This window comes from Schistosoma haematobium, chromosome 1 (assembly GCF_000699445.3).
Source record: "Schistosoma haematobium chromosome 1, whole genome shotgun sequence".
NCBI lineage: Eukaryota > Metazoa > Platyhelminthes > Trematoda > Strigeidida > Schistosomatidae > Schistosoma > Schistosoma haematobium.
Window position 1 is genome coordinate 48,915,038 of NC_067196.1, and position 72,089 is coordinate 48,987,126.

At 35.9% G+C, this 72,089-nt stretch overlaps 3 protein-coding genes across 4 annotated transcripts; all 3 read left to right on the plus strand.

Annotated features, from left to right (window-relative positions):
* Positions 1–384: 384 nt before the first annotated feature.
* On the plus strand, positions 385–1,597 carry MS3_00001463 (uncharacterized protein). The gene has a single exon (XM_051208920.1). It carries the CDS (start codon positions 737–739, stop codon positions 1,112–1,114), a length of 378 nt encoding a protein of 125 aa, XP_051074328.1. The 5' UTR covers positions 385–736; the 3' UTR covers positions 1,115–1,597.
* A 9,721-nt stretch (positions 1,598–11,318) lies between these two features.
* On the plus strand, positions 11,319–45,141 carry UQCRC1_1 (mitochondrial processing peptidase beta subunit). Of its 2 annotated transcripts, XM_051208921.1 has the most exons (10): positions 11,319–11,987; positions 12,029–12,169; positions 12,205–12,421; positions 12,457–12,548; positions 12,580–12,766; positions 12,801–13,158; positions 14,747–14,987; positions 21,560–21,635; positions 22,577–26,134; positions 45,083–45,141. In XM_051208921.1, the coding sequence occupies exons 1-9, from the start codon at positions 11,940–11,942 to the stop codon at positions 22,639–22,641; spliced, it is 1,425 nt and encodes a 474-aa protein (XP_051074329.1). In that variant the 5' UTR covers positions 11,319–11,939; the 3' UTR covers positions 22,642–26,134; positions 45,083–45,141. The 2 variants fall into 2 exon arrangements, with proteins under 2 accessions (XP_051074329.1, XP_051074330.1); XM_051208922.1 differs by lacking the exon at positions 45,083–45,141 and having other exon boundaries at positions 11,909–11,987; positions 12,457–12,766.
* Positions 27,864–29,042, plus strand: MS3_00001465 (uncharacterized protein; the record flags this gene model as incomplete). Its single annotated transcript, XM_012942293.2, has 1 exon — positions 27,864–29,042. The coding sequence occupies one exon, from the start codon at positions 27,864–27,866 to the stop codon at positions 29,040–29,042; it is 1,179 nt and encodes a 392-aa protein (XP_012797747.2).
* Positions 45,142–72,089: the final 26,948 nt, after the last annotated feature.

Sequence of the window (72,089 nt, forward strand, 5' to 3'; positions counted from 1 at the left end):
TCCGGGTGGTACTAAAATATCTGTCAAACGCACTTGTCCCATGGGACAATTTTGAGACCTGTTCCCAAGCAATTGCTTGGTTAACCAATAAAGGGGAAAATGCGTTGGGAAATAAAGGGGAAAACGTGCCAAAATGTCGCCTTTTTCGCCTGTCCGGGGGAAATAATTCGAATTTCCCCCCTTTTTGCTGCTGTTTTGCTAAATTGTCTACTTTTCGCCTAAATATCCGCTAAATTGTCTAACTTCCGCCTAAATGCACACAGAACTGCCTATTTTTGATCCAACTTTTAAAGCACCATTGGCATAACCCAAAAGGTCTCCTATGTTCGCCTTTATTCACATAACAAGCCACTCTAAAACTGCAATCCACGGGAAAAAACGGTATATATTTTAAGAATTTTATTGATAAGGAAAAGCGTATTATTGTACAACATTATAGCAGAAGCTTGAGCATCAATTGTTTTGCATTTCCATTGCAATTGTCAATTCATTATTATCTGAAAGTATCTGCAAAAGAAGAAACAGGTGATGTATTATTTATAAGGCATATGCATTTAATCGCTAGTTCACTGGGAATCAAACACACTTTCTCAACACTTAAATAGTTTCCCATGTAAGTAAAAGTAAGCTCTTCTATAAAATAATGTACTTCTTTCAAATTTGAAAGAAGCACATAAGGTAATATGACTTCTGTGGTTAATAATTATTTTTTTAGTATGCGCATACTAAGTACGTTATGTCAGTATGTAAAAAGAACAGTGATGACTCAACTCTAAAGTCTTTTTTCGTGAGATATGTCTGTACATATGGACGTAAACGCAGTTCGTCAGAGTCAGATGCTTGCGTTCAGAATGTATATGATAGTGATCATCATTCTTCCGAAGAGCATACAATTTCTAACTCGCCAACACAAACTAGACAAAGGAGACGACATTGGTCATCTAAGTATACCTTAATTCAAATGGATTTATCCTTCAGGTCAAAATATTGCCATTGTGAATCTGGATTTTGGGTCCGTGCAGTAAAAGGTGAGCTAAAAGTCACCTCTATTAAGACCGTGCACAACTATCCTTGCACAGAAGGATATATTTCTGTCGATCCATCGAGAAGATAGCTGACGTCAAGTGAACGCTTATATTTAAGAACGTTTCTATTGAGTAATACGCCAACTCGTAGCTTACGGCATCTGGCTTCTTGGAGGTTCCATAAACAGCTTACCAAGGACGATATCGTCAAAACGCGCTCACAGTTGTACCCAGGTTGCTGAACTCACATTGTAATTAATTGAGTTTAGACACTAAAAATACCAATGACATCTTACAGCGTGTTCAAGCAAACACTGAAGTTAAAGTATTCAATGAACATGGGAACATATCTATGATTTGCTTCAGTTGCAGGGAGTAAATGGCTGTTTACCACGCGTTTCCAGAGGTAATATGTATTGATTCTACTTATCAGACCAACAAAGTTGAGTAAGTAACGAATAGTAATAAATTTATTTTAAAGTTTTCCACTGTTCCAGCTAGTAGTGACTGATAGTCTTGGGCAAGGGCATACTGTTATGTATGCTCCTCGCAGTCAAGAACGACGCGATGTCGTAAAACTATTGGAATGCTTTAAAGACATAATGTGCGGTACTTATGATACACGCAGTTTCGTTATGGATTCGGCAGCGACCGAAATTTCAGCAGTGCAGTCTATGCACAGTCATTCTAACATAATACTTTGTTCATTCCATGACTTAAGAGCATTTTTCAGGAAGGTGTGTGTTAGCTGTACAAATTATTTTCTGTAGTTCCGAAATCCTGATGTACGCAAATGCTTGGAACAGCTTGTGAAGACTAGACGGTCTGACATGTGAGCTTCGCTTTTCATAACGCATTATATTCAGATTTACTCGGAAGTACGAACATCTAAGGACCCATTTCCCACGGGCGTATGATTATATAAAAGATTACTGGATGGCTCGGAAGTCAATGTGGGCTCGCCGTTACTGGCGACATGTATTAAGCCTGGGCAACCACACAAACAACCGTGTCGAAAATGCTCATAAACACCTAAAAGAATGTCTCAGAAGAGGTGATTCTCTGCTATTGACGTTCTGGAAAAGTTGGAGTAAAACAGACACTGACCTACGTTTGCGTCTGATGATGTCACAGGTATTCAGTGTTTGACAACGCTTCTACCAGTAACACATTCTAATGTATTTCGTTCCCACCCAGAGAAATCAAAAGACAGAGTCGAGGAGATCGGAAGAGTGTATTTGGCGATGACCAATATATCGGAATTCTCTGATTTAATCTGGCTAGCGATTGCGGTTGATGTTGAGCACGGCGTTACCACACGTGATCTGGAGCGGATGCCTGACCGAGCGATTTCAGCTAGATGAGTCCACTAAAACATATGGTCAGCATCCAATGTCGAAAACTTAGTGCTATTTATTTTGGGGATTTATTTACCGCTACAGATCACTCCCCCTAGTGGGGCAGTGACGACCCTAAGACGTGGCCAGCCAGAAGTTTAAACCCAACGAGTTTGTCGTTGATAAACACTCTTCTGATAGCTTACTAAGTGTAGCAGCGTCTGGTCGTCTTTCCTTACTATATGGGACGGAGGTACAACATAGTAAAAAAGAAAAAGTTACAACGAAAATTTCGATTCCTCGTAAACTGCATTGTTCTTTTCCAGCCGTCCCGGAAAAGAAAAAAGAAAATATAAGTGCATGTCGAAATACACTCGTATGTGCGTAAAAACACAGTGTCGGCGGAAAAAAATGGAAAATAAACTCATGAACACGTAATAGCGTTAAAAAAATTGTTTTTTTGTTTTGTTTTTTTAAATAGAAATAAATAAATATATAAGCATAATAAAATTGTCTTTTTTAAAAAAATTATATATCGTTAAAAAGAAAGATCGAGATAATATAAAATGTCGAGTAGTGCCTTACGTGCAGTAGTCGTTTAAATGTTCTGGAAATCTTACTCTTCTTCCAGAACGCGTCGTTTTAGGTATATTTTCAGATACATTCGGAGTATCATCGCTAGTGTTGGTTGTCGGTTGAGGAATTATGAGTGGAGTCGTCTCGTTCGATTGTAACGAAGGAAAATCCACGTAGATAGGATTTCTTTCTAAATACGCTGCTTTGAGGCGATCGATGCTGATGCTATCGTTTGTTCCGTTCTTATCGACTATATAGTACTCCGGTTCACGTTGAAGAATTTTGATAGGTCCTTCGTATGCTGATTCGAAAGGTCGTCGATGCGAGTCTCGACGAATGAAAACGTGTGTACTATATCGTAAGTCAGGTTGAACGAAAACATCAGTTGATTGAGGTCGAGTGGAAGCAGGTTTAACTGAACGCATTGCGTTCGTAAGCCTGTTCATGTAGGAGGTTAGATCCATGTTCATTGAAGAGGATGAAGGATCCACGAATTCTCCTGGAAGTCGAAGTGTCGTTCCATAAACGAGTTGAGCCGCAGTGTATCCAATGTCAGCTTTCACTGCATTGCGGATACCTAGTAAGACAAGTTTAAGAGCGTCGGTCCACTGTGAAACGTTTGCAGCTGATAGTGAAGCTTTCAGTTGTCGGTGAAAACGTTCTACCAACCCGTTTGCTTGTGGGTGGTAGGCAGTCGTTCGGAAGCGAGTGATTCCTAAAAGTGTGGTCAGACGACGGAAAAGATCAGATTCGAACTGACGTCCGCGGTCTGTAGTGATGGTTGAAGGGCAACCGAAGTTTGCTACCCATCGTTCGACGAAGGTGCGGGCCACTGTTTCAGCAGTGATGTCCTTAATAGGTACTGCTTCTGGTCATCGAGTGAAACGGTCTGCGCAGGTTAATAGATAAGAGTATCCATTTGAATCTGGTAAAGGTCCTACCAAATCCAGATGAACATGGTCGAAACGAGCATCGGGAGTTTTAAATGAGCCTAAGGGACATTTATTGTGTCTGATAACCTTAGATTTTTGGCAGCTTACACAGGAGCGTGCCCACTCCCTCACGTCTTTATTCATTCCAGGCCAGCAAAACCGTTCTGCTATAAGCTTGATGGTTGCACGAACACCTGGATGCGAAAGTTTGTGCAATGTGTTGAAGACATTGCGTCGATAATGTTTCGGCACGATTGGGCGATCCCTACCTGTAGATGTGTCACAAAGTAGAGTTTCCTTACCTGTTCCCATCTGTTTGATGCGTAGTTTGAGGGTTGTGGACGATAACTCGTGCTGAAGATCACTGTCTTCTTTTTGAAGCTGGGCGAGTTTAAGAAGGTCGATTCCTTGGAAACTGTTCAAGGAAGTTATGCGAGATAAAGCGTCTGCGACTACATTGTTTGCTCCAGAGATGTGTTGAATGTCTGAAGTAAACTGCGAAATGTAGTCCAGTTGTCGAGACTCACGGGGAGAGTGCTTGTCAGAAGGAGAGCTTAACGAGAAAGTGAGCGGTTTATGGTCCGTGAAAAGGGTGAATTCACGGCCTTCGATATAGTGTTGGAAATGCCGTACAACACAATACATAGCTAGGAGTTCCCTACCGAATGTGCTGTACCTAGATTCGGTGTCTAGCAACCGTCTAGAGAAAAATGCTAAGGGTTGCCATGAGTTGTTGACCCATTGTTGTAAGACTCCTCCGATTGCTGAGTCGGATGCGTCTACTGCGATACTAATGGGTGCTTCGGTGTCCTGATGTGCGAGCATTGTTGCTTTGGCAATCAGTTCCTTAACTGTGGAGAATGCTTTTCGTGCGGTGTCGTCCAAATTAATGGATTTCGCATTTCCACGAAGTTGGTCGGTCAGAGGTTTCATAAGTAATGCGCATTTGGGTATGAAACATCTATAGAAACTTACCAGGCCGTTGAACGTGCGTAATTGCTTGACGGTGGTCGGTTCTGGGTAATCCAGAATGGCCGCCACTTTGGTCCTAAGAGGTCGAATGCCTTGAGCATCGATAGTGTGTCCCAGAAAGTCTAACGAGTCGGTTCCGAATTGGCATTTCTGAACGTTTACAGTAATGCCATGTTTTTGTAGTCGTTCGAAAACAAGATCCAGATGCTTGAGATGTGTTTCTCTGTCCGGACTTGCGATTAGACAGTCATCAACATACGCGTGTACGAAGTTGAGACCTCGAAAAACGTCGTCTATGAATCTTTGGAATGTTTGAGCAGCATTCCTTAGACCGAAAGGCATTCGCAAAAATTCATAGAGTCCGAAAGGAGTTATGATAGCTGTTTTCGGTATGTCGTCAGTAGCCATAGGGATTTGGTTATACGCTTTAACCAAGTCGATTTTCGAAAAGACAGTTGTACCTTTCAAGGTAGCTGTCAAATCGTGAATGTGAGGCAACGGGTAACGATCGGGAATGGTTTTCGCGTTCAATCGCCGATAGTCACCAGTTGGACGCCAATCGTTGCTGTCCTTTTTAGGGACCATGTGCAATGGAGATGCATATGGGCTACTTGACGGTCGTATGATTCCTAAGTCCATCATGTGATCGAATTCGTTTTTCGCTAACCTTAGCTTTTCAGGAGCTAGTCGTCGTGCTTTAGAGAATACAGGTGGTCCTGTAGTCGTGATGTGATGTGTAACGTTGCTGGTTACACACGGTGGTTTCGGTTGAGTTTGTTGTATCCCAGGGTACTTATCGAGTAGTGGTTGATAGAGTGGGTCTATCATATGTTTAACTGTGACTGGGGATACTCTGCAACCAGTAAAAGAAGTTACGCAAACGGACAAATTAGTGTTTCCGTCTACTAGCCTCCGTTTGCGAGTGTCGATGATCAGATTGTGGTGTTGTAGAAGGTCCATACCAATGATTGGCATAGAAACATCTGCAACAACGAAAATCCAGTGGATGGGTTTGCGTAAACCCACGTTAAGGTAAACGTACCTTTTGCCATATGTAGCGATCGGTTTTCCGTTTGCCGCCTGTAAGTTTAGGGTCGATTCGTGTAGTCGGTCGTTAGGATTTGCTGGGAGAACGCTAACTTCTGCGCCAGTGTCGACGAGGTAGCGAACTCTCGTTGTCACATCTGTGACGAATAACAGACGGCTTTGTTCGCCGGCTACGGTTGCCGTTAACGCGTGCCGGCTTGGAAGTTTCCCGAATTGTTTTTCGAATCAGTCGGTTTCGTGTTGGGAAAATTGCAGGGTTTTCTGCAATTTCTGGAAAGCTTTCCATACTGGTTATGATACCAGCACCAGTCGGGGTTATCTGTCTCTCGTGGTCTAGAGACAGATCGCTTACGAGAAATGCTTCTACGTGGTGTGCGCGATCTCTTACGGTCGGTACGAAGACTAAGATAACGCGTGAGTGTGTGACATAATTCGGCTATATCGTTCTGAGTCGTTTGAGGTTTTTCTTTGACTGAAAATACCTCGGTAGTAGATTTCGTAATTTCTAAAATGCGGTCGGCTGTTGCAGCTAGTTCGTCTAAGGCGTTGTTCTGAAACGAGACCAGAACTGCTTGCACCTGTCGGGGAAGTTTTGACAAGAAGAGTTGTTTGAATAGACCTTCGTCGAAAGTTCTTAGGCCTATTACCTCTCTCATCCGTTGCAACATGTCCGTCGCAGAACCGTGTTGCAGGTCGATGTTATTGAAGAGTTGATCTAACCTTTGTCGATCGGTTAGGTCTCCTCGTTTAAGAATCGAGCGTTTTAAGATTTCGTAAGGATCGGAAACATCACTAGTAAACATACTAGGTGTTACATACCTGTTGAATTCGCGCGGTAGTGCCTTGACTACTGCGAGGAATTGTGCACGTGTGTCGATCATGCCGTGTTCGGAGAAGTCGGCTTCTGCGTAGCGAAACCAGGCTTCGATGTTGTCGGGCCAGAAAGGCATCAGTTGAAACGAAGGCGGGGACAAAGTCTTAAGCTTGAGTACTTTAGGTGTCTGTTCAGTCATGGTGAAATATGAAGTACGATAATGAACGAGGGGAAAATATATATATATCGAAGAAAAAACACGAAAAAAAATCACAATGTTTAAAAAAAGGCAACGATATATAAAAATCCCAAAAAGGAACAGTCTCACAGTTGCAAATGGGTGTACCAGATCACGTCGGTCTCACCAATGATGATGTCTCAGGTATTCAGTGTTTGACAACGCTTCTACCAGTAACACATTCTAATGTATTTCGTTCCCACCCAGAGAAATCAAAAGACAGAGTCGAGGAGATCGGAAGAGTGTATTTGGCGATGACCAATATATCGGAATTCTCTGATTTAATCTGGCTAGCGATTGCGGTTGATGTTGAGCACGGCGTTACCACACGTGATCTGGAGCGGATGCCTGACCGAGCGATTTCAGCTAGATGAGTCCACTAAAACATATGGTCAGCATCCAATGTCGAAAACTTAGTGCTATTTATTTTGGGGATTTATTTACCGCTACAAGACCCTACTCAATCCGAAAAATCTATGAACTTCTGTGCCTCTTCTAAGGCGAAATACATTCCCAATGCTCCCAATGAAAACTAAAGCTTAGTGGAATACCTCAGGGCTCCGCTCTAGGCTATTTTCTTTTCATGCTTGTGTAATTATCGTCCACATATTGTTAAGTTTCAAATGCTGCCGTACACTGATAACAGCGAAATTCGACGAGAAGGAACAGGAGATGCAGACAAGTGAGCACCACGAGACGAAATATTTTTTCCGGTTACCCGACCCAAATTGTGGTTAGTACCTTTCAACCCAACTAAGTGTGCATGCATGTAAATTGGACACGCGAATATGCATAGATACAATATCTGAGGACTATTTGTGCCTTTATTCCTGTTCTACAATTGTCAAGTGTTGATAGTGAGTCACTATTTTCAAACTGCAGCCCAATCTCATGTGCTTTCAGTATATTAGTTCAGAACTCCATAGGCAGTAAAGTCGAATTTGAATGTGGTCATGTTATATTAGTCGAACTCCGCCTTTACAACGATAATGTTATTTCACCACGATTAGATTGCAAGCTAGTGCTCCAGTTGGCTTGTTAGTTTTAACACGGTTTATTTTAGTGTAGAGAGATTTACTCGACCACATTACTGCCCAAACATAATATGATTTTGTAGTGCCATTAATCACTCGCAATGATCAGCCGCGTTGAATGATGGAGAGCTCAAATCGATTTAGGTTATCAATATATCGTGCGTTGACTGATCTAATCTGGCAAACAGTTGAAGGGGATGTTGAGCACGGCGTTCCCACTCGTGATCTGGTGCGGATGCATGACCGAACGCCTTCAGTTACGTGAGTCCACTAAAACGTGTGTGGTCAGCATCCAATGTCGAAGACTTAGTGAGCTATTGATTTTGGGGATTTATTTACAGCTACAAGCCACTGCCCCCTAGTGGGGTAGTAATGACCCTAAGACATGGGTAGCCAGAAGTTTAAGCCCAACGAGCTTGTCGTTGGTAAACACTCCTCTGATAGCTTGGTATGCTTCGCAGCATCTGGTCATCTTTTCTTACTACAAGGGATCATGTGGTACAACATAGTAATAGAGAAACAAGGTACAATGAAAAGTTCGGTTCATCGTAAATTCGTCGACGCTTTATTTTCGTTTCAAGCCGTCCTGGAAAAGAAGAAAGGGATATGTTAGTGCATGTCGAAAGACACTTGTACGCCGGTAAAGACACAAAGCGGGTGAAAAAAGGGAAACTCATGCACATGCGACGGCGTAAAAAAACGATTTTTACAGAATGATTTCTTTTATTTTTGTTTAGAAAGGTTTTAATACACATATATTACCAAAAAAGGTTTTTGATAAATGTACAAATGTAAGCATATTGAAATTGTTTTTTATATTATATATAATACAAAGAAAAATTGAGACGAAACAAAACGTTTACTAGTGTCGCACGTGCAATAATCGTTCAGACGTTCTGGAAATCTTACTCTTCATCCATAACTCGTTGATTTGAGTCTATTTTCTGTTACTGACAAAGCATCTACGTGCGTGTTGGCTATCAGATGAGGTATCACGAGTGTATTAATCGTGTTTTTCGGTTGTACCGAAGGAAAATCGACATGCATAGGGTTTCCTTCAAAATACGTCGTTTGATGCGGTCGATGCTGATGCCATAGTCAGTTCCGTTCTTATCGACTATATGGTCCCTCGTATGCTGATCCAAAAGGTCGTCGATGCGAGTATCGACGAATGAAAACGTGTGTACTATATCGTAAGTCAGGTTGAACGAAAACATCAGTTTATTGAGGTCGAGTGGAAGCAGGTTTAACTGAACGCATTGCGTTTGTAAGCCTGTTCGTGTAGGAGGTTAGATCCATGTTCATTGAAGAGGATGAAGGATCCACGAATTCTCCTGGAAGTCGAAGTGTCGTTCCATAAACGAGTTGAGACGCAGTGTATCCAATGTCAGCTTTCACTGCATTGCGAATACCTAGTAAGACAAGTTTAAGAGCGTCGGTCCACTGTGAAACGTTTGCAGCTGATAGTGAAGCTTTCAGTTGTCGGTGAAAACGTTCTACCAACCCGTTTGCTTGTGGGTGGTAGGCAGTCGTTCGGAAGCGAGTGATTCCTAAAAGTGTGGTCAGACGACGGAAAAGATCAGATTCGAACTGACGTCCGCGGTCTGTAGTGATGGTTGAAGGGCAACCGAAGTTTGCTACCCATCGTTCGACGAAGGTGCGGGCCACTGTTTCAGCAGTGATGTCCTTAATAGGTACTGCTTCTGGTCATCGAGTGAAACGGTCTGCGCAGGTTAATAGATAAGAGTATCCATTTGAATCTGGTAAAGGTCCTACCAAATCCAGATGAACATGGTCGAAACGAGCATCGGGAGTTTTAAATGAGCCTAAGGGACATTTATTGTGTCTGATAACCTTAGATTTTTGGCAGCTTACACAGGAGCGTGCCCACTCCCTCACGTCTTTATTCATTCCAGGCCAGCAAAACCGTTCTGCTATAAGCTTGATGGTTGCACGAACACCTGGATGCGAAAGTTTGTGCAATGTGTTGAAGACATTGCGTCGATAATGTTTCGGCACGATTGGGCGATCCCTACCTGTAGATGTGTCACAAAGTAGAGTTTCCTTACCTGTTCCCATCTGTTTGATGCGTAGTTTGAGGGTTGTGGACGATAACTCGTGCTGAAGATCACTGTCTTCTTTTTGAAGCTGGGCGAGTTTAAGAAGGTCGATTCCTTGGAAACTGTTCAAGGAAGTTATGCGAGATAAAGCGTCTGCGACTACATTGTTTGCTCCAGAGATGTGTTGAATGTCTGAAGTAAACTGCGAAATGTAGTCCAGTTGCCGAGACTCACGAGTTGTTAATTGTCCTGATCTGCAATCATTGTTGCTTTAGCGACATGTTCCTCAACTGTGGAGAATGCTTTTCTTGCTGTGTCATCTAAAGTGGTGGATTTCGGATTTCCACGAAGTTGGTCGGTTAGCGGTTTCATAAGTGACGCGCATTTCGGTGTGAACCGCTTATAGAAACTTACTAGGCCGTTAGACGTGCGTATTTGTTTGATGGTGGTCGGTTCTGTATAATCCAGCATGACCGCGAGTTTGCTTTTTAGAGGTCGAATGCCTTTCATATTATTAGTGTGTCCTAGGAAATCTAAGGAGTCGATTCAAATTTGATATTTCCGGGTATTTACAGTAACGCGATGTTTTTGCAGTCGTTCTGAAACAAGGTCCAGATTGTGGAGATGCGAAGTGTATGACATAACTCTGTTATGTCATTCTGGGTCATTTGAGGCTTTTCTTTGGCTGAAAAAGCCTCGACGTTAGAAGATTTGGTGATTTATAAAATACGGTTGGCAGATGCAGCTAGCTCGTCTGAGGCGTTGTTTTGGAACGAAACCAGCACAGCTTGCACCTGCTGAGGAAGTTTGGACAAGAAAAGTTGTTTAAATAGGCCATCATCGAAAGTTCTTTGGCCGATAACCTCTCTCATCCGTTGCAACATGTCCGTCGCAGAACCTTGTTGGAGATCGACGTTATTGAGGAGTTGGCCTAACCTTTATCTATCGGTTAGGTCTCCGCGTTTAGGAATAGATCGTTTCAGTGTTTCTTAGGGTTCCAAAACATCACTAGTAAACATACTAGGTGTTACGTACTTGTTGGATTCGCGCGGTAGTGCCTTGACTACTGCGAGGAATTGTGCACGTGTGTCGTTCACGCCGTGCTCGGAGAAGTCGGCTTCTGCGCAGCAGAACCAGGCCTCGATGTTGTCTGGCCAGAAGGGCATTAGTTGTAACGAAGATGGGGACATAGTCTTAAGCTTAAGTACTTTGGGTGTCTGTTCCGTCATCGTGAAATATCACGTTCGGGAATGAACGAGCAATATATACATATATATAACCAAAAACACGAAAATATATCACAATATATGATGGTTGAAATATAGCAATAAAATACAGAATTCCAAAATAGAAGAGACGCACAGTTTACGACTTGGTGAACCAGATCACGTTGGGCTCACCAGTGAAGACGTCACAGGTATTCGGAGTCTGGCAATGATTTAACCAGTAACACCTAGTATGAATCGTATCTACCAAGTAGAATCAAAAGACAGAAGCGAGGAGGTTAGAAGACATATTTGATATGCTATCAATATATCGAGAATCCACTGATCTAATCTGCTAGCCAGATTGAAGGGGTTGTTGGGCACGGCGTTCCCACTCGTGATCTGGTGCGGATGCATGAACGAGCGCCTTCAGGTAGGCGAGTCCATTAGAACTAATGTGGTCAGCATCCAATGTCGAAGATTTACAGAGCTATTGATTAGGGGTTTATTTACCGCTACACTATTGTAGTTATTCGACAAGGCTTATGGGACGATGTTGAAAATTTGGCGCCTATCTACAATATCTGGACATAAGGGAGAAAAAATCAACTGGTCCAAATCGGCTCTTTACGAATATATTGAATATTGTGGTGTTTCCGAAGTGTAACATTACAAATTTATTCGTTACCTGTTTTTGGTATGGCACTTCGACTTGCTTCACGTAGACTGAGTCCAATAATCTCCTCAGTATATTTTCAATTCCTACAATGCGTAACACATATTTCTAGATACGTCATAGGAAAATCGGGTCAGCCACTAAATATGTCCCTTTGTTTGAAACGGTTCATATGCCGGAGACTAAGGTGACTACTTTGGGAAGTAACGGTTTTCGGATAGCTTCTGAGAACTGGAATACTCCTACATGCACGGTTTGTAACCCTACAATGGTTTTACTCGATTTTAGGTTGGCGTTTGGGTGGACGTTGGTAGTCGATATGAGACAGAATCTAATAATGGTGTGGCTCATTTCCTTGAGCACATGGCTTTTAAGGGGACTGAAAAGAGGAGTCAACAGTCTTTAGAACTTGAAGTGGAAAACAAAGGTGCGCATTTAAATGCATACACATCTCGTGAGATGACGGTGTATTATGCGAAATGTTTTGTTGAGGATCTACCTTGGGGTACAGTTTATAATATTTTAATATGTACTACATAGCGGTTGAATTATTATCGGATATATTAAAGAACAGCAAGTTTGAGAATAGTCAGGTCGAACGTGAAAGAGGGGTCATTTTACGGGAAATGGAGGTCTGTTTAATCTTGTTTGATAAGTTTGTAGGAAATTGAGAGTAATTACCAGGAGGTCGTCTTTGATTACCTGCATGCAACTGCTTATCAAGGGACACCTCTTGGGAGAACGATTCTTGGACCTGTAGAAAATGTCAAATCTTTGAGAGCCAGTGATATGAAGAATTTTATCAAACAGAACTATAAAGCACCACGAATGGTGCTCAGCGCTGCAGGAGGTATTTGAAGGATTATTTCAAGCTAATATTTCAGGAGTCGAGCATAAGCAACTATGCGACCTCGCGGAGAAACATTTTGGCGATCTCCAGGCATCTTATCAGGAAGGCGAAGGGGTACCAAGCATACAACGCTGTCGTTTTACAGGCTCTGAGATTCGTGACAGAGACGATGCTATGCCAGTAGCTCATGCTGCGATAGCGTTCGAGGGTCCCGGTTGGCAAAGTTCAGACACATTAGCACTGATGGTTGCAAGCAGTCTGCATGGTGCTTGGGATAGAAGTTATGGGGGAGGATTTAATGTTGCCAGCAAGCTGGCCTCCAAGTTTTTTATGGAAAATTCGGTACACAGTTTCCAGCATTTCTTTACTTGCTACCATGATACTTCTTTATGGTTAGTAATGTTTTGGATCCATTAAGTTAAATTTAACCCATAACAACGTTATTTATATAGTTGAAATATATGCATTGTCAAATGTTGTTAGCAATAATCCAACAAGAAATATATTGCTTATTGTTGCCAAATTTCATGTCCACATAAAGAAAGGAAATCGACTAAGGATGACAGGAACTAAAATAACTGACAAATATTGTACAATGTAGCAAGTACCTAACCGGATTCTAGAATCAGCTTCGAACTGTGTAGGATAGTCGCGGACTATACAGTAACTCTACACAGTTATCCCAGCTATTCTTAGTCAAACTTCCTGCTCTAATTTATTAATTGAGTCATTTATGAATGAAGAAAGTATTCGTTTCTCATTGCATACTTCTCAGTTCCCACCAGAAGCTATTGATCTCTAAACCACAAAGCTTGCTTCGATCAATGTTGCAGGAAATTTCAGGTTCGAAACGAACAAAGTGGGATCAGTTTCAAATGTACTTAGACTTATGTTGTAACATTCCTTACTAACACAAAAACTGAGTATTAAAAACAGATGTAAAAGTAATTTTCGGTGCAACGAAGAACAATATGCAAAATATATCTGATATAATCGTATGGGATATGATTTTAGGTTTTTTATATCAGTGTGTCAATTGGTTAATGTGATCAGACACTTGGCTTCGTATGACTGACTAGTGTGGTTAGTCTTGAGCTTCTTTGTATTGCATTTCTTAATGATTAAAATTTTTCAGAAACCATGGTGTCAGGGTTTGCATTTGATATGAATCTTCTTTGAGTTTTGTAGGTTAGTCATAGTACCCTCAGTTGCTAGGTCACTGTACATGATTGTGTCCATCAACCAAATGCAAATATCACCATTTACTTCGTCACGTTTTAACTACACATCTGATATGACAATTGGGGTAAAACCCAAAAGGCTAGTGAATTAGTCTAAATGGATTTAAAGATAGACTTAATCATGGACCGGTCTGGATTAATGTCTAGTTTGGTGCAGAAGATGTAGTTAAGCGTGGCAATCACCTGAGATACTTGAGTAGTCCTATCAGCTCTGGTGGGTCGTAGTCCACTTCGAGACGAATAGAAAACTCTCCTGATTTTCGCCAACTTACCTTAAGGATTATGTTTGTGTTACCGCTAAATGTCTTCATTTACACGACACGGCTTATGAAATAGATGTTCCTTAGTGTGAGTTATGTTTCTAAAAGCCTTTTTTATCAAGGCACATGTTTAATTTGGTGAACCAATCAATACATATGCTGGTATCATTACCAAGGTTTAACTTGATAATTTCAAATAGATTGCGCATTGGGTAGATTGTTATAGATAAAAATAGTATATTTGTAATATCCCAAAGAGTAGGAAACATAGATTTTCTAACGTTTCGTGACTCAGTATAAACCACTTCAGAGAACATAAGTTTTCTACCCATTGGGGTATTACAAACATATTTTTATTTACGATACATACGTTTCTCAATATTCATCGTACTTTTTCTTCGCACATGTAATACTTTCATTTTTACTTGTATAAGTTAGCCTGTAGTTATATATCTCACTACTCGTCCCGAAATTTTTAGGGGAGTTTACTTAACAGCAGAAAAGATGGGTTTGGGTGAATCTGTTGGAGAATTCCTTAAAGAATTTGTCCGTATGTGTACTCAGGTTACTCAGCATGAAATCGACAGAGCGAAGAACCAATTGAAAACACATCTCCTTTTGCAGTTAGATGGCACTACACCTATTTGTGAAGAAATTGGTCGGCACATGTTGGTGTATGGTCGTCGTATACCTATAACTGAATTGCTAGCCAGAATTGACGTAAGTTAGACTTAACGTACTTGGCATTTCCTTATTAGCTTCGTATCGAAATTGCTTTCTTCCTGGGTTGTCAACTTAACTCCTATTTGGCTTATTTATGTTAGTAACTAAAAGTTTGTTTACTTGTTTTCTCTGTTAAAACTTCATTCTGTCCATGATTCTACACATTGTTAAGCTGACAGCAATGTAATGACTTTTCTCAAACCATTTTCAGTTAGTTTATATTTATCTATAGAATGAGCAAGTTTTGTAAGATAAACTCATTTGAGGTTCTCGTACAAAGCTTACGAATTTAAAAAGTAGTTGATTTTCCCTGACATTCCGTCTGTAGTCTGTTAGTTTCACTTCATCGTCTGCATTATTTGTCATTTTCTGATAAAAAATATGGACTGTAACCAATGTGTCAAGAACCATTTATCAAATCAGTCATTGTAAAATTATCACCAATTGTGATCCCTCTAATTATTCTTTATCAATTACAATAGCACATATATGAATGTCGTTCATTTTAAGTAAAGAAAAAGAAGAAATACAGGTTTACCAAGGTTGTACTTCATTTTGCTTAGTTTCTGATCATAGTAGTGAGTTCACAATATTTTTGATACTGGTCTTTTTATAACAGGTTTCTACCACCAGTTAACTGTTCTTCAGAAAGTGCGTTCGACAGATATTGTAGTACTAGCCGGAGACTTGAATGCTCAGGTCGGGCGTCTAGGCACAGAAGAGGGTCGTTTAGGTGGCCGATGGGGACTTGTTGGTCACAGGACAGATAACGGAGACCGTCTACTGCAACTGTGCACAGACCACAATCTGTTTCTGGCTAACAATAACTTCCAGCACAGTCATCGCCGATGTGCCACCTGGCGTCCTCCTTCTGTATCTCAAGCCTGGACTCAGATTGATCACATCGAGATCAGCTACCGCTGGCGTGGTTGTGTACAAAAAGGCCGCTCCTTTTGGAGTACCTATCTGGACTCTGATCATGCCCTGGTCTGCGCCAATCTTACCTTACTAATCAGTGGCCAACGAAGTGACCACCATCAAAGGATTGATGTCAGCAAGTTGGTTGCAAGTAAGTATCGAACCGAACTAGCTTCTAGGCTAGCTACCATTCCACTGAAAAGTATAGATGAGCATTGGTTGCAATTGCATGACGCCATGGAAATGGAGAGTGAAGCCGTTTGCAGGTTCGCGAAACGTCCCGCTTATAAGCACTGGGTTTCTTCAGGCTCCTTACAACTCATCGAAGCCCGTCGGTCTACTCCGGGTAACCGTGAGTTTGGCCACAAACGAAGGATGTTACGTAATGAAATCGGGCAAAGCTTGCGTAAGGACCGAGAAGCCTGGTGGTCGGAGCGTGCTAATGAGTTGGAAGCAGCAGCTGCATGTGGTGACTACCGGAAGCTCTTTCAACCCATCCGAGTCACTGGCAGCAAGAAGTCTGGTGTGAGCGAGATCATCTGTGAGGATGACGGGATGCCAATCACTAACATCCATCGGCGTCTTTTACGATGAGTAGAATTTTTTGAAGGCCAGTTCAACTGGCCTGCTGCTCCGGCAACATCGGTCAGACTGTCCTGGTGGTGGCGTGAGTGATGAGATTAATGCACGTATAGTGAAAGCCAGAGCGGCTTATGCCAATCTGGGCCATCTTTGGCGCCTTCATGATGTTAGTCTGGCTGTAGAAGGTCGGATCTACAACGTGTCAGTGAGAGCAGTTTCGCTCTATGCTTGTGAAACCTGGCCTCCGAGTTGAGGACGTTAGAAGACTCTGTGTTTGATCGTCGGTGTCTCCGAAGGATTGCTGACATCCAGTGGCTACACCATGTTAGTAATGCAGAGGTTCGGCATTGTGTGTTCGGGCACAAAGATGATAATGCAATCGATGTCACCATCTTGAAACATCGACTTCGGTGGCTTGGACATGTTCTACGAATGTCGTCCCAGAGAATTCCACGTTGCGCATTAGTTGTCGACTCTGGGACTGGTTGGAAGAAGCGGAGATGTGGTCAGTGTATGACATGGTGTCGTGGTATGAAAGAAAGCTGCAAAGGACTGGCTTGTGTTGGTCCTTCACGACTCCTTGGCTGGGGTCCGAGAGATGGTTCAGCACAGTGGCCAGAGACGTTATCAGATATGGCTCAGAATAGAAGCCAGTGGCGATCGTGCTGTAACCTTCTTTTACTTTCTTCATAAAAAGTGGTTGTATCTTTCTTAACTGATAGATTTCTTCTGATTGTACCTTTTCGTTCCCCCCATTGTTATTATTATTACACTACCTTACACTAATCTGTTCGTTATTGTCCTTTTTTTCTACGCTCCTTACCTTTTTTCCGTTCTCTTTAAATTCTCATTGTTTTGTGTGGCGCATATATATTTGATGCCTTCTTGTACCAATATTTGTGTTCAAATAAATAAATTAAAACAGGTTTCAGAAATATCTTCTGGTCATAAATGTCTTGATGTTTGTAATAATATCAGTAAGATAGATATTAAAATAAGTTTGCATGCTATGTGCATGCAAATCCGACTCGTTATTGTTCCTATTTGCCCCCAAATGCCCTGGTACAGCCGAGAGTGGGGAGAGTCCGCTCTCCCTCTTGAAATGCTCTAACATGGCCACGCGTATATAGCCTCTGCCAGGGAAGTCCTATTCATTGCCTTTTCGTGGTGGGGGTGTTGTTTGCGAACTTGAGAAGACGAGAAGCTAATGTTCGGCACTTTAACCGGGTTGGTAGACATGGAGAGTCCACCTATGGGAGTTGGAAAACCCTGATTCTAAACCAATGGTACACATGGGCTCCAGTATCCTGAGGGAAGAAATGGCGTATGAACCAAACGTTGGTAACCGGCTACCATGGGACTGGATCTCTTACGATGCTCCACTACCTTGTGGATCAGACCTTCAGGTCGAAGGCTCGGGGAGTGGCCCCCTAAGGAAACCACCTGCTTCGGTTTGGGCACCCGAGCAGTATCACAGCCCTCACACATATCAAAGGAGATTTGTGTGGCGCATATGTATGTGATGCCTCATTGTACCAATATCTATGTGTTCAAATATTAATATAAAACCTATGCACCCATCAGGCTAATGCTCTGCTGGTTGGTTGGTGTTATAAATATTTAAACAGTAGATATAAAGCGTAGGGTCAAATAAGATTAAAGGTTGCTTCGGAGTTCAAACGGTGGTAAGTTTTCTGGTTACTTACTTACTTACGCCTGTTACTCCCAATGGAGCATAGGCCGCTGACCAGCATTCTCCAACCCACTCTGTCCTGGGCCTTCTTTTCTAGTTCCATCCAATTCTTGTTCATTTTTATCATGTCTATCTCCATTTCTCGGCGTAATGTGTTCTTTGGTCTTCCTTTTTTCCTTTGACCTTCAGGATTCCATGTGAGGGCTTGTCTTGTGACACAGTTGGGTGCTTTCCTCAATGTGTGTCCTATCCACTTCCAGCGCTTCTTCCTGATTTCTTCCTCCACTGGGATCTGGTTTGTTCTCTCCCACAGTACGTTGTTGCTAATAGTGTCCGGCCAATGGATCTGAAGTATTTTGCGTAGACAATTGTTAATAAATACCTGTATTTTCTGGATGATGGCTTTTGTAGTTCTCCAGGTTTCTGCCCCATACTGTAGAACTGTCTTGACATTTGTATTGAAAATCCTGACCTTGGTGTTGGTTGACAGTTGCTTTGAGTTCCAGATGTTCCTCAGTTGTAAATATGCTGCTCTTGCTTTACCGATCCGCGCCTTCACATCTGCATCAGATCCACCCTGTTCATCAATGATGCTGCCCAAATACGTAAAGGTTTTTACATCTTCCAAATCTTTTCCGTCAATTGTGATTGGATTGTTGCATGCTGTGTTGTATCGGAGAATCCTGCTTTTCCCTTTGTGTATATTGAGACCTATTGCTGCTGAGGCTGCTGCCACACTGTTTGTCTTCTCCTGCATCTGTTGTTGCGTTTGGGATAGAAGGGCCAGATCGTCTGCGAAGTCTAGATAGTCTAACTGCATCTTAGATGTCCATTGTATCCCGCGCTTTCCTTCAGACGTTGACGTCTTCATGATCCAGTCGATCACCAGGAGAAAGAGAAAGGGTGAGAGTAAGCAACCTTGCCTAACACCGGTCTTCACTTTGAACGACTTTGTCAACTGTCCTCCATGCACGATTTTGCAGTGTAATCCATCATATGAGTTCTGTATGATATTGACTATCTTCTGAGGCACGCCGTAGTGTCGAAGAAGTTTCCATAGTGTTGTTCTGTCCATGCTATCAAATGCCTTTTCGTAGTCAATGAAGTTGATGTAGAGTGATGAATTCCATTCAATTGATTGTTCCACAATGATCCGTAGAGTTGCGATTTGGTCTGTACACGATCTATTCTTACGGAATCCTGCCTGTTGGTCACGAAGTTGGGCGTCTACGCAGTCCTTCATCCTGTTTAACAATACCCTGTTGAAGACTTTTCCCGGTATTGAGAGAAGAGTGATGCCCCTGTAGTTATCACACTTGCTGAGATCGCCTTTCTTCTGTATTTTGATCAGAAGTCCTTCTTTCCAGTCTGTTGGTACTTGTTCCTCATCCCAAGTCTTATTAAAGAGAATGTGGAGTATCCTTGCAGTTGCCGCCACGTCTGCTTTTAGTGCCTCTGCTGGGATGTTGTCCGGTCCTGCTGCTTTGCCACTCTTGATTTGTCTGATGGCCACGCTGATTTCTTCAATTGTTGGTGGGCCAACATCGATTGGGAGGTCCGTGGGTGCTGCTTCGATGTTGGGTGGGTTCAGTGGGGCTGGTCGATTCAAGAGTTCTTTGAAGTGTTCTACCCACCTGTTTTGTTGCTCTTCAATGTTGGTGATTACCTCGCCTTCCTTGCTTTTCACTGGTCGTTCTGGTTTGCGGCGATTTCCAGAGAGTTTCTTTGTCGTGTCATACAATTGTCTCATGTTTCCTTCTCTTGCAGCCTTTTCCGCCGTCGTTGCTAAATCTTCCACATATTTACGTTTGTCAGTTCTGATGCTCCTCTTCATTTGTTTGTTTATTTCCGTGTATTCAGCTTGTGCCTTGGCTTTTTCTGCTCTTGTTCGGCTGGTATTGATCGCTGCCTTCTTGTTCCTCCTTTCTTGAATCTTATCCAGTGTACCAACAGTGATCCATTCCTTGTGGTGGTGCTTATTGTGACCCAGGACCTCATGACATGTTGAAGTGATTGCCTCTTTGATCCCCTTCCAGTTGCTCTCCACAGTAGTTCCTTCTCCAATGAGTAGATCATGAAAGGCCTGGAACTTGTTGCTGAGGACTATCTTGAATTTGTTGAGTTTGTTAGTATCCTGGAGAAAGGCCGTATTGAACTTTTGTGATACTGTCTGCCCCGTTGTCCAGTGCTTCTTGAGTTTCAATTTCATCTTGGCGACCAGTAAGTGATGATCTGATGCTATATCAGCTCCTCTCTTGGTTCTCACGTCCTCTATAGTCCTCCTGAACGTTTTGTTGATGCAAATATGGTCGATTTGGTTTTGTGTAGAGTGATCCGGTGAAGTCCATGTGGTTTTGTGTATGCGTTTATGTGGGAATATGGTGCCGCCTATGATCAGCTTATTGAAGGCACATAGATTTGCAAATCTCTCACCATTTTCGTTTCTTTCTCCCAGTCCGTGTAGTCCCATGATGTCTTCATATCCAGTGTTGTCCGTTCCAACCTTGGCGTTGAAATCTCCCATCAGAATGGTCAGGTCCTTTGTTGGGCACTTCTCGACTATTGACTGCAGCCTATTGTAGAATTGATCTTTAGCGTGTTCATTGTAGTCGTTGGTAGGCGCATAGCATTGGATGATATTCATTGAAATGCCCTCTTTGTTTTAAACGAGGCTTTGATGATCCTTGGTCCATGAGATTCCCATCCTATAAGCGCATTTTGCGCTTGTTTGGACAGCATCAATGCAACTCCTTGTGTATGTGGTGCATTTTCTTCTTCATGGCCGGAGTATAACAGGAGCTCTCCTGTAGTTAGTCGTTGTTGTCCAACTTGTGTCCAATGTGTTTCACTGATCCCAAGTACCTCTAGGTTGTATCTTCTCATTTCTGCAGCAATCTGGAAGGCTCTTCCGGTGTCCCACATTGTACGAACATTCCATGTACCTAAATAAATGGTCGCTCTGGTTGTCAGAAGGGGCATCGGCCTCGTAACTTCCGAAGGGGTTCGGCTTTCATCATGAGGCGTCATAATTCTTCTAAATGAAGATCTTCTGACTCCCAGGGCAGAGTTTAAGAGGTTTGAATAATTTTTTCTCGTTAGCGTTTTTTTAGCGAGTTAGTTTTCTACGGGATGGGGACGCTAACCCCATGCCCAACCCTCCTCCTTTATCCGGGCTTGGGACCGGCAGTAGACCCCGGAGGGACTCCAGGCGGAGTTAAGTTTTCTGGTAGCTGAACTATATGCAGTTGGTAAATGTATAAGTTACCCTTTTGAACTTCAGTAATGATTATTTTTACGAAATAAGTTAAACAGTAAATACGATGGTTTTTTCGAAATTTTTGTTAAATATAATACTTTCTGTACGTTTGTTTTCTAGGCGCTCAATGCTGAACATGTTAGGGAAACATGCATGAAGTACTTCTTTGATAAATGCCCTGCTGTCGCGTCCATCGGTAACTGTTTTCATAATTTATTTAATTGTACTGTTAAATGTTGGCATTCACTTACACAAATATGATAGTTATATTTGCTGTTGGACTATTATTCCAGTTATCAGAACTGGTATATTTATTGGATATTTATTGGTTTATTTATACAACTGGAATATAAAAGCAGTAAATTTTAGTTACTAGCATATTGTCATCTGAATGTTTGTTCTTGAATTGCTAAGTGTCATATTACTTCACGTAGTTACTTTCGTTTTAAGGACTACTGGTACTGCCAAAAGGTGATAGACTTGTATGGCTTAGCGTAAATGAACTGCTTCTAAAAGAGGGTTTATTAAAATAATGAAATCGGAACAAAGATTTCTTTTTCCTGACATACCGTCGTATATTTGCAAATAGGCCATGGCAGAGCTGAAGTAATTTCAGGTTTTATGCTTTGTGAAACATGGACAATAAATGCAAATAAGTTGTGCAAAATGGGATGATGTGTATTCACTAACTACAGTCAGTCGACCGAAATTTTACCTATATTTTGCTGGGCTTACGTAGCCTATTTCCATGAAACTTACGCTGACTTACAGGAATTTCGAGACAATTTTGTCGTTTTTCGTAATAATCAGGCAATGTGGTTTGTTTACTAACAAGCAGTTGATAAGTCTTACAAGGATACTCCTGCTACAGCGAAGATTATTGTAAGTTTGCTAAGGATTTATGTCTGGAAACACCAAATAAAACCTGACTTGTCGTTATTTCGAAGACCATAGGATTTTTTATTGGCTTTGAGTTAATAAACATGGTATTTTAAATATGAACCATATCCGTTACAGTGGATAAGTTTTCGTATAGTTTCAATTCTGTCATATTTATTCGTGTACTGTAATCCGGATATTCCGAACTTAATTATGAAGTTCCGAAAACCATGTTACCTCCTTTTTTCTGTATTCCAGGTCCAGTGGAAACCATGCTTGACTACAATCGTATTCGGGATAAAACTTGGTGGCTTCTTCTATAAAGAAATTGTTGATGTTTAAAATATCAAGTTTTATTAATGTCACTGCTTACAGCCTAATACTTACATAGTTCTGTGATTTCTATTGTACGGTATTATCTTGTGTTTATGTAGCAATATTCGTTTTTTCCTAGAGCGGATTATTTCGAGGCTTAGTTATACTGATATATTTAAACTGTGTTTTGTGTGTATATCTGTCCCCAAAAATCAGTCGTACTGTGATACCACGAAATGACTAATAAACGTTGGAAATTTTAATCTAGTACTTCAGGTGCTAAACTCCTGGTGGAGTAATAAAAGTTGGCACAGTGGAAAGCATGTAGAATTATTTACTTAGTTATAAAATACATAGTTTCCGAGAGTACAGTCGAACAGTAAATATGTAGTCATAACGTTTAGCATAATACTGATACTACTAAGAGTAGATTCTGAAGTCAAAGGTTCAGTGAACAGAGACAATATTAGGTATATTTTTATTTACTGCACTAATGTTGGATTCGGGTTTTTGTTATTTCAGAAACCCGTACATTTTCAGATCTATAAAATTCCAAATGTTAAAGTCGAACAATCTAAAGTATGTGGTTTTAATGCAGTTGAATAAAGAATTAGGTTAAATACTACAGAACAGCTAAAATGAACAACTGTGTTTGTTAACTCTAGGTAGTCGAACGTTTCTAACTGAAGTTCATTTGCAAACTTAATAAGTTTAAGTAATTATAGACCATTTAAAAATAAGCAATTATGAGCTCTAAAAGTTACTTTCTTAACCGTCATCACTGTTTTTGTGCTCACAGTATAACAGTCAATTATATTTCCTTCTATCCCCTCACTGTTTAAAAGAACAACTTCCTCTCCGAATTCAGGATGTAGGATGTTTCTGACAGAGATTGTAAGAACGCAGTCTTTTTGGGGCATTAACTATAGGTAAAAGAGGCATCGGTTTCATCTAAAAGGAAGTCTTCATTATTGCCACTTCTCGTGACGTATACCCGCTCACATTTTTCTGTGTCAAGCATGATCATGTGATTAAATACCCATCAACAAAAACCCCACTGTAGAAATTACGAAATCTGACAGTTATAATTATTAAGATAAAAACAATAGCTGTATCTAACATCAAGTGCCTTATTTCACAATATGGTTATAAAGGTGTCGCTGTGGTCATCATATTTTCCCAAAACTGTTGCGAAAAGATACATCAGATTCAAGTTAATTGTCAAAATATTTTTATTCTGCAGTTACAGAACTTGGGAGTTCCTCAGAAGAAATTAGGTAAAACTCTAACGTTACCTGGTAAATTTCGGCAACAAGCAGTGTTTCAAATAAATGTACGAACAGTTGCTCGATAGTCTATTCAGTGAGAGGTCAACCGGTTTGCGTTTAATGACCCATTCATACCCCTCTAAGATGTTAGGTTGAAGCAGTAAGGGGATATTTAGCAGTCGTCTTCGACGGGCAGTCATTGTAATGTAAATCCAACTATGTATACCTTTTTGTAACTCCTGTGTGAAGTACTTCATTTTCTCATCGGCAATAGTTGTTCCATAGGAAATTGCTAACGATGGTGCAATGATATAGTCGGTAACGACACATGATGAGTATCCTCAGGCTAAAGTTGAGGTTGGACGACTATTTCAGTACTTTTAGTGAGCAGCTGTTATGTGTTTAAATGAAGGGATTATTTATGTACATTTTAGTAGTGATCACTTCAGAGACAGGGTCATTTGACAAAGTAATATTGAATTCGGCATACACTTATGGCGTGTTGACTTGGTTACAGATAATACTAACTAGTTAATAATAACGTTACTATATTTCATCAATCGGGAAACAAATGAGTACAACAGTTGTTCTATTGAATGAATGCTAGTCACTGTTGTTTTTCGTACATAACGAATCGGGATTTTAGGTGTTGTGACATTTTTTCAAATACGATCAATGGTTTACAATATATCACTTCATATTTTAAATCGTAAAACAAACGGCGTGGAGTTGAGCAACGAGATTACATAATTTATATAAAGTATTTGATTTGTCACATCCCAGTTTATGAATGTAACACAATTTGTTTTTAAATCATACCAATAGTATGTCATACCACTTGCTAAAACTTTCTTCTTTAACTAGTAATCGATTCACCGTGCTATTTGGAAACTGATACAACAGTAAGCTTGAATAGCAAAAATGATTCGGCAATTTACTCAAAAAATTTTCAATAATTTTGTTCTCATTTTAATTCGACTACAGTATTGTTTTTTATGCTTATTGAAGCACTGATATCTTGTTTGTTTATTGAGTAAACGGTCTGATATTTACAAATCGAATTCTATGGTCGCTTGTAAGTTAGTTTGGGAGTTAGTTTACTGTCTATCTACCGTTTCTCCATAATACTTATTGTAAATTTCTAATGGAAATCTACAGATTGTGAGATGACTGTAAGAATATATGTATACTAATCAAGTTGAAAGACGGTGACCATGTAATAAGTTAACTGAATTTGATAAGTGACAGGTTACAGTGTCTAACCCAAAAGTTAATGTGGTTATCACAAGAGAGAAGTTTTGTATTCTATCCCAACAAAGGATCTGTAGTAAGGACTTTTATAGAGTTCCAAATCAAGTCAAAATAACTTGAGAGTATCATCAGGTTTGTTAAAGGAATATTATCAGATGTAAAATATGGAACACGGAAACAAAACATCTGATGACTTGTTTACGAAAAAAGAATGGGTGTTACTTTTAATTGGAGGTAAAGTGTTTCGATAAATTCACTAAAAGTTTAAGCACCTCAGAACAGGTTAAAAAATAAACTCACATATGTAATGATTCACATTAATAATGGCAAGAATGCTTGCTTCAAAAATCATATTAGCATAATGGGATTCATTAGCTAGGTAAAGGTTTATGTACTTTGTCCTCAGCCACGCTTTACGTGAGGGGCACTGGCAATATATTACTACCCAAAGCGAGTAACATGAAGTTCGTATCTACTAACGATTACTTGAAATCTAGGTACTGTAAAGAACAAGCCGCTACCTTATGGAATATAGAAGGTAGAGTTCTTCATCTCTTTAGTTCTATTCCCAACAGAAATATTATTTTAGAATTGGAAAGCTTAAAAACTTGAGGATTGTTTGAAGTAGTAGAGCTAGTTGTAACCGATCTTTTTAGCACTTTATTTATCGTCACACTAAGGAAGTTACTATTTATGCCGTCTAAGATAAGTCACTTGCAAATAGAAAGACACACTAAAAGTTATTGATAGTTATCACTACTTTTGTTACGTGGTGAGGGAGAGTTTGTGTTTCTATTTTTCCAAAAATATTTTCTGTACTAAGGCCGTTAATACTTATCGAATATATGATGGACTTCTCTAGAAAAATTTATGTAATTGGAGATACTTGAAAAGGTAGTAAGTGGTATATTATTATAATTACAGCGAATACGATTACTGCACTAAAAGCCGAGAAAATGAAAACAGCCTGTTTCCTCGTTTGGTAAGTAGATGTTAACTTTTTACACCAGCGTTTTTCTTATGTTTGTAAGTTATTTCTCTACCTTAAAAAAATATGTACAAATAATTCATGGTACGATATGTTAAATAGAAATGCTAACTTGATGTCATTATCAACGAATCATTTTTCTTTTCAATCAACTAACCATTCACATTAAAGTTAAACATTTACTTAATGTTTACTTTTAGATCCTCATCAGACTTTACTCTAATATACAGTAATATTTATATGCATATACGAAATTATTTAACCAATCAAGACAGTTTGTGAGTCAATGGTGACAGTGGAATAGATTACATAAATAAGTGAAAGGTGTAAATTGGTAGTGTGATGACAGGTGTACTAGTTGTGATAAGAATAATAAAGGCTTGAATCAATGTTACAAATCAAATGTTACTTGATGTTTACACACGTATAAAGTTGGAAATATAAACTTTTGTTACCTAACTAAATGGTTTCAACACATCGTTCTCTTTTAAGGATATAAAGGCTGTAACCTAGATTGTGTGTAAAATATATGCGCACTAATTAGTTGTCTCAGGTTAAAGTAAAATGGTTGTTTAATATCCACTAAGTTGCAATAATTCTCTAGCTGATATCACTTTGTGGTGAAAACTAGTTACAAATGAGTAATCATAAACTTTTTTTACTTGTATAAATATAATTTACTCATTCTAACATAAACACAATTGGTGGATAGAAATCAGTTTTAAAAGTAATTGTCATTTTTTTATAATAATAAATACCAATAATTGTTTCACAAGTTGAAATCATGAGTCAATTGTAGCTAGACCACCATGGAAAACCTGGAAGCACTGGACGGCCGTTTCGTCCCAGTATGGGACTCCTCAGAAGTGCGCATCCACGATCCCGCACCCCACGGGATTCGAACCCAGGACCTACTAGCTTCGCGCGCGCGCACTTAACGACTAGACCACTGAGACGGCATCCAACGGTGTTAATCTCTAACTTCAACCAATCCACGAAGTTGCGCCACCGTACACCATTGTCTTTAGTGAGCTGATATCTAACAACAGACCTGGTTGAACTCCACTGGTAACGGCTTCTCACTAGAATTCCAGAAGTATCTCCTACATCCCACGGGGTACGGGATCGTGGATGTGCACTGCTGAGGAGTCCCATACTAGGACGAAACGGCCGTCCAGTGCTTCCAGGTTTTCCATGGTGGTCTAGCTTCAACTGACTCATGATTTCCACCTGTGGAATTTCTAAAAATCTCCACAAAACCCATTCTGATAATATTTGTTTATCACTAAAATATTGAACTATATTAGAGTTCAGTTACACTAACATTATTCGTCTTATCGTGTTCTGAAACTTTTCTAATATTCTATTTACCACCTCTTGGTTAACCATAAATAAAGTTTGCCATAATTTTAAACCAATACGATTTTAAAACTAACGACAATATGAAATTAGTTAACCAATGAAAAATAGCGATATTTTTCTAATGTTATAAACTATCAAATAAGTTTCACTGTTTGTTTTCTTTAAAAAAAATTCTACTGAACTCATGTTTACAATGATAAAAAGTATGAGATTTACACACAAATAACTAATTAAAAATATTTGTTTAAAATGTTAAAGATCATGCATATTTTTATTTTAATTGCATTACTTTCTTCATCAAAAGATCAATGGAGATGGTGTTATCGTCAAAGATAAAATAAATGACATTTTCAAATTAAAAATGGATACTTTAAACATAAGTTGTAGTCAATTACATACAATCAATTCTACAAATTCATCATTTAAAATGATTTTATTTATCAATATAAAATTTTTTGCAATTATTGTTCAATTAATTGGGATACCATTAAACTTATTTGTATTACATGGATTACTCAATGTGAAGTTAGGATCACGTTTAACAACACTACTATTATGTAATCAATGTGTATTTGATTGTCTTATTTGTACATTTGCTTTATTAAAAATATTAAAATCTGAACGTTGGTATACAGGTTATATAATTATTGATAGTGTACTATGTTACGTGTGGTTTAGTCACACATTATTTTGGCTGGTTGTATTACTAAGTTTAAGTAATATGATGTGTACAGCTTTAGATCGTTTAGGAGCTGTTGTTTGTAGTCGTACATATCAATTACGTCAAAATATTTACATAATATTATCATATACAAGTATTTCAATTTACTCATTAACATTAATCGCTACCAATCCATTATTATTACAATATCGTGATCAAAAATGTTATGATACTATATTATATGATAAAAACTGGATATATATATTAATGAAAGTGGATTCTATATTGTGGCCATGTCTTACTTATTTATTTCCATGTGTTTTAACTGTCAGTGTGTATGGAAAAGTTATAGGAGTGTTGAAAAGTACAACATTTCGCCATCAATATAATTATAATAATAATAATAGTTTTAGTACTGCTATCCGTACTAATAGTAGTACCAACAACAGTTGGACACGTAAAATATCAAGTCATAAATTAACTGTATCCTGTGCTAAACAAAAAAGATATCGTAAAATTGCTCAGTCTTTAACAATAGCTACATGTATTATGCAAACAATATTTTTAATAACGCATTCATATGACAGAATTCACTACTTTCTTGGTATACATCGATGGATACTTTATCAAATTGATTGTACAACTCATTTAATTGGTTTATGGCTTGTAACACTGAATAGTTGCATTAATCCAAGTACGCTTATATTTATTGTACGCCCATTACAAATCTATCTTATTCAAACTATTAATCAGTGTTTTTGTAAATATTCAAAACGATCCAATATGCAAACATCAACAAATTATTTAAGTGAACAACAATCTGAAACGTGTTTAAGCAGAACAGAATTCGGAAATAGGTCAAATGGAATTGAATCATAATCAAGTATCCTGTCTAGAAAATATTCAATACTATGAAAAAAAAACATTTTCTAATAGGTTTCTATATTCAGTGGTGTGCTTTTTAAATCCCTTGCAAAGGTAGCTTTCTATTGGTGAACATCAACAATGGAATAACAATTATTGCGATAAATTTTTTTCTAAATTGAGCAGATGAGTGCTATAATTTTCTAATTTCAATATTTAGCTAAATGTGTATGTAATACCATTGAGTCACTTATTACAAAAGAGAGATACATAAATATAATAATTATTATTACTTCTTGTATGTTATGAGAAAACTGAAAGATTTGCTAGTATTCCTACAAAGCTTATCAGCATTATTATAGGAACGAAATTTCATTAATTAATTTCACTTTCTTTGTTAGTAAACATTCAATGCACATTTTGTGATGATAATTAATTTTTAATGATTTAATTAATTCAACTAGTCAATTACGTTTCAAGTTAGAAATCAGAGTACCGATTTTAGATTCTATATGGCTCGTAACCGGCAGAATTAATTTCCTATTATCATTATTCAAAATGAATTGGCAACAAGATGTTCAACTAAGTCTGAACTCAATACAATGTATTAATCTATTTGTAATTAGAGTGATAACTTAACAATTATTATCACATACATTAGAAAGTTATATCTAGTTTGAATATTTCTTGGAAACTTTGATTATTTAAAGTACTAAACATTAATTTGTCATAATAGTTTTTCCTGTTTCATTTTCAAATCTACCACATTGTCACTGGTAGAAAAAATAATATTGTCAGTTTAATGTTATCTTACTGATTTTGGACAAATTGATGAACGAACACCTCTATATCCAATGTACAAAATGAGGTTTTTTTTATAACAATGAAAATTGAGATAGAAATTATTCTAGAATGTTTTGTCGGTTACTTGAAGATTGTAGTCACGTCATCCATACCATTTCATAAAAGTTTACCAATTAAATGTGTAATATTCAATAACACTCATTTAGTCATAATGACTTGTTTACACTAGCGATTGTATTGATTTTAGCATTTCGATCATATGCCTGTACTAGGTCGTCAGTCAGTCAATTTTAAGCAACTTTTCAGGTTGCTATGTCAGCATAGTTAGATGATAATATCAAGAGGGTGTCAGAGTACTAGTTTTACTGCTAGTAACAGTATTAGTAGTAGTGGAAAGCATTAAAGACAGACAATATAATTCTAGAAGACAGAAACAACTAGTTGAGTTCAAAGTATATAACAGTTTTAAAACCCAAAATCTAAGAAAAGACAAAAGATGAGTGCACCTGCTCTTTTGCGACCGATTGTCAACCGTATCATTTTCTTTAATCATTAGTTATATTAATTGTAAAGACAAAAATTAGGAATTCTGTACCTAACAACAAGGCTCAATCCAGCAGTCAATGATTTTATGAACTAATGATAAATCTTGATTTAAGTGCCCCCAGATTTCTTCCAATCCACTCCTACCCTAGAAAACATCACTTTTGGAGGTAAATGATGGTTGAACATACGTTATACATGACCCAACCATCTCAGTTGACACATATTCACTATCCCATCAGACTACTTGTCATCTTTACCGGTTACTATACACTCAACCTTATCAGCGGGAAGTTCTTAATCCAAGAGTTCTGAAGTTAATTGTGTTGGATGGCTTGTGGAAATTAGTTCAATTTGAAACTAGATCTTAACACTGATTAATATTAATTTGGAGAATTATGTTAGGAATGAAACATAATGAATGATCGCATGAGACGACATAAGGTGGATATGTGGGGTCCTCGGTTTACATCACTCAAAAGCCTTAAAATGAATCGAACTATCTGTTTGTTCAACTCTTCTTGTTTTCTAATGTTTTTCTGGCTAATGTCACCACTCAGCGGAAGCGATCTTCAAATTATAGATTTAATCTTAGCAAAACTATAAAGAACCTTTGTAAAATGATTGTTAAACAGCTTGGTTTTGCTCATTATTCTTAGCAAAATAAGTTTTATATATATCTTATTTCCGCCTGTTACCCTTCGTGGGGAAACATGGACTGCCCCCAGCACTTTCCAACGAACTCTGTCCTGGGCAATCGTTTCCAGTTTCCATTCATCCTTTTCATGTCTCCTTCCAATTCTCGTCTCAGTGTGTTCTTTGGCCTTCCTCTTTCCCGTTTCCCTACACGATTCCAAGTTAGAGCTTGCGCCGTGATGCAATCTGATGAATTCCTCAATGTATGTCCTATCCACTAACTCCAACGTATTTTCCGGATTTCCTTCTCAACTGAAATCTGGTTTGTTCTCTCTCACACTAGGCTACTGCTGATGGCAACTTGCCAACAAACATTCAGTATATTGAGTAAACAATTGTTTATAAATACTTGTACTGTTTTGATGATGGTTGTGGTATCTCTCCATGTTTCGGCTTCATACAGTGGAACCGTCTTGACTTTCTTATTGAAGATTGTGACTTTTACATTGGTTGACAGTTGTTTTGAGTTCTATGTGTTCGTCAACTGTAGGAATTCTATCCTTGCTTCGCCAATCCTTGCATTCACATCTTCATTAGATCCTCCACATTTGTCGCTGATGCTACTTAGATACGGAAAAGTTTCCACCCCTTCCAGAGTTTCTCCATCAAGTGTGAATGGTTTGGTGTTCTCTGTGTCGTACCTCAGGATTGTGCTTTCTAAATTGTGTATGTTGAGGCCTATTGATGCAGAGACTGCTGCTGTTACACTGTGTGAGTTGAATTACATTTGTTTGTGTGTATGGGATAGAAGAGCCAGGTCGTCTGCAAAGTCTAAATCGTCTAGTTCCGTCTAACATATCATTTTATTCCGTGCTTCCCGTCAGGTGTGGAGGTCTTCATTATCCAGTAAACCACAAGGATAAAGAGAAAGGAGGAGAGTAGGGAGACTTGTCCGACTCCGGTCCTCACTTGGAATGCGTCTGTCAGTTGACTTTGCAGTGTAGTCTGTCGTATGAATTCCAGATAATGTTGAAGGTCTTCTCGTGTACTCCATAGTGTGGAAGAAGTTTCCACAATGTTATCCTATCCACACTGTGAAATGTGTTCTCATAATCCAGGAAGTTGATGTATAGCGGTGAGTTCCATTCAATTGATTATTCAACGATAATACGTAGTGTCGCAACTCGGTGTGTACATCACCGATATTTACGGAATCCGGCCTGTTGGTCTCGAAGTTGGAAGTTTACTGAATATTTCATCTGGTCCAACAGCACTCTGTTTAAAACGTTTCCCGGCACTGATAGTAGTATGATGCCACTGTTGTTCTCGCACTTGCTGAGATCTGCTTTGTTTGTTATCTTGATAAGAAATCCATATTTTCAGTCTGTCGAGACTTGTTCTTCTTCCTTAATCTTTCTGAATAGGACGTTGAGTACACTTGCAGTTACTTCTGTGTTTAGCTTCAGTGCTTCAGCTGGCATATGGTCAGGTCCTGCTGCTTCCCCACTCTTGATTTGTCTGATGACCATCCTGATTTCTTCGATCGTTGATGGAGTGACAGATATAGGGAGATCTGTATGCACTGCTTCAGTGTCTGGTGGATTCATTGGAGCCGGCCTATTCAGGAGTTCCTCAAAGTCCTTTGCCCACCTATTCCACCGATCATAAATCTCAGTGATTGGCTGGCCTTCTTTGTCCTTGACCGGTCTCTCTGGTTTACTATATTTCCCTGCCAGTTTCTTTGTTGTGTCACATAGTCGTCGCATTTTTCCTTTTCTTGAGGCTTTTCCACTATCGTTGTCAGGTCTCCCACGTATTTCAGCTTCCTGGTTCTAATGTTCTTCTTCACTTGTTTGTTCGCTTCAGTGTATTCAGTCTGTGTCTCTACTTTCTCTGTTCCTGTTCAACTGTTTTTAATAGCCGTCTCCGTAGTTTCGCTTGCTTGAATCTTGCACAGGGCTTGAATGGAGATCCATTCCTTATGATGATGCTTCTTGAGACCCAGAACCTCTCGACACGTTGAAGTTAGTTCTCCTTTGATCCCTTCCTAGTTGTCCTCCATAGTAGTTTCTTCTTTTTTCATTAGATCCTATAAAGCTTTCAACCTGTTGTTGAGAGTTATCTTGAATTCGTTGAGTTTGTTAGTATCTCGAAGGAAGGCTGTATTGAACCTTCATAATACTGTTTCTCCAGTTGTCCAATGCTTCTTTAGCTTTAGTTTCATCTTGGCCACAACTAGGTGGTGATCTGAAGCTATGTCAGTACCTCCCCTGGTTTTCACCTCTTCAATTGACCTGAATAGTTTGGTTATGCGAATACGATCGATCCGGTTCTGTGTAGTGTAATCCGGTGATGCTCATGTAGCATTGTGTATGCGTTTGTATGGGAATAGTATGCCGCCTATAACCAATTTGTTGAATGCACATAAATTTGAAAATCTCTCACCATTCTCGTTCCTTTCTCCCAGTCAGTTCATGTAGTCCCATGATATCTTCATAACCGTTGTTGTCAATTCCGACTTTAGATCTGTCATCAGGATAGTCAGGTCCTTTCTTGGGCACTTCGCCGTGATCGATTGCAGCCTCCCATAAGACTGATCTTTATCGTCGTCATTGCTATCATTGATGGGTGCATAACATTGAATAACATTCACTGTAATTCCTTTCTTATTTATATTGAATGATGCTTCGATGAACCTGGATCAGTGAGATTCCCACCCAATAAGTGCATTTCGTTCTTCTTTGGACGGCACCAGAGCAACTCTCTGTGTGCGGAGCATTTTCTTATTAACCAGAAATAACAACGACTCTTTCGAATCTATCCTTTTCTATCCAATAGGTTTCACTGGTTCGGAGAACCGTCATGTTGTATCTCCTAATTGCCACAGCTATTTGATTGGTCCTTCCAGGCTCCCACATTGTCCGAACATTCCATATACCTATATTAATTGTTTCTCCAGTTGTTAGAAGAGGCTTCAGTCTTGTGATTTCCTAAAAACCTCAGCTTCCATCATGAGGCGTCAGAATTCTTCCTTCAACTGTGAGGGTAGAGTTTAGATGGCTTAATTTATTTGTTCTGGTATAGATATATCAATTTTGACAACCAATGCTACGGCATGGCATAATCCATAGTGAAAGCAGATTAGTGATAATTATTTTCTGGATCGTTTGCTGTTATTGAATCGATCTCTTAGATACAATTGTTTTGTTAAAATTTGTAAAGATATCCTGTTGATGGAAGCTGGCAAGCCTAAAACTTTTCTCTATGTTTTCATAAGGATTCCTCGTAATATTTATAAGTTTTATTTTATTCACATACAGCTAAACATGGAAAAGTTTTCATTCTTTTAGTTTCCTGGCGTCTATTCTGGTTTTAGACTACCTAGTTTAAATGAACCGTAAGCACTTAATGCTGTTAATTACCTTTAAATCTTAGTCATCTTCTTGTCCATTTCACTTGCCTATTATTAATAAGAATAAAACTAGGTTTCTAGTATAGGAGTTGTGGAGATTATTAAGCTTTTGATTGAGGTTAAGCGTTCGCGCGCAAGACCGAAAGCCCTGGGTTCGAATCCCGCGAGCGGGATCGTCGGTGAACACTGCTGAGGAGTCCCATAGTAGGACGAAACGACCGTCCAGTGCTTACAGGTTTCCAAAGGTGGCCTAACATCAATCGGTTCATGATCTCAATCAAAAACTAGGTTTATCGTTTAAATAAAGTAGGTGAGTTTGAAAATGTGAACCATAGGATTCCAACCGGATTTTCTGAAGCCAGAATGAGCTATGTTGGAGTTGAAGCGACTGTTATATTTAGTGCGACTTCATAGATCCGTGTAGTTGAAGATTTACAGACAAGTTTGCAATGATTTTTAGGAGTTTTCTGATTTTAAGTGGTCCTCAAGCTGACGTTAGTTTTGGCAAAAACTGCCATTTAGAACAATATGGTTACTTATATTGTGAAGTGAGTAGTTATACTGTTACAGGCGAGCGATAACATTATCTTCTCAATAATTTTTCTCACTAACGTCATTAAAACTTATTTTTAAATAATTTAAGGTATATCAGTCTTACCCTCCTCTAAATGTTGGCCATTCGTTGCAATACATTTGTATCATCTCCGTTCCCATTGTTCCCATCAACCCTGGAGAATATCAAAAGTCAGGCTTTCCAATTATCTCATCGTTTTATATCTTGTCAGCTCCGTATCGTTTGATTGCTGTCTTTGTATGATTACTTTGGATTTTGGGAATAAAAATTAATTCCCGAGAGTTAAGTCTGGTACGTATGCAGGGTGATATAGTATTGTCATAGAACTGAGGCCGAAAAACTCACGGAAAGGCACTTCTGAATGTTCATGTATATTATCTTGAGATACTATAGTTTCAGTTTCTACTTCTTTGAAACTCTTGATACACTTTAGTGATCATTATATCCACAAACAGTCGTTAAGCATTTTTGGTGGAGTTCCTCACACTAAGTGTAATCCATTCATTATGTTTAGACTTTTATGGTTTCATATCGAAGTCAAAAGGTATTGATGTGATAATTTTCGTCACAGAATGACCTTATTTAGAGAACTATTAAGAATCAGAGTGATTATACTGATATTGGCTCATCTTACTATTTCTAGTTTTGAAAGTGTGATTTTTCGGTTCCATTTGCTATTTGCCTACGATATTATGAGTTACATTTTATTTATAATACTCAACACATTAGGGCACGTATCCATCTTTTAAACCTTTCACCATTTGAATTATCTAAATACTAAGTAAATTATTTGTTCAGGCATTCTACCTTATGATTAATCATTTATAAAATGAAACTTCATTAATACAATCCTCGGTGACAATAAGACGATAAAAGTCTCCTAAAATTACTTGTTTATCAATAAACTATATTTTTAATGAACTGGATTGAGTCTAATTTTGTTTTCATGTTTTAATAATCCTAACTTTTTGACTGGGATCATGAATCGATCAAAGTTAGACCACTATTGAAGACTCGGAAGCGCTAGTATGAGACTCCTCATCAGTGCAAATCCACGATCCCTCACGCGGGATTTGGACCCGGGAACCTTGGTCTCGCACCGCTGAGGAGTCCCATGCTGGGACGAAACGGCCATCCAGTGCTTCCGGGTTTTCAATAGTAGTCTAACCTTGATCGATTCATGATCTAAATCAAAAACTCAACAACCCCACACTGATAATCTTAATTTTTCTTAGTTTTGGGTGAAATGATCCTTCCTGTTCTTTTTTTTTACGGAAAAACATAATGAGCATAGACACGATTATGTAACTGAATGTTATGTAACTCTAATCATTCAATCCGAAATGTTTTCTTCCCAATGTTTGTTTAAAGAAAGAAGTTTTATTTGTATATTTTTGACAAACGAACAAAATAGTTCTTTAACGCAGAACACTTACACTTTATGACCAAAAGATTTAAATTCTGTTTTTACTTTAACCTGTTTTCCTAATGTTAACTTATAAACTGATTCAAGTTATCACTTCATATTAGTCATTCCAACATCACCGATTTTATTTTATATCACAAACAATTCTTAATTCACAAGCTACAATTTTAAATCATGTACTCTGCCTTAAATCTGGTCACTTTTATGGATTTATAATTGTAGAACCTGATGAGAAATTATTAAAAAGAATATTCCTCGTTCATATAATTGTGTTTTAATATGAAGAATGTAATTTTTCAACAAATGGCTGATTTTTATCAGTGTGGGGATTTGTGGGGATCGTAGTATTTTTACAGTTGAATTCAGGAGACGATCTAAGCTAGACCACCATTGAAAACCTGGGAGTACTGGACGGCCGTTTCATCCGAGTATGGGACTCCTTAGCAATGTGCATCCACGACCCGACGCAAAAGGGACTCAAACTCATGACCTCCGGTCTTGCGCGCTAACGCTTAACTTCTATACAACTAAGTCGGCATCCAACGGTGTTAATGTCTAACTTCAGTCGATCCATGACCTTGAGCAACCCTTCATCTATTGTCTGAGGTGGATAACTGTCTCACACCCGACACAGACGAAACTCCATTGGTCACGGCTTCGCACTAGAACTACAGGAGATTCATCTTGAAACTAGTCAATAGTGGGCACTTGACAGTTCACTCTAATATATATGTACTAAGTTTTCAACTTTCCATCATAAGCACCTTTAATAGCTGTGTTCTGAAGCATCTGAATTCAGTCATTTGCTCAAAAGTATCACGTGCTGAGAACCTTTTACTAATGTTCGGCGAATAATAAGTGAACGAATATCGAACATGTTGTTTACACATATATATCATAGCAACAATTTCACAAAGAAACTGTTAGTTTAAGGAAAACGTATGCCTCATTAAAATGTGAGATAGAATGTAAATTAGGTTAACTGACTAGTTGAAAACAAATTCTATGAGTTTTATAAGTATTCTATATTTCGTATTTATCATATATATATTAAAACTGTCATATGTACATACATAATTCAATATATCTGGGCGATAGACCAATAAAGATAAGGGCAAGTTTAAATTAACACGGTATAAATTAGTTTCAAGTTAGCCTATCTTACTGAATATTTTATATCGATTTATTTAGATTTCATTATGTGTATTGTATTTGTTATTAATGTTTAAAAAGTTTATAATAGAATCATGCAAACGCTCGCGCGCGAAACCAGTAGGTCCTGGGTTCGAATCTCACAGGGTGCGGGATCGTGGATGCACACTGCTGAGGAGTCCCGTACTAGGACGAAACGGTCGTCCAGTGCTTCCAGGTTTCCCATGGTGGTCTAGCTTCAATCGACTCATGATTTCAACTACTGAGATTTCTAAAATCTCCACAAAACCCATTCTGGTATAATTATTTATTGCAAGAATAAATCCCAGATTCACGGATTTCTGTTGCTCGATATAAAGGACGAGACAAAAATAATTACTTATCTTAAAGAAAATTTATTTATTTAAGTTGTAAACTTTATAATGTATGTGTTTTTAGTACTTTTGTTGTAGTTACAAATCATGTTTCAATTACTGCTTTATTATTTTCAATAAGTGACTATTCAACCTATAAATAACTAAGACATTCTGAAGTAATGTAGTCTTATGATAATGGAAATCAAGCAATTTTTAGTAACGAAAATAAATATCTGTTGATGGCTTAGATAGTTATGAACTTGTGGTGGTCGGTATTCGATATATCCCTTAAACTTCGTATACAATTCGTCTTGATAACCGTCCTATTTAACCCCAACGGTATATTATTCAGAAGGCGAATACGAAGCGTTGATTACGTTTATTTCGAGACCACACACACAGATGTCCAAAATTACAGATGCATTAAACGAGCATTAAGAGTTGTGTCGAACGGCAAACAGGCAAGCGAGCGACTGAGCGGATGTAAGTAATCGAGTACGATCAAGCGAGCGAGAAAGCAGAGTCAACCATATAAATAACATGGACATATATATAGCATGTGAAATTAATGAGTAATCGAATCAAATAAGCGGTTAGTAGTGAGACTAGCAGAGTGAACAAATGCGTAGGCCGTAAGCAATATTCAAGCATGCGTATTTCATACAAGCACAAAATAATAATAAGGGTACAATAAATTGTTATAGTGCGGATGGCTTTGTCCGCTAAATAAGTTAGCAAAAGGGCTTAACTGAGTTAAATGAGAATAAACCCATTTGCACGTGAGTCGCTATAATAGCTCCCCCCTGCAAACAAAGATATATGGAAAATGTCTGTGTTTGCATAAAAAAATAGACTGAATAGGGTAGTTTCAATTGTTTGAAAAAAATGGCTTATACAAAATTAAGATGAAGTTATAATTAATATTTAAAATAGTAGATCATTAATAAAAAATCGTAGCGACATATTGTTGGGGCCATCTTACTCTGCGGCCGGATCTTGTTGTTATCGGAGTCTTGTCTTTTTGTTGCGTTAACGTTGTTGATTTTTGGGACTCGTGTTTCGCTGGTGTGACCATCTTAGATGAGTCTGTACTTGTTGATTGATTATCGCTATCGATGAAAGCTGGCTTTACTCGATCGATGCTAATTACATCTGTCTTCCCAGCTTTTTCTATGGTAACCGTTTTATTTGTCCTCTCTATCACTTTAAATGGGCCGTCGTAACTCGGTTGAAGAGGTGGTTGTATTTTATCTCTTCTGATGAATACGCGAGAGCTGTTATGCAGTTCCTGTGGTATGAATACCCGTCGTTGTTGTGGTCTGGGAGGTGTTATTTTTAAATCGCTCATGTGCTTTCTCAGGCGTTGCACATAGCCGGTTACATCAGTCGGGACATTTTTACTTGAAGTGAAAAATTCTCCGGGTAACCGTAGAGTAGTTCCGTAAACTAACTCGGCTGGACAACATCCCATATCTTGTTTAATTGTTGCTCTTAGGGCTAGCATTACTAGAGGAAGTTTATTAGACCAATCGTTATTAACGATGACGGCTGTAAGGGACGCTTTTAATTGCCTATGTAGGCGTTCGACCATTCCGTTTGCCATTGGATGGTACGATGTCGTTCGGATTCGTTTAATACCGAGGAGTTCTGTAAGCTGCTGAAAGAGTCGACTTTCGAATTGTGCTCCTCTATCAGTTGTGATAATCGTTGGTACACCGTAGTAAGAAATCCAATTTTCAACTAGGGTTTTAGCTACCGTTTCAGCTGAGGTGTCTTTTATCGGCACTGCTACCGGCCATCGTGTAAACCTATCGATGCATGTAAAGATATAGTTGTATCCATTGGAAACGGGCAGTGGTCCTACAATATCGATGTGTATATGTTCAAATCTAGTGTCTAGGTGCGAAAACGGACCTACTGTAGAGCTAGTATGACGATGTACCTTAACTTTTTGGCACTTCATGCATGCTTGTGTCCAATTACGTACATCGTGATTCATGTTTGTCCATACGAATCGTTCACTAATCAGCTTTATCGTGGCTTTTATTCCTGGGTGCGACATATTGTGCATGCTTTCGAATATTTTGTGTCGCAACGTTTTCGGGATAAATGGTCGCGGTCGGCCTGTTGATGTATCGCAAATTACTTTCATGTTACCAAACTGCACCTCTTCGAGTACTAATGATGTTGAACCACCGGATCTGAGTTTATTTAGCTCGATGTCTCTCTCCTGCAACTTTGCTAGACCGTTATAATAAATTCCACTTGCCATAAGTGTGCTTATCGTTGCTCGTGACAATGCGTCCGCCACATCGTTTTCTTGTCCTTTAACGTACTGTATGTCGGACGTGAACTGTGAAATGAACTCTAGTTGTCGGATCTCTCTCGGGGAATAATTGTCTTGCTTTGCGCTTAATGCTTTCGTTAGCGGTTTGTGGTCTGTATAGACGGTAAAACTTATGCCTTCGACCATATGACGGAAGTGTTTTATTGCTAAGTAGATTGCTAATAATTCTCTTCCAAACGTACTATATCTCGTTTGGGTAGGATTTAATCTTTTCGAGAAAAATGAAAGTGGCTCCCATGCACCGTTTACTAACTGCTGCAAAACGGCTCCTACTGCTAAGTTCGATGCGTCTGTCATTACTGCTAATGGCGCTTCGTTCTTTCGTCGTACCAACATCATCTTCTCGTTTAGCGCTCGCTTAGCGTTCTCGAAAGCCTGTATAGCATCCGCTGATAGACGGAATGTTCGAGTATGTCCTCGCAAGGCGTCCGTCAATGGCTGTAATATTGCTGCGCAGTTTGGGATAAATCGTCTATAATAGTTTATTAGCCCCAAGAATCTTCGTAATTTTCTTTGTGAATCGGGCAACGGATAATTACCAATAGCAGCAACTTCTGTCGGAACTGGCATGATACCACGTGAATTTATCATATGACCTAGGAATTGCAATGATTCCTTTCCAAATTCACACTTTTCCACGTTAATAGTGACGCCATGTTCTTGAAGTCTCGTAAACAACTGTCGTAGATGTTGTAGATGTTCTTCTCTGGTAGAGCTAGCTACTAGTATATCATCGATATATGCGTGAACTCCTGTCAAACCCCTGACGACCTGATCGATGAATCTTTGGAAGGTTTGGGCTGCATTAGTTAATCCGAAGGGCATTCGCAAAAACTCAAATAACCCAAATGGAGTAGTTATAGCCGTTTTAGATATATCTTCTGCCGCTACGGGAATATGGTAATAAGCTCGAACGAGATCGATTTTCGAAAATATCGTGGCACCTTCCATATTGGTAGTAATGTCGTGGATATGTGGTATCGGATATCTGTCTGCTATCGTTTGCTTGTTAAGGGCTCTATAGTCTCCGCATGGCCTGATTTCCCCATTCTTCTTCGAAACCATATCCAATGGGGACGCCCAGGGACTATTAGAAGGTCTTATGATACCAAGCTTCGTCAACTTTTCGAACTCTCGTTTCGCGACATTCAACCTTTTCGGGTCTAGCCTTCGTGGTCTTGATTTAGTCGGTGGACCTTTCGTTATAATATGGTGCTGTACCGTATGTTTAAGATCTCTGTTATCGTATGATACCTTCGTCAGATCGGCATACTCGTTTAGAAGCGATCTATATGGCTCGTTTTTGTCTTTTGACACTACTAAATTCATGGATGCGTGATCAGTCGTCACTCCTCTTATCACTACTGAATGGTCGCCGTTCACGAGCCGGTTTCGTCGGGTATCCACTAGTAAGTCAAAATTCTTTAAGAAATCAATACCAATTGTAGGTACGGATACATCTGCGATAATGAATTCCCAGCGGAATGAGGTAGTACGACCGAAATTCAAGGTTACTTTTCGCTTGCCATATGTTTTTATATCGGATTTATTTGCTGCCTTAAGCGTTAGCGCTGTATCGATATTTCGTGTTTCGTTACTTACTGGAGGCACGACGCTTACTTCTGCTCCCGTATCCACTAAGAATTGAGCGCCTGTTACTCTATCCTGAACGTAAAATAAACGACTGTTTCTAGGAGCTGTTGTAGTTGTTGCGGCGGTTATCGACAATCGGTGTGTTCGTTTGAATTTACATGGTGATCTACAGTTTCGAGCTTTATCGCCGAAAGTTTGATGGTACCAACATATTGTAGGAGCTGAGCGTCTCCTAGAACGTGATCGACTTCTTTCCCTTGATCTACTTCGTGACCATCCTCTTTGCGTATCGCTCTGATTTAGTTTCGTCAACTTGTGGCATAAAACATTAATCTCCTTTTGTAATGCATCGATTCGTCCATCTATTGTGGTACTATGCCCTTGCGGACTCGTTTGTTTCATTCTCTCATAAATCCTATCGGCTATTTTAGCAATGTTGTCTATATCGACATCGCTGTCCTCAACCGCAAGGATCTGCTGCACGTTCGCTGGAAGTCGTCGTAACCACAACTGATAAAATATGTTTTTATCTACTTTTCTGTCTTCGATTATGCTTCTCATGTAGTTTTTTAGTTGAGATGGAGTCCTATCTCCTATCTGCACTTGACTGAGAAGTTGTTCGATGGCTTGCCGGTCGCTTAATAAGACGGCTTTAATCACTGCCTGTTTTAATGCGTCGTATGGCTTTTCTATGTCTGGCTTGATTAAAATCTCTCGTACATTATCTGCTACTTCATCTGGAAGTAGCGAGCTCGCGTGGCCAAATTTATCTCGCTGTGTATGAACACGATTAGCTACAAAGTAATGTTCAAGTCTGATAAACCAAAGTTGAGGATCTGTGACCTTAAAAGGAGGAATAGTTACATTAATGGACCTCACGGACGGCGTTTGGGAAAGTTCTATTGTGTCGTTACTTAAAGACATATTTATAAAGATCAAAAAGTACACGAATATAATGCGAATGTCACAGAGAAAAGTGAGTCGATAAAAACAATGATAAAAACAAATGGTACAATTTATAACAAAGAACGGACTTACTAAATTGCACCAAAATATCAATTGTTTGTAAAAATATCGTTGTTTATTATGAATATTATCGTTATGTTCTATAATGTTTGTGAGATAATGTACGTATAATTAAAATAATGAGATAATAAATCCACAGTTATAATTATAATCCAAACGATAGTTACAATTGTTATCGAGTACGTTGGATTTTAGGAATTGGATTATGTCGTTCAAGATTGTTTCGTGTTCGCGCGTCGGGATCGCCAATTATGTGGTGGTCGGTATTCGATATATCCCTTAAACTTCGTATACAATTCGTCTTGATAACCGTCCTATTTAACCCCAACGGTATATTATTCAGAAGGCGAATACGAAGCGTTGATTACGTTTATTTCGAGACCACACACACAGATGTCCAAAATTACAGATGCATTAAACGAGCATTAAGAGTTGTGTCGAACGGCAAACAGGCAAGCGAGCGACTGAGCGGATGTAAGTAATCGAGTACGATCAAGCGAGCGAGAAAGCAGAGTCAACCATATAAATAACATGGACATATATATAGCATGTGAAATTAATGAGTAATCGAATCAAATAAGCGGTTAGTAGTGAGACTAGCAGAGTGAACAAATGCGTAGGCCGTAAGCAATATTCAAGCATGCGTATTTCATACAAGCACAAAATAATAATAAGGGTACAATAAATTGTTATAGTGCGGATGGCTTTGTCCGCTAAATAAGTTAGCAAAAGGGCTTAACTGAGTTAAATGAGAATAAACCCATTTGCACGTGAGTCGCTATAAACTCTGTTTAAGTAATAATAATAATAATAATAATAATAATAATAATAATAATAATAATAATAATAATAATAATAATAATAATAATAATAATAATGGTAATGAATCCTGAGTTTTAGTCCAATGTCTTACAATCAACTTATCTACTATCTTTTATTCACCTTACGTCAAATGATATAAATATCCTTAATCTGAATAGTGTATTCAATACTATTTGATGGAACACTTATTGATAATACAATGTAACGAAAATAGCATTTAGAAAAACTAGAAAATTGGTTTGCATTCAAACATTTCAAGAACACATCAGATATAACAAACATATTTTTCATGTTTATATTTAAATAGGGCAGAAATAAATAATTATCGTATATTTTGTTATGTTTATATTTATCTTTATTTATTTTCAGAAGGGGTTTTGCGGAGAATTTAGAAATGTCAGTAGTTGAAATCATGAGTCGATTGAAGCTAGACCACCATGGGAAACCTGGAAGCACTGGACGACCGTTTCGTCCTAGTACGGGACTCCTCAGCAGTGTGCATCCACGATCCCGCACCCTGTGAGATTCGAACCCAAGACCTACTGGTTTCGCGCGCGAGCGTTTAACCATTAGATCACTGAGTCGATCGACATCCAATGGTGTTAATGTCTAACTCCAACCAACCTACGAAATTGCGACACCGCACACCATTGCCGTCAGTGAGTTGATATCTCACAACAGACCTGATTGAATTCCACTGGTAACGGCTTCTCACTAGAACTCCAGGAAATGCCTCTTGAAGTCAGTCACTAGTGAGCAGATGATTATTATCAGAAGGGGTTTTGTTAAGATTTTAGAAATTTCAATAGTTGTTTATTTACTAAGTGACGATTAGATATTTTTTTATAAATATTAATCTCATTTTCCTAACATATAATTTAACATAGTCAGTCAGTCGTCTTGTGAATCTATCTCTTTAAAATCTACTTTATTGAGTTTTAAATAACGAAGTTATTTACCAGTTATTTCATTATTTATTATATAATATTGATTTTAACATTAAAAAGGATTTCTAAGTATCGAGGACAGAAATCTAATGATTCCTAAAGATAATAACAATGAAACTTGTTCATATTTTTGTTTTGATGAAAAAGGAAAACAAAATGAATTTTCATATTTGATTATTTTTGCTAAATAATTCAGTCGTCAATTCACTTTTTCTAGTCAGTTTCATCTATTAGTTTGGAAGACAGTAATAAGATAACATTTCAAAAGTCATTTCAAACTATAATATGACAGTACACATGATAAGTAAGTTATTGTACATTTACTACTTCCGTTAGACATTTTTCTCATTATTATTTGAGAAATGAAAATGAATTCAAATTTATTTTGTATTGTTTGTTTGAATCTTCCTATTAAAGTTTAGGACTGCAATCGATCAATCTCTTATTGGCATATATGCATCCTGTTTGGATTACCTCGATATTAACGTAAGTCAAAAGCATTATAAACAGAGATGAACGGTGACTAACAGTGGAATCTAGGACGCGCATTTCGCCACCATTCATTCTTGTTTATAATGCTTGTGACTTAAGATAATATCAAGGCAAGCTGAACAAGATGTATATATGTCAATAAGAGACTGGTTAATTGCAGTCCTAAACATCAATGGGAAGAAGCAAACAGACAATATCAAGTGAATTTAAACTTCACCTCATTTCAAAAGCTAGTGGCTATCAGGACTCAGTAGCTAAGTGGATAACGTGATGGCGTTTGAAGCGAACGGTACTGGGTTCGAGTTCCGAAGTGAACATCAACTCTGGGATGCAGGTACATCCAGCCGACGAGTCCCAGATAGGACAAGATGTGCGTCCTGGATCCCACTGCTAGTCACCATCCATTTTTGCTTAAAAATGAATTTAGATATAAATAAATACTTGCTGTTTAGCATAATAAATAATATAGTTTGCTTATCTACTGTGAATATAAGTAAACTAACCTGTCATTCGTATTTGTGTTATCTATCAAAAAAATTATTAATCAATGTACTGAGACTTAATCTTGTTGAACTTATGATAAATAATTCCTATCTATAATATAGCAGTCGTGAATAATAGAGGACAAGTTAAAACATTACTGTTTCATAAGAATCTTAACAATAATCATAATGAAACCTCAATGACAGCAACTTGTACATGAATTACGTTGCAGTTTTGAAGAAACAGTAGTTTCAGTATCGTATTTTTCCGAAACTGGGATCAAAGAACAAGGAGTATTTTGTCACAGTTTAGTGACGGAGTGATATAGTGATTGGCATATATATATATATATATAGTCCTGATACAGTCGAGGTTATGTGATGCTGTACGATTTAATACAAAAACCAAACAGTTATTTAATACTCTTATATTTTAAGACATTTTCAGTTAAAGGAAATTTGTTCTTGATATGTAGACGGTATATATTTCATATAATGATGAGTATTTTGTAATCAAAGCGAGAATCGACCATATATATTTAAAACCATTCAACTTTTATTATAACAAATATCCATTACCAATTACATTATTTCAAGCTACCATATTCTTTTATATATTTTGTAATTTAGAAATAGTTAGTGGTTTTTTTTTAAAAATGGGTAGATTTTTAATGTAAAGTCACCTAAACTTCTACTATAAGCATTGTTTATACTGGAATAAACAGTGGTTTAACTTTGGCACGTTCTTATCACTTATACACAGCCTTAAGTAATCTTAGTATTAAGATATCTGTTAGTGTATATTATTTATCCAGTAAATATATCAACTGTACTACTAAATTTTTCACATTTAAACAAAATACAAATGATCAATCAGACCGGGCTTAAGCATAACCCATCTTGAGTCATCCCAACCTTTTTGGTCTGTCTTTTCTCAGTTTCTTACTTATCAAATTTTCCATTTCTTCAGTCCATTCAATAAATATGGAAACTGGGGTCATAAAAGTATTAGCCTCCCAAACTTAAAGTCAGACGATTACTAAAACATATTATCTTCCTAACATACCAGTTTTAGCTCTCTGAAATTAGTTTTATTCCCAAAATCAAAAATAATCACACAAAGACAGCAATCAAACGATACGGAGCCGACAAGATATAAAACGATGAGATAATTGGAAAGCCTGACTTTTGATATTCTCCAGGGTTGATGGGAAGAATGGGAACGGAGACGATACAAGCGTATTACAAGTAATGGGTATGAAGATGTCACGGATATGCAATGTGTAACAATGCAATCGTTCAAATCATTTTCTTGTGCAAGGATTCCAATGCCAATCAAAATGGTAGTCGAGAATAAAGTGATAATAAGATATATTTGAATACTGGATAGTGTATCGAAATGCATGCAATCTAAGCTATCTAGTTGGCGTAAGAAATGTACAGCTCGTCTCACCCAGACGTGATCTAGCGCAGATGCTTGACCGAGCGCTTTCAGCCTAAGGTATGTCCAGTAAAACTAATAAGGTTAGCATAAATGTCGAAGGCTAGCAAAAATTAATTATTTTGCGGGTTTGTTTACCTCTGCAGCTCACTCTCCTCTCAATGGAGTGATTAAGACCTTAAGATGTGACCAACCACAAGCTCAAACTTAGCGAGCTTGTCGATGGTTAGCACTCTTCTGACAGCCTGCCACGTTCAGAAGCGTCTGGTCGTCTTTTACCAGTCTATGATATCGTGCAATCAACAATGGAAATGTTGAAAAGTTAATAGCCTGATTCTCCGAATTCGTCTTCATTTCTTCATCGCTTTCAGTAGTCCTGAGAAAAAAATAATAAAAACTCAACTAAATGTCAAATACGGTTATGCTAACGGAAATGAATAAACCGTGTGAAAAATACATATGTACATATCTGTATACATACCATACGACAGTGAAAAATTGCATACTCAGAAAGGTTGTTTCTTAGTTTTTCTATAAAGTATATTTATATGAGCATTTTAGAATTTTTTGGTTTTATTTTAAAAAAATAAATATATATGTGTATATAAGCGCATCAAAAATAGATTGCTTGTATTGTTTTTTTTGTTTTCAAGACAATGAAGATTGAAAAGGTAACCAATAAGCTGTACAACACGGGAAACTAGAGAAAAAGTAATAAGATGTCTAAACTTTCTACAGATAGTAGTCATTTATGTGTTCTAGTAGCCTATCGGTTCTTCCAGAGAGTGTTGTTTTAGGACGATTATTAGATACTGGAGTTCTCTTTTGGTTATTGGCTGTCAGGAATTGTGTTGGGATCTAAGGGATTGCATCGTTTGGCTGTATATTTTAAGAGTTGATGGGGAAGTAGTTACCTTCTAATTAAGCCGCTTTCAGCTGATCGATGTTGAAGTTATCCTTGGTCCTACTCTTATCGCTGGCTTATTATTTGAGTTTACGACGAAGAACTTTATAGAGCCCTTCATATGCATATTCGAAGGGTTGGGCTAACGAAGCACGACGGATCAAAATTTGTGTATTTAACCGTGAAGCGGGTTGAAAAAAAAATCTGCTTGTGGTGTGGGCTACTTATATCCACATAAGTAGTATATAGAAATGGTCAGGCGTAGAATGTATTTCAGTAGAAGATCGATAAGGAAAGAACGGGAACGGAACGCAATTGGTATGAAAATGCACGAACAATCAAATCTGGGACAATGGACTGATATTTGCGGAAGAAACAGTCAAGTTTGAGACGATGGATTGATATTTTGCAAATTAACTATTTACTATATGGTTCTCAGATTTTAGTGAGATTTCCGTGATTTTATGCTCAAGTACGTTTGACTATCCCTACTAGCGTTCCTGTTCTCTACAAGCTGAGTGTGGTCTGATAGCAACAGGTTTGACTAGGCGCATTTCGTCTGTGAGTCGTCTCATATTGGGAGTTTAGAACGAAATTCATTGGCGAAGACGAAGGCTCTACAGGTTCTCCTGGAAGTCAGTGTCGTGCTGTGAATGAGTTGAAATACAGTATATCCAATGTCAGCTGTCATTATGTTGCGAATTCCAGGTAACACAATTAAGAGAGCGTAGGTTCATCTTGATACGTTCTGAGCTAAAAGTGAGGCTTTTAACTGTCAGTGAAACACTTACTAAACCATTATTCTTTGGGTAGCGTTAGTTTGGAGTTTTGTGACTCTCAGGAGTGTAGAAAGGCGGTGAAAATGTACAGATGTGAACTGAAATCCACAGTTTGAAGTAATAGTTGAAGAACGGCCTAAGTTTTCTACCCATCGTTCGACAAAGATGCGAGTCATTCTTTCAGTATTCATCTTCTAGATAGGTACTCTTCTTGGCCGTCATGCGAAATGGTTCACAGATATCAAGAGATAAGAGTATCCGTTTGATTCTAGTAATGGTCCTGCTAAATCAAGATGAATGCGATCGAAGCGAGTGTCAGAAGCTGAAAATAGCCTAAGGGACATTTATTGTGTTTGATCACCATAGATTTTTGGGATCATATACTGGTGCGCTCACTCTCTTACGCCTTTGTTCATACCACGCAAGCAAAATCATTGTGCTATGAGCTTGGTGATAGCTAGAACACCTGGATAAGAAAGTTTGTGCAACATGGTGAAGACGTATTGCCGTTAATGTTTTGGCACGGCTGAACGATCCCTACTCGTAAATGTGTCATATAGTAGCGTTTGTTTAGCTGTTCCCATCTGTTTGACTTCTAGTTTTATGGTTGTCGGAGATAAATGGTGCTGAAGATCGGTGTCTTTTTGTAGCTGGGTGTGTTTAATAGGATCGATTTCATAGAAACCGTTCAAGGAATTTTACGAGGCAAGACGTCTTCAACTACTGTGTTTGCCCCAGAAATATGTAGTATATTTTGAATAAACTGTAAAATGTAGTTCAATAAACTTAATAATGTCAGCATCAATCTCGATGACATAAATAACTATTTATTGTGGGTATTTATTTACCACAGCGTATACTATTTGAAAGAGGGTAAGATTGATATGCCCTAAATATATTGAAATCAAGTTTTTGTGACCTCAGTTCATGTATGCAATAAAAACATATTCAGTAGAAATAATTATTACTCAATAACCAAAACCGAAGTATGTAAAAGAATGAATTTGCAATGATTAGAGGAACACTTTTTTAGGCTAAATGAATACTCTGAAGATGAAACTAGATAGAAGATGAAAACGGGACAATTTTTTGAAACGGGATCTCAACATTGTGAATAATATTTGCACGACTAAAGTGTTCAGTGGTTACTATGGTTATTGCTACTTATTTATTTATAGGAATAGCTATATCTTCTGTCAATCACTTCTAATAAACATTTATTTTAATTAATAAATAAGTATATCTGACGTTTAGTGACTTAACGTAAGCCACTTCTTCAGAGTAAATAAATAACCGACAGTAAAGTAACACAAGTTTGCACAGGGTTCACGAGTGAAAGATTAGTTTCACTTAATGATTACTATCTCAATTATGTATACACATTGTATCTGTTTATAGCAGCAAGACTGTTAAATGTCTATTATAAATTGAGGTTTTAGGTAACTTAGTGGATAACGCGATTGCGTTTGAAGCGAACAGTATTGGGTTCGAGTCACAGAACGAATATCAACTAAAATGCTGGCAAATCGAGTTTTTGAGTCCGTAACAGGACGAAACGCGCGTCCTGGGTTCCAGTTCTAACCATGTTCCATCTATTTTGTCCTGATATGTGTCAGAGTGGCTATATAGAGACAATCCACATAAGGTGCATTTTTGTCAACCATGACTGATCAAATTTCAGTTAAAATATAAATTACGAGATAATCTAATCCATTTCCAATTGAATTATTTCTTCTGTATACTTTCCTAGATGTTATTGAATGAGATGTTCGCCGATGATGCTATGAAGGAAAAGCCCAGTTTTTTTCGTTTCATTTTATATAAATAAATTAAGAGCATGATTTTTAAATACCGACTTAACTGATTTATCCCTCTCGTTTATGTTTTCAAGATGATGGAACAGTTGTTTTTCAATAACATACTAAAATGAAGCTTGAAGACAATGTGTTAACTCAAAATAACAGTATATTATGCTAACTTAGATCATATTGACCATTTGGTTATAGAAAGTAATGTAGTACTTTATTAAATTTTTACCATTACACATGGACGATGGTAAATTTTGTTTAATTCCTAACCTTCATTGAATCAGGTTATACGTGAACTGTTCTTAATCATTATAGTGAGTTATTCATATACATATACGCTTAATAGTTATCATAAAATGACCGAAATTTTGATATTACATTCTAATTTACCTAGTCATAATGTTTTCTCTTCTTGTTTTAAGAATATTACAATTAAACTCTACTGGTTTTACTAGCACAGTAAAAATAACACAAACATTTTAAAACAACAAAATAACAATAGTAGTTTCTATATGCCTTTTATATTAACACATATGTTAATCACATTCTATTGTGTGTGTATTATTACTTTTCATATAATTGTTTATCATTTGTTATTGCAATTTGTAAACTTTGAAAATTAAAACTACACTTTTGGTATTCACTTGGTATTATTTGGCTTGTATCTTCCCATTGAGGTTTAAGACTGCAATTGATCAGTCTGTTTTTGGGATATGTGCATACTGTGCGTATGCCTCGATATTGAACATCAACTTTGAGATGCAGGTACATCCAGCTGACGAGTCCAAAATAGGACGAAACGCGCGTCCTGGATCCCACTGCTAGCCACTATCCAACATTGCTTACAAATACACTTTTGGTATTTTGTAAAGAAAAAAATTTTTTTTTTTGATGTTTTTTTCTTATGTATATTACAAATTGGATATAACTTGGTGATTTAGTGATGATTGTAGATTAAATAATTGAAAAAAGTTTCAAGACAAAAAATGTTTGACTACTGATAAAATTAACCCCCATCGTCTAAATAAACAGAATTTATTAATTGATTTTCTCTTTGTTTAAAACGTGGCGGCCTGCTTGAATATCTGGGCTACCTGTTTCTCCGATCTAGATATTTCATCAAGTTATCTGTTTTCTTGTTTGTTTTAGCACATCATTATGTCTATTGTGCTCACAATCTATTCAGGCGCGTTTATGAAAAGTTTACAACCTTTCGCCATACGGGTTACAAAAAGGTACAATCAGCGACATCATGGTGGCTGGTAATATGCATTGAAACGAATGAACATTAATCAAATGTGGATTACCAAACTCCTAACATCTAACTGGTCATCATTCAAAATTTATCGTCACAATCGATCAAGATATAAGAAAAGGAAACTTGTTGAAATACTTTATGCTGAGAATTCTATATTGTACCAAAAATATAATGTTGAATAAAGCTTCTAATAATAATAATAATAATAATAATAATAATAATAATAATAATAATAATATTAACAATCATTTTGATTAGAATGGTATTTTTGTAAATCGTGTAACAAATTTAAACATTTTGTACTTGTAATACTACAACTTTTTGAACAGATAATAAATAAGAAAGTACAATGATATGACTAATATGGAAATGAATATTATAATTTGACAAAAACAAGTAATGGGTTTCTTTATTTCACACAAATTAATTGAGATTAGTAATGTAAGTAGAATATTACTGTAATAGAAGAGGACAAAAACTCAACTTATGAAAGTTGGGTAACTTTTTCTTTGATTATTTTGTATATGTTCAATTGATACTTTTTAAATGTTTATTCTATAAGTTTTAATATCGTTTGAATTGTACACTCTTTCATAACCCATTAATTGTTGTTATATCTTTTGCTGATTACCAATAAAAGTTGATTATATGTTATTTATTTGGTTTTATAGAAAAAAGTAGTTAGGCATTTAATAAAATTTATGAATCCTGGCACATTTTAGTTTAATCCGTTATTTGTATATTCATATGGGTTATAAATCTAAACAATAAAACTTATCTATAATCACTTGACTGATCTTTTATTTCACTGATTGAAATCATGAGTCCATTGAAGCTAAACTCATTATTTCAATCAGTGAAATTTCTAAAAATCTCCACAAAACCCCTTCTAATCTTTTATTGTTCTAATAGATTTACAATAGTACACTACTACTACTACTACTACTAGACTGCTGTTTTATTGTACTGAAGAGAAACTAAATCTTTTAGTAGATTTGAATTGCTTCATCAATAATAGTAAGACTTGATAGAAGTTATAATTATTTAAGGATTAAGATAATGGCTGAGATAATGTCTAAGTTAAATGAATACTCAATTAACTAGAAGATTAAATACCTTTTTAATTTTGAGGAATTTATACCATATGCAGCACTAAAAATAATAAAATCTAACCGAAAATATTTAATATGATTCTTTGAAAGTTAATTCCAACTACTAGTTGAAAGATGCTGTATTTTCAATATGTTACAGTGTCATGTTATATTTCATGAAGTGGTATGTTTAAGGTGAAATAATAGACAACTCTATTTCCTTCTCATATCAGCCTAAGATAATGTAAAAAAAACACAAATCTTTTATATGAATAAAGTAAGATTGATCACATACAAGTTTGAACAATAACAAACTATTCCTTTGGTTACGTAATCCCTAAATTATGTGTAGTTACCTCGTAAGGGAAATTTTGGTAATGATAGATACTAGCTTACCTGAAGATACCTAATAAATCTTCACTAAAAGTCTCTTCTAAGTAATGAGGACACCAATCATGAAGTTTGCGCATTGCAAGGACGTTAAAACTGGCACTTATTGCTTTCATGGACTGATGTATTTTTGTCTGGTTGATCTATAATCGTTTTCCATTATACTCTTATACAACTTAATATTCTAGGTGAGTTTAAGCGAAAAATCTTAAGATATGTGTTAATCACCTAAGTAGACGAAAGTTAACTATAATTATCTTTAGATTTGTTAGAATAACATCAGTTACAAATTTTGTCTTAATTCCACTAAATTTGCCGGCTTAACTTGCACAACTCATTATCTCTACTAAGAATTTTCTGTTATACTATGTTAGGGATGTTAGATCCCCAGAACTTACTTGGTAGATGCCTTATTTTTATAGTTCTATTTTTTTAAAAATTGAATTTCTTGTTTTCGCTCCAAAAACACCCATTTTCACGTTCCTGTTGTATTTCCCACTTGTGAGGACTTTAAATGCTATTGGTTCGTTGCCTCTTTTAGTATGTTATTTTGTAACGCATCCCAAGGACATTTTATGTAGTATATATACGCTTGAGTTGTGCTTATTGTTGTTATTCGTGCTTCTGGCTGCTTATGTAATATATTTCCCACTTTCGAAATTGGACTTCTCTTTCTAGTTAGTGGGGCTGGTCATTGTGTCACAGATTCTTCGTTCCGTCCTCAGATCAGGTGAACTGGTAATCTCTTCAAACATAGCATATTCCTAATTTCTTTTCAATATAGTTAACTTGGAGACTGTTTTTTGTTTGCTATGGGAATTTTCGTTTGACCTTTTCAGCTTCTTTTTAATGAAAATGAAGTTCAATCAAATATAGATGTTTACACGAAATCAGCTAAATTCCATTCACTAAATCAATAGACATCTACTTACGATGGAAGTTTAGCGTTTATAAATAAATTTGGTGGTTTATTTATTCAAAGAATTGACGACCACAATAGGAACGAAAATGAAACATTCGCTTTTTAGTTATGCTTAATGATATATTTTGTCGTTCATTCTATCTTTAATTTTGCTTTATTATTATTGTCAAAACAGTTTAATATTTAGAAAATGACACATTTTTGTTATATCGAAACATGAGGATAATTATTATTTGATGATTAATTTGTAAAGGTTTTTGTATAATCAAACAGTATACTAATAATAGTACAGCATATTACTAGACATTACATTAAGATATAATTAGATTATATATATGCTTCGGGTAGTTTCAGTAGACATAATTAACTACTGACAGTTAAATGAAATATTAAAACAGAGGATGAGGTATAACATTCGACGAAAATATACATAACATATTTTATTGAAAGAACTAAACAAACATCTATAATCTCTAGCTCATAAGTGTGTTCTGACACACAATAGAACCACTGATAATCCTAAAACCTCCAATCTTGATGACCAATCATACTTTCTTAAGACCATTCTGTCATTTTTCATTCAGACTAAATACATTATATCTAGTGTAATTGTTATAACTTGTGACCGCCGATTAGAAAGCAGTGAATTATCGATCGGACCAAGGATGCGTAAAACACGTGCGAGCAGCCTAGAGTTCTGATTGGCCTTGTTTCCTGCCTAGTCCAGTCAACTTAGTCCAGAACACCAATCCGAGCCTCTGCGATATGAACCATTATATTTCAAACACACTGAGTTTATATACCAATCAAACAGACCACAACGTACCAATAAAATATGAAACAACATTTGTACAAGAATTAGCCAGATGTGGCTGTGAATGAGGGAGGTGGTAATTAATATACTGGGTATAACTCAAGAATGGTAAAACGTATAATAATAGTTTATGGGTCAAAATAGAGCTTATAATAGGAGGAATATGAATATGCATAGTTTAGTTACTTAATAATTATACAATAGAAATATACGTTTAGTATTGGTCCATAAATGAATCCCAAAAGTTACTATTCTTCTTGTCGGGACATAACAGTAATATATAGTCAAAATATGATAGCCAATTTTAAAAGTCTATGAAATATGAACAAAAATAAGAAACAGTAAATGGTGCATTGATAGATTTTGTGTGAGAATAAGATTTATCACTAGCATCTTTTTCAAATAAAAACTGTATTACCTTTATCTTTCCGTTTGTTGCTGAGAAATTTTAAATAAATTACAAATCATACTTATGTTAAAAATTGCTAAATTTGTTTTAATGTAGTACTGGATTTAGCTTTTTCTTCAGTATCATATACTGTTACACCATCACATTTATTAAAACATTTTATTATGTATAACTTAAACTAAAGTGATTATCGTATACTTGTGCTAACAAAAACTTTTAAACAATATCTGATTTTACTCATATTTTGAAATAATGTTGTGCACATTACATGTAAGTTAAACCACTCAAACTGATTTGTGAGGTACTGATAACGATGATAACTCTGCCCGTAGCTCTTCTAGAGCTACTGCCGGTCCCAAGCCCAATAAAGGAGGACGGTTGGGCGCAGGATCGGTAACCCCATCCCACAGAAAACAGTCTTGCTTAAAAAACGATTACCAGAATAAACAAATTAAGCCATCTAAACTCTAACCTCACAGTTGAAGGAAGAATTCTGACGCCTCATGATGGAAGCTGAGATTTTTCGGAAATCATAAGACTGAAGCCTCTTCTAACAACTGGAGAAACAATTAATATAGGCACATGGGATGTTCGGAATGTTCGTTGGCCAGATACCATGAACAGTAACCTACTGTGGGAAAGAACAAACCAAGTTCCATTTGAGGAGGAAATTATAAAAAGACGTCGGAGTTGGTGAACAGGACATACATTGAGGAAATCATCAGATTGTATCACGGCGCAAGCTCTAACTTGGAATCGTGTAGGGAAACGGGAAAGAGGAAGGCCAAAGAACACACTGAAACGAGAATTGGAAGGAGACATGAAAAGGATGAATGGAAACTGGAAACGATTGCCCAGGACAGAGTTCGTTGGAAAGTGCTGGTGGGCAGTCCATGTTTCCCCACGAGGGGTAACATGCATAGGTAATCAAGTATTTAAATATAACGATTATGTCGATCATATAACAAGTAATCCCATGTTCCAGAAAATCACAATGTACACCACGGTAACTAAGTCAGTATTGGCTCGCACTTAGACGATCATATAGCACCATCATATTCAGCAGATTTTGAGTGTTTTTGTACAACATTTCAAACAGAAATCAAGTAACTCCTTATATACTGTCTTCACTGCTACTTTAAATTTGTTTGAATTTTCTGCATACTATAATGGTTTTATATCAAGCCTTTGTTTTCGTTATTAGTTCTGTCTGTAAAATTTGCAGAGTCGATTCAACCACACAACTAGTAAGACAACATTATTTTTATAGTAATAAGTAGCGGTAATCTAACTTTTAATCGACTGGACTGTGTATTTATTCAAGATTATACTTTCTCAGCTTTTCGTTGCTTAGTTTTTGTAAAACTGATGTATTTTGTTTCCTTTGGAAAGTTACTCTTTAGATTATTTTAGACTTCCGAATCAGTCAATAAAAAAAACAGTTTCTGATGGCTGATTAGATGCACAAAGGAGTTTTAGATCTTAGCACAGATACCTTTTTGACAAAATGGGTGATTCGTTCAATGGTCCAGCGTTTTTCTGGGCATCATCGTCAATTCACCCTTGAGTAAAGTTGATACCTTCTAGGACGGTCATTTTTTATCACTGTAATTAACTAACTGAAGTAATCAAATGATTCGACTGAGAATTTTTCAGACACTGTGATGACACGACCTATATTTTTTTCATGCTAATATCTGTCCAATGTTATCCTTTTGTTTGCTATTTCCTAGTAAAGTATATATTCCTCTGAACCTATTTAAAAAGCAAATAACTAAGTTCATATCGGTAAGGTTTTGAGTCATAATTAAGGTTGATAAATTTAAGTTTGAGTGAGCACTTACTAGAATATCTCAAGTAATGTTAAATTTCTTAGCTTTTTGATTGGATAAGTATTGTAATTGTAACAGTCAGAAGAAGGGTTAATACTGCTTTCTGCAGGGGATTTTAATTAACTCGTTTCAGAACCTGGCTAGATTAATTTTGTAGTTTTTCTATAGAATAAGTAGTTCTGCTGTCAGGCTATAGGACTTCTGTAAATGAATCGAAATTTATAATAAACTTTGTTGTTATGTATCCCATAACAGGACTGTTGTCACTTCACCCTCAAGAAGACCAAGACAAGAGGGCTCGAACTTTAGAATTACATGATGGGTAGTGAAAAAAAATACTAAAGAGTTATAAAAACATCAAACAAAAGTAACTTGGATAACAAGAATAAATTTTATAGACATTTTCATGATGCAGGTGGAAAATTTACAATAAGTTTAGTGTTTTTCTTACCCTGATTCGCTGTTAAAAGATAATGCGACACATTATTCTAATACTTTCAAACATGTTCACTCAGATTGTGTATTTTTAATTCTTTTTATATTTATGACTAAGTAACCTAGTCACTATATTGTTGAAACTTTTATTGATTAAATTGTTTGGAAAAGGGACTGAAAGCCTTGTGAAAAGAATTATCCAACATCATTGTCATCAGGAAAGATTATTTAAAACTTTGTTAATAGTTAGGGAATTAAGACCATCACATAGCTAGTTCATAGTTCCACTTAGTTTTGCGTAAACGTGACTGACAGATTACTACTGGCTACAGATAAAACATCATCTTTTTGGTGGTCCAGTTTCAAAGCTCATTTAGGAAAGCACTGGATCAATAATTAAAATGCTACCATCTTGAATTTGACTGTAACATAAACTTTTGAAGCCTCACTTTCTCATTTCTACATCATTAACAAAGGTTACTGCGGTCTACATTAATATAGGAGTATATAATAAAATATACCACAGTTACGTAAAAAAGGATTAATATTTAACAGTGATGAAAGTACTGATCCAATCAGTTAATCCTAATAAATTTAGTAAATTCAAGACTATCGTTAGAAAGTAAAATACTTTTTTCAAGTAAGCATATTTCCGTCTGAACAAGTTGATTATCTACATTGTTAATGTCTATAAATAAATGTTTCCTGTCTACTAAAAAAGGTCAAATACCCAGATTATATCTTTGTTTATCTTTACTACTTCTCTTAATGTTTATCTGAGTAAATTGTCTTACTAAGTTTTAACAGATTCTCTTCTGGAGATGATAAGCCAAATATTTATTGATTTTAAGGAAATATGTATATTGATCGTGTCTGATTTTTTCAAGATAACCACTCGAGATAAAAAAAACAATAATACATAATAGAAATACAAACTAGGTAACATATATACACTAGCAGAGTTGTCAAACAATTAATGAGAACTACTGTGACGGAACGATAATATATTTGTATTTGCTGAACTGTTTTGGAACATAAAAATGACATGTTATTACGTGATTCCCTATCAATGGATGGTCCTAATAATAAATTAATATGAGACTTGACTCAAAACATATTCGCAAAGGTTGTTGCACTCATATCAAGTGATCATGTTAATTACTAACAGAAAACCATGTTATAATAAGTAAAGCTGATGGTTTTTTGTTATATTTTTTCATTTTAGTATGTTATACTCTAAATTGTACGACTAAAACTTGTAATAGTTATGCGGTTTTGTATATTATATGGTGATCGAAGAAACGGGGTCGAGAATTTCACGAGTCACATATGTATATTACTGAGCAATTTACTAGAACGTTTACTGATCTCAGCTAATTCATTATTATAATTTTAAAAGCATGATCATTATATAATATAACTCATACATACTTTTTAAGAATATACCTCCGCATGAAATACAGTTTTTTTAGGTTGTATTATTCGGACTAAGTAATAAATTTCTGTTAATGGATAAATTGGCCATTTAAATCTCCACACTCTTTAGTGCCGTTTGAATAATATCTATTTAAAGTATTTACTCAGTAGAATATTGATCACAATCTCAACATACAAGTATCTTCTGATTAATTCAGCTTTGATAAAGTATGGAGGTTATCTGTTAAATGAACTCTTCCATCTAACTTGATATAAAGAAACTAGGTATGAAAAGCTGAAGACTTTTTACTTTGTTGCCTCAAATATATTATTATCATTATCACCGACAAACTTCATGATAAACTCGATCATCGGCGTATTTCATCTTTAGTTATCTCAATATAATATAAGGGATAGTTATTAATAACATCAAATAAAATATATTTCTGGTTAACATAAATCATTAAAAGTCTACAATTAATAAAGAAACTGAGATGGATTGGGGCTAGCAGTGGAATCTGGGACACAAGTTTCGTTATATTACGGATTCGTCAACTAGATATGCCTGCTTTCCGGATCTGATTTTCACTCCGGAACTCGAACTCAGTACCGTTTGCTTCAAACGCCACCCACTTAGCTACTGGGTCCTGACAGCCACTAACTTGTGCAGTAGGGTAACTTAGTGGAATCTGAGACAAACGATACTGAGTTTGAGTCTCAGAATGAATATCAAGTCTGTAGTGTGGGTATATCCATCTGACTAGCCCCAAACTGGATGAAAAACGCATCCTAGATTCAACTGCTATCTATCATTCCTATCTGTTTAAAACGCCTGTGACTTACTGGTAATATCGACTTAGTCTACATAGAATGCTCCTAAGCATCAATTGGAAGATTCAAACAATTAATACAAATGAAATAAAAGAGAAACTGTTGCCATCTTTTTTAAAGTTTCTTAAAAACACAAACGAATTTCTTTAGTTCGTACATTTTCATTCAACAATCTCGTAATGTAGATTAACTTTTTCTATGACTCTATTCTTACTGTCCTCTGTAAAATTGTTTTTAAATATATACTGTTATCTGGGTTTTTTAATTAATTTAGTTTATCGAAAGAAATTAATGATCATTATGACCATATGCCACTATAATCATCACTTAAATTTTAGTGACATTTTTCATAACTAGATCAGGATTCTATATTTATAATCTGAATTAAACATATGTTATAGAAATAAGTTTCATAATAGTTCCTGATTTTCATTATTAGCATGAATATAGCAAACAAAAAGGTAAACAAAATGCTATTATATTTGATTTTGGATGAATCTAGATTAGAACAAAAATGTTTAACTGAATTTTATTAATTTGATGTCATCCATGTTTTGTTATACTTGAAGCATAGTGCTTTTTTATTTTTATTTTTTATATACTGATAATTTTATCCCTCCTATTTTTCTCTTAACCTAATTCAGACCAATGGATAGCAATCTAGGTGATCAGCGATATCACACTTGCTATAAGCTCTGAAGGTATGTTTAATTCCTCCGTGAGATCGTAAGTGATAATTGCTGGAAATTTCCGAACCAGGATGAAATGCTTGTTTAGTAATCCTTGGTTCTCAGTGATTTTTCGGTTATTGTCCATTCGTGGTGTAAACCACGTTAGAGTAATACGAAATTTTAATAAAATAAACTTGAATCACTTCCGAATAATCATTAGAGAAGAGAACCGTACAAGAAGATGTTTCGATATTAAGGTTTCGGCAATCACATGGCTTTCTTTTTTAAAAAACTTCATCTTTGTTAAGAAATGTAATCCTTTATATTTTGACTTCCAATTTATTATTACTTCGATAAGATATAAATTTAAGTAAGAGCACTGTTGTTTAGTCCGAGTTTCTTCATTCGAAAAAAAACACTATTGCTAACATAATAGATAATACTTACTCAGTAACCACTGCTATTAAATCCAAATGTAATATTAACATCACTAATACAGAAAAAATATATTTGTTCTATGCATCGCATGCGTTTTGAGTGTTCTGTGGATTGTTTTGTGTTATTTATACAGAATAAAAATGCTTTATGTAGAATTACGCAGATTCCAATTCAGCATATTCACTTGTGTTCATAGTTTTCCATACTCTTCGCATGTTTCTCAATTCTTAGCTAATAAAGCATGTTTTAGACCTATCTGTGAATTTATGTACGATTAAATACATACATACTACTACTTATTCTGTTTCCATCAACTTGATACTGAGCCTAGAAATGTCATCACTCTTTCAGAATGTTAGATACTCCGAAATTTTGATTTCTCAGGTGATTGTATATTTGGTTATATTTATCTTAATTTTAGGGAATTTTATCTAGTTTAACGTAGTTGATCTCGAAAATACTGAATGAGATCGATCTCCGATTCCATAGATGAAACAGCATTTAGAGACTACCTGTTTGATTTTTACTGCTAATCATATTTTGCTTTTGAAATAACATCAACAATTTTATTATTTTCGGAGGAACATCTCAAAAAGACCTTTTGTTACAGATAAATTAATGTTTGTCTTATTGCATATCCAATGTAAAATAAGCTGTCACTTATTCGTAAAGATTTCATTCTAATTCGCAGAGATCAATAAATTTCCTTATAAGTTTCGTACTGGAGTACCGTTAAATATGTCCACTGACCATAAACACCATAAACACACACTGAACTGTTTTGCTCAGGTTTACATCAATAAAATAGTTAAACTATCATCACATTGTTAAACATCTGATTCATAGTTTCGTCCATACAAGTGTGAATAAAGGGCGGCCTGCTTGAGCATCTGGGCTACCTGTTCCTGCCATCTAGATATTTCAACAAGTTATCTATTTTTGTTTGTTTTAATATATCATTATGTTTATTAATCGCATGACCTATTCTGCTGCGTTTCTGAAAAGTGTACAACCTTTCGGTGTCAGAGTTACAAAAAACTCAATAAGAGACAATGTGGTTGCTGGTAATATACAGCGAAAAGAATGCACATTATTCAGATGTTCATTTACTGAACTTCTAACATCTAACTGGCGATCACTCAATATTTATCGCCAGGACCGACCAAGAATAAAGAAACGGAAACCTGTTGAAATACTTTACGCTGAGAATTCTATATTGTACCAAAAATATAATATTGAATAAAGCTGGTGATAATAATAAATAATAATAATAGAAACAGTCATTCTCCTTGAACTGTTAAATAATTCCAATAAACAGTTGTAAATTAAAACTAAGCCATCCATTTATCTGGCGTTGTTAGTTGCACTATTTATATTAAATCTTATTGAAAATATGGTTGAGGTTGGAAAGCGTTTATAGTGAAATTATCCATCACATATTAACAAACGAGCAGAAACGCTTTTTACAAGACAGAAGAGAAATCTCAGTGATTATTCGATAGGTTAGAGTGCCTATCCTGAACTTGACATTGCACTTAATTCGAAATATTTTCTCAATTTATATCCATGAGGAAGATGTATGTAAACAAACTGACCGGATTTTTATCTCTTGAAAATCGCTATTATTTAATTTCTTCTATTACCTGTTTTTTTTAGGTAATCTCAATTTCTTGTTACCTTCAATGTTGCGTTATTTAAGCGTTGATATACAATATATAAAAATTTAGCTGAACCTTATAAATTTACCGAATGACAGTTATGTATTATTTGTTCCGTTTTGTGGTCCACTTAACTGGCTCCAATTTAATCTAACGATGAGGTTGATGAAATATACATCCCGACTACCCTTGTATATAATTATTGAATTAATTTGCATTAGTGAATAACGGAATAAAATAAGTCTAATACAAGAGTGAATTTTGGATACGTGCATTTCATACACTTATCGATCCAGACAGACAATCAGAGAAACGAAACGATGAAGCAGTGAAGAGGAGAGGACTAGAGAAATCAAGCGTATCAACTCCATTTAATCGAGAGTGAGTCAGTATTTATAGTCAGATAAAAAATAAGCTAAAGACATACGATGAATAGAGTAAGCGATGGGCATACATGCGCTTTTATAAAAACAGAGTTAACAGAGAATAATTGACGAAGTAAAAATATGACTCAAGAAGGACGAATAAATCGGTTTGTTCGGAACTCCAATAACCCATGTGGGCTTGACATAGTACTAGATAGTACAGTTTCGACGTAACTAAAAAGGATAGATTGCAATTTTTTATTTCATATGTGATTCAAATATTTTCCAGATTACATTATTGTTAAGTGATGATTTACTGTTTTTATTTCTTCCGCTAATTTATACTGGTTATTGTTCTCCTTGTACATTACAATTATAAACACCAAATGACTATTTTATTGATTGTTCCTTATTCATTGATACATGATATTTTGTTTCATTTTTCTAGTCTAAAAATCTTGGGAATATTTCCAATATATCCTACAGCCATTTACATTCACAATAAAAATTTTTAAGGTGGATGTAAAAACTTTGTTCTTTTCCCATTCGTATCTACAGTTTTCTATTTGATAACTTAGAAATTAATCTTGAATTTAACTTCACTTGTACTGATATTACTATATCAGCTGAATGAATGATGATACCAAGATCTTATCGGTAAGAAGAAATGAAGAACAAATCTAATAATAATAATAATAATAATAATAATAATAATAATAATAATAATATAGATCATATAATAGTTTATTTACGCAGCTTCGAACCATGTTATTCATGTGAGAGATAAAAATATTGACGGTCTACTCCAGTCAGGAGATAGAGAAGATTCTAACATAAAATATATTGGTTTGACCGCTAACCCTGTTCTTGGGGTCCAATCATGAGTCGTACTAAATTATTTAAGTTGCCATGCATAACTAACCAACTTTTAAGAGAACTCATAATATGGAGGAGTAGTGAATGTACGATCAACTACTGGAAATGATATAAATAGCGTTACCGCCTGGTAATTGCTCACAGTATGCGGATTATTCCTGCAATGTCCCAAATGAAAGAATATTAAAAGATATTACCGGATCATAGAAATCGCGCACCTATTTAGAAAATGTTTAAACAAAGAACGAACCTTCCTAAATTTTCTTGTGAGTGTAAATGGCTGTATGACTCAGATTTTATAGGTCATGCCTCAATCCATAAAATTGCGACTTAACCATAATACTCAATCTGATTGCCATACCAGGAAACAACCCAAGGTCACTCAGGTGAGAATTTTATGTAACTTAATTGGGATCCACTGTAAGAGATACGTCTAAAACATAATAGATCTACGCAATTAGATCTTTCAAGCAGTTAGTATACGACTTGATGTCAATTATGACGACTACATGCTAACGAGGTGAAGGTGATTGAGTTTATTTTCTGATGAAGACTTAACTTTATAAGACTTCTCCTCACCTTCAAAATAATGTGTAGATAGAATGGTAAGGTTTTCTGTCCATATTAGACTTGTTTATTTTCTCTTAACAAGCAACAATTATTCTCTGAATTTTGGGGATTTGTGAAGATTATGGTATTTTCAAAGTTCAATTCACGGGTCATAATATAAAGCGTAGTCAATATTTATGACTGTAAAGTTATGCTACTGACTAGATTATCAGCAGTATATATTTGTTATCTGTCAATATAATCTTTCTGAAGTTTAGGGAAGTGAATGTTGAAATCATTAACGTATTCAGCGTCTAGTGATATGGTTGATAGATATAGGAGTAGTTTTAAGAATTTCGAGTACGTATAAAAGGTGGAATATGTATGTCATTTCAGACAAAAATCATTTATATATTCAGTATCATTGGTTAGTATAGAAATAGTTCGAATCTACAATCAAAAACCTTATTGAAGGATTCATATGAGTGGTTTTCACAACCATGTGAGTTGTAGTCACAGAATGAAAGATAGTTTGTCTGAACTTATTTTTAGGTGTTTTCTCATGAGGATTCAGAAAACAGTTTAGCTTGTAATAATAACTTTTATGTAATATCTCATTAAATAGAAAATTAAATTTCTGACGTTGCTACCCCAGAGAACTGAACTCTTAAGCTCTTAGACTGGACATCTCGAAGTTTTGCGATATGAGTCTTACCCAAACTGATGATGAGAGATTCATTGTTGAGTTATCCAACTCTCAGAAGTTAAAATGTGAAAAAAAACCTATCTCTTGGTTTGTTCACTAGTTCATAGCTGGTCCGTAAATGGTCTCTTCAAACCATCTCTGAAGACATTTAAGTGAGTTTATTATTTGTTTCCAGCAAACTCAATCCGTACAACATATCAGATAAATATTCTATTAGTCTTGATCACCGACAGAATTGTTGAGATACATTAGGAATTATCAAAACTACCTACAGCCGTTTAGTACTCTTACTTTTGGGGATGAAGTAAAGGGCCAACTTTCTTCATACTGAACTAAAAATATTACTTACTGGAAATTTTCCACATTACGACTGAACAATTTCCAAAAGCTTATCACACTACTTACAATAGACGCAACTATATATAAAAATTTCTTTGACTCACTCAAATTGGCTTCAATATACTATTCTGTGTCGAAAAAGGCTCAGGATTTGTCTACAGATGAAGTTTGTTTATGATAATTGGTGGGTTTCAAGACATGATATTCAGTATTTGGAGAGGACAGGGATGATGACTTAAGTCTAAAGTTTTGACACACAATAAAGATCTCATTAGTTCATCACATCATATTGACGGTAGTTGTACGCTAACATCGATTGTTCAAATCTGTCATTCAGTGTTCAAGATACAAAAATGATGAATTCTTCGTAGTCGTCTTAGTGGTTCACTATAATTTAAGTTTAATCGCTAAAATTTCTTGGTAGGTGATATTTTAAATATTTTGCAATATTTTTTAAAATTTTTATTTACTATGAAGAAATTACTTATAATAAGTTGGTATATGTCAGTGATTTAATTTCTTGCATATTAGGATATTATAGGTATATCACTAATTTTATTACTTATTTGCAGATGTTTCCTATATCCTTTATTTAATGCTAACTGACTTCAGAATCTGTTCAAAACTTAACTTGCAACCTGTCGTACTAGTATTTAATTACATGAAATGTCTGCGGAGAATTCGCTGAGGTAAATAAATCGTTAATTTATTCCCCAGAACTATTTAGTTAATAGAGTTATATTTGAAATTGCTTTACCAACTGAAGTACGACATGTGAACTAAAGCTTTAATCTTTCTATATTTGGAGCTAAGTGTACCACAATATCCGTGAATTATTATTCACTTGTCAGCTTCATTCATTGACTATAGTAAGGATTTATTAATTATTTTCGCAGAAACCACTATTTTTTGATAATTTTGATTAGTTTAAAAACATACATAGTTTCATTATTTCACTAAGCTCTCTGTAAATGGGACTTTTTGAAGAATTTGTAAGATCGGATATATCCTTTTTATGGAAAAAGAAAATTATTTCAAAAACCTGAGATCCATTAATACACCGTATTTGTAGAAATCGTTATTAGTTTTGTTTGGAGTGAAGAATTCCAGAAGTCTCCAATATCACAAACTGAATATCTATTCTTAGGTCCAATGAGTAAATCCTTTCAATTTATGAATTTATAGTATTATCATGCTAGAATAGTAAGTCATTCGAAGTTAAATAATAAGAATCAAATTATCACTAATTGCTGAGTAGACCAAAGGTCGTGTATACTGTACATTGTTGGAAAGTATGACCGTCTACAGTGTTGCGAGAGATTTTCAACGTGACTACCACAAGAATGAAGCTGTTTTATCGTTAAATTCAACTAAACTTAGGATTTTAGTAGAATTTCTTGAATCATTCAATAGTATTTTTATTCGACGAAGATTAAAGGATCCATTTAATCCTGGAATTCGATCCATTGTATGAACGACTTACATCCCTCTTCGAACTATCATAGTTGACTATAGAAAATCTACATATAATTTCGTACTTTAAAATAATCTACATGTAAGTTGACAACTTGCGTGTGTAACTTTTTTTCTAAAACCTATAGACCATTGAAAATGTACTAGATCTTGTGAATAAAGTCATTTTAGAGTTTTTGTATAATATGAGTTTTCCTTTATTCAGCCGCTAGTTTTTTATTGCAACTAAAATATAACATTAATTCATGGTGTGAATTATCCATAATAATCTTAATGGAAAGAATCAATTTTCCTAATGTTGAAAATATCTTTTTTTTCACACTTTGTATACACTTTACTGACTCAATATACCCTGTTAATTGATGTTAAAATAACGCCTTTATATATGAAAAGCATTTTAATATTCCTTGTTTTAGTTATTAATTAAATTGAACACTTTTAAATTTATTATCACTTTTTATATTGATAATCTTTAATAGTGTCATAATGTGTTGAATATTTTATCATATTTAATAATGATTTGGAGAATTTTCCAAATGAATAAATAATAATCGCCTACTTGTGAAATTTAATATTACTTATGAATAAGATATTTTCATGATTTTTAGTTAAGTTGCTATGCTAAAATTTCATTCATGTTGATTTTGAAATTGAGTAGACAACTATTGAAGAGGATATTAATCTTTTGAATATATATGTAGAAGAAAGTAAAATGTTTAATAATCAAAGTAGGGATAAGTGTTATGTTCTTCAATTAGATACATAAGTATCCTGCTGATATGATTATTTAAGATAAAATTGACGCCATTGGCAACTTCATATGTTTTTAAGTAAACCTTGATGATGACTGGAGTCTGTTTTATTAATAAATAATCTTCATTTACCACTACAGTTAGGGAACATTATAAATTGAAGTATTACACATATCCTCATGAATAAATATAAACACTGTTTGATATAACTACTTTAAATTTACTCCCTTGCTTTTTTTACTCTGAATCGGTAGTTGAACCGTCAAACTAGTAGGTCACAATTCTGTATTGTTTATACTTCACTTAGTAAAGCTGAGAGTTCAAAATTTATAAGTTAGTCTTTTGTAACTACATAATATCCGACGAATTCAAAAATTAATGTTTGTTAATACTATTTATTATACTCAAACGTGTTAAATGATTTAAGCCGTAAACTCCTTTATTTATCTACAGAGTTTAGGAATAAAACTGATCGAATTAAATCGGATGATTCTTAAAGTGTTTGCTTGAAATAAGGCAATTTCTTTTTTGAAAATGGTTTTCAATGTAAGCTGATGTTAACCAGACGACTATCGAATATCAGAGCTTTAATATTCTTTTATGGAGACGATGTTAACGTATAATGAAAACCACCGCTTACTTATTAACTGTTCGACGTAACCAACAAACTAGAGTTGTTTATTTGTGCTAAGTCATTCATAAACTAGTACATTACAAGTTATTAGAGCATAACGCTCTCAATAATCTATATAATGGTTAAAACTAATAGAAAATTCTGGTTTTATAGATTGAAATGGATCGTAGAAACTTAAAGTGATACATAATCGTGTCAATTTTCATACTGATGACTGACTGATTTCACCCATGAATTGATTCGGGATACATAACTCGGCAGTTTATTAGATTTAATGACGTAAAACACTGAATAAACTTTAAACGGGTTTAAATAAGCCGTTAGATATAATAATTTACCAATGAAATTTAGTATTTTCCGATCAATGCCCAATTTTTAGTTTGTTTTAGTTTCATTAGTTATAAATGTGATATATTTAAGAATAAAATGAGAACAGTCCGTAGTAAATGTTTTTTGACATAAGAACACAAACAAAACTGAAGGTTTCAGTCTGTAATTGTGTTTTACGTAAACAGTAAAAAGAGATGAAACGTAAATAAACAATTTAGTTCTGATTACGTAATAAATGATTTGGAGACTGCTAACAATTTTTCGGCATACTGTTCACATGCTATAAAAAAAGATACTACAACAAATAAACCTGAAAATTTTAATCATACTGCAAAAATAACTTTAGTTCCCTACTTCTTTCATAATTTAGTCTATGAATCATATTTCAATTAATTACTTCATAGTTATTATTATTATTAATATTTATTCAGTCGGTTAATTAAAGACGATATTGGATCTGACATCAACACAAGCTGTCATGTCAACACCATCAGGGAGAGAGTTAGCAATATAAAAAACATAGAATTAGAAACAACAATATTAATAATAATGAAGATTTTCAGAATAGGGATGTGGTCTGAAAGGAATGAACGATAAGCATGGGATCATACTCAAACCCTGAATTTAGCGAACTTGACAAAAAAATGAGGTGTCTGCTAGAATAACCTACTTAGAGTTATGACATAGGGGTCTCTAACCATAACTTATGATTATTTAGTCAACTCGGACAATGAGTTTCACATCCTTTGATAGTCACTTATAAAAGAGTAATTTCTGTCATGAACTGTTATTACCCAAGGAGCAGCTTCCTCATTCGAATTTGGCACTCATCATCGTTGTAAACTAACGGCATCGCACTATAATAAAGTCAGCACCGTTAGATTTGGTAACGAGTACAATATATTTATACAATTATGATGGAATAAATCGGTTCATATTTTCTGTCAATAATCTAGAAGTAGTTTGAATAAATGCCATCAGCGAGTTATTGTCTGTCTCTAGAATTGCTTGTATCAGCGAATGATGCTTTCACAAAGAAATTCATCTTAGTGTCTTTAATGGTGGGGATACAAATAAAGTTCAAAATTGTAGATCTCGGCTCCGGCTTTATGCTAAACAGACATAATGTTCATCTCAAAACATGAAGATCTCACAAACCACAACTATATATGGAATCCCTAGATTAAGAAGAAAGAATTATTTTCAAATATTCCCTGGCTGATGTTAGTCTACGATGAAAACAAACTTCAAATGAATTGTTTCTTTCATTTACAAAATATACTTTCAATTTTAACCGAATCTGAAAACCATCCAGATATAAATTTTCAACTTGTATTACCATTATAATATCCATGATTTTTATGATAACACTTATTGACAGATTTAGTAAAGAAAACCTTTTATAGTACTAAAAAAAATATTTAGCTGGACTGCAACATTTTTTTTTCTGGAAAAACCAAAGTCAACCTTTGGTTTTTTGGAACAATTAAACATGCTTACATGTTTTTTATAAATTGTGTATCCGTCAGATTAATTCTAACTTATTAAGTCAAATAATACTTGAAATATGGTTTGTTTTTAATCATTCCCCCCCTTCTAATTACAAAACTTTCAATCTACGCTCATTCGTGACAAATTCTTTGCATAATTTTCATGATTTATTTACTCAAATATGTATAAATATATATGTTGTTGTTGGACTTCAATAAAATTAAATGGCAAATGAAAAATTGGGAGTAACAAGTTGACATATGTATATCTGCTTATCCTTATATTCTTTTGCATACAACTGAACTATCCTAATCACTGAATAACTTTACATTCATTTTTAGTGTACGTTATTCGCCTGTGGCTAAATATAAATATATAGAAAAACTTCAGATTTTAGAACAGCATTATCTCATTTTAGATGATGATTATGATGATGACTATGATAATCAAAGAAAAAAACTGACAAAAATACAACATAAAAATGAAATAGTCATTTCTGCTTAAACATATAGACCTCAGCATAGTTCATTTTACCTTCAAATTAAAGCAAATAGCGAATCAGTTTATTTTTCTTTCAATATATGGAATTTGATTGACATATCAAATTCAATATGTTCATATATATATTTGTATAAAGTAAGCTGTTAGTTATATGAACAAAATTTGAACAGCTGTATAGTAGACGAATAGATAGGCGTCAGATTTCTAGCTTTACTCGTAAGTGACCACTGACCATTTTGGCCTCAGGGTCTGATCTATTTCTTCCTCTCCCTATATATGTATATATTAGTTAAGGAGGAAGCATTTTAATTTTAACTTAGTTAAAGGCGTTAAAAGCACATGTTATTATTGCTGTTATGCAAACCGACCACCAAAAATACATAAGTAACTATAGTATAAAATAGGTTGGATTAGTGGTAGGTTATTTCCTCGATTTTTGTCATCATCCCCACCCCAATGTTTCCTATTTACATGTTCACACGAAATAGATTACGATAACGAGAAAACTTAACAAATAAGTCATTTAGATGAAAATAACAATGACAAAATCTCTGGTAGACCAGACGATAAATGTATGCTTCCACATGTATATATATATATATATATATATATATATATATGGTTGGTACTGATCTATCAGAGTCAGTAAAGGAAAAAACAGTGATAAAATAACATGGCAAACAAGATTAGTCTAACTAACAATACCCTACCCCCGACGAAATGAAACTTTGATTGACTGGATCTTGTTATTCCTTCCATTTTTCTAGTTATTGTAAAACTAGTGTTGTTTTACACGCAGAAAACTTGATGAAAAGAAAAACACATCGGAAACAGAAAAATTGATGGAAGATCAGGAAATAATTTTACACAGTTGCGTGTCTTTTGCATTAATTATTGGCTATAATTTATTATTTTCATTAATAAAAAATAACACTGTCAAGTATGACCAGTCTATGTTCATGTATTTTAGTTAGTTATGAATGATGAATGGCATACTCGAGTAGAGGAAACAACCACTACCCTGAGTGGACATTTTTATTAAAATCTTAATTCTGATATTATTTAATGTTGTTGATGAGGATAAAACAGCATAACGAATGTTACAATTATATATCATTAGTTAATAGTGTATGATAAAAACTAGTTGAAGTTATTTATAGAAAACAAATAACCTTAATAATAAAATTTTGACCATAATCTTTCTCACTGAATACTCTGTACCAATTTATTTATTATAATTGGCATGGAGACAGTAAACTGGTAATATAAAATAATAATTAAGTAGAATATTTTTGAGACGGAGATTAAGACCATGAAAAGTATTTTATAACAAGGGG

Bases quoted from the DNA above. Each gene is read 5' to 3' on its own strand.
- UQCRC1_1 (XM_051208921.1), top strand. From the start codon at position 11,940: ATGGCACTTCGACTTGCTTCACGTAGACTGAGTCCAATAATCTCCTCA. The intron at 12,422-12,456 runs GTACAGTTTATA...TGTACTACATAG, and splicing joins TGTTGAGGATCTACCTTGGG to CGGTTGAATTATTATCGGAT. The intron at 13,159-14,746 runs GTTAGTAATGTT...CGAAATTTTTAG, and splicing joins TACCATGATACTTCTTTATG to GGGAGTTTACTTAACAGCAG.
- MS3_00001463 (XM_051208920.1), top strand. From the start codon at position 737: ATGTCAGTATGTAAAAAGAACAGTGATGACTCAACTCTAAAGTCTTTT.